Genomic DNA, 72,089 nt, shown 5'->3' with positions numbered 1-72,089 from the left:
ATGTAAAAGACCTCTAAATGCTCCTAGTTTCTCTGTAAATGGGAAACAGACTATACTCATTTTACAGGTGAGGAATCTGAAGCACAGAGAGAGTAAGCAGTTTGTTCAAGACCACCTAGCTTCCAAGTGGCCGAACCATGATTAAAATCTAATCAGTCTGACTCCAGAGTGTATACTCTTCATCTTCACGCACTGCTGCCAAACTCCTCTCTGGTTCAATTCAACTCTATACTTCCCCACCTGACCCACCAGGGTCCTTCTTACACTGCTCTAACAGCCCTCCTCTGCACTCCCACCTGACACACTGGATGCTAATTCAAGGAATTTCCTAACTTCTTGCTTCTTTCTGAAAGAGAAACAGTTGGTAAGTTTTGTGAATTAGGCTGTAACTACTTTATACCTAACATGTCCTGCCCATCATCTGTCAGCTGCAAGGTACTCTGGTGAGCCACCACTTGAGAGCTTTACTCATTTTAACAGATTTCTTTGGCATAGCTCTGGGTGGCAATCCAGTTTTTTGAAAATGTGCTCAGCCAGAAAAGCCCAAGTCCACGCAGCTGTGGCAAAGTTACAGTTCTGTGGTTTCATGTTAGTTACCTTATAGTTACTGTGTAATTAGTGCCGCTTTATGTATGTTACCAAAATAAATATATCTACCCCAGGGGGGGAAAAAAAAAAGCTGAACATAGCTGAAGACTAATGACCATGCTAATTATTCTCCCTTCAGATTCATGCTTTGGCACAGTCCTGAAAGCCTACTCTACTTTCCCAGTCAGTTCATTTCTTAATTACTTTACCTCTTACCTCTTTTCAAACTTTTGTTGCCACTTCTCCAGTCTTCACTCTGTAATGACTTGTTTCCCATTTCATTGAGAAAATGGAAGCAGTCAGAAGAGAACTTCCGCATACTCCCCACACCACATCTACTGACCTACTTGCCTTGGGGCCCATGTACTCTGCCTGACCTTTCACCATGGATGAATGTCTGTGTGCTTATCTAAATCCAGTAGCTCCTTATTGTGCACTGGAACCCATCCCCTCACCTTCTCCAGGATCTCTCTCATTCAAATATACCCTCTCTTCTGTATCATCAATTTTCCTACCCCCATAATCATTTCCCATCAGTAGACACATATTCTGTAATATTCCTGTCTTAAAAACAAAAACAGACTTCTGGTTCCTGATCTGGACTGTAAGGAGCTTGGCAATTGTCATTCTTTCTTAACAGCAACTAAAAAGCTGAACAAATTGAAAAATCAACAATTTTTCTTAGCTCCATCAGAGAAGTGAGGTCATAGGCAAACCACTACCTCCCAAACAGGAGAGACAGGGAAATACAGAGAATCACAACTTACTGGAGCAGAAACCTTCATGAGAACCGGTGCTGGGATATGAAAACCTGAACTGTAATTGACAAATTGCTGGAGGCTCAGTGTGCACAAGACTGAGAGTTTAAAACTCCAGGGAGACCCAGTCATCAGCAGGGCCCCACAATTTTGTGAGTTTTATCTCCAGGAGCTTGACCTGGTTCTTGCAGTGAATATCAGAGGAAAATTCACTTGGGTTTCTGGAAGGAGGAGGAGAAAAGAAATAATTTTGAAATACGTAAGAGCATTTTTTCCTTAACAAATCCTGCCCATAAGAGAAACTATTTTACAGAGCCTAAACTACTGAGATTTTATCAGAAGGGAAATACCCAAGTCTAGCCCATTCTAACTTTCCACATGGGAGAAAGGAAATACCCAATCCCAATCCCTTTTAGCCTTCCATGTGAGGGAAGGGAAGTAGCTAACTCCATCCCCCTCTAGCCATTCTGTCCCATCTCCGGGGAAAACACTGAGACACACTTGTGAAGTTCACAGTTCAGAGGCACAGGCTCTCTAAAAGACTGAGACCTGAGAACACTTTCCCTTCCCCCACACCTTACTACCACATTACTAAAGGTCTATTTACCACAGTGCCTTTTAACCAATATATTATGTCTGGTTATAAAGGCAAAACACGCAGTTTGAAGAGACAGCAAGCACTAGAACTAGACTCAGATATTGCAGGGATGTTGGAATAATCAGACCAGAAATTTAAAACAACTATGATTAATATGCTAAGGGCTCTAAAAAATAAAGTAGACAGCATACAAGAACAGATGGACAATGTAAGCAGAGAGGTGCAAATTCTAAGAAAGAATAAAAAGGAAATACTAGAGATAAAAAAGTTGTAATGGAAATGAGGAATGCCTTTGATGGGCTTATGGGTAGATAGGACACAGCTCAGAAAAGAATCTCTGTGCTTGAGCATATGTTAATAGAAATCTCCAAAACTGAAAAGGAAACAGAAGACTTTAAAAAAAGACAAAAAAACCCAGAACAGAATATCCAAGAACTGTGGGTCAATGATAAAAGGGGTAACATACACATAATGGGAATACTAGGAGGAGAAGAAAGAAAGAATTGAAAGAAGGGACATCACAAAATATCCCATGAACATTTTAAGGATAATTATGCCCTTCACAAAAATTAATTCAAAATGTATCATATAGAAATGTAAAATACAAAAATTATAAAACTCCTAGAAGATAACAGAGCAGAAAACCTAGATGACCTCTGATATGGCAATTACTTTTTAGATGTAACACCAAAGGCATGATCCATGAAAGAAAGAATTATAAGGTAGAGTTCATTAAAATTAAAAACTTCTGCTCTGCAAAAGACAATGTCAAGAAAATGAGAAGACAAGCCTTAGAGTGGGAGAAAATATTTCCAAAAGATATATCTATAAAGGATGGTTTTCCAAAATATACAAAGAACTCTTAAAACTCAACAATAAGAAAATCAACAACTGCATTGAAAAATGAGCCAAAGACCTGAACAGACACTCTATCAAAGAATACATACAGATGGAAAATAAGCATATAAAAAGATGCTCAACATTATATGTCATTAGAGAAGTGCAACTTAAAATAACAATGAGATACCACTATACACCTATTAGTTTGGGACAAAATCCAAAACACTAACGACAGCAAATGCTAGTGAAGATGTGGAGCAATAGGAACTGTCATTGATGGTGGGAATGCAATATGGTACAGCCACTTTGGCAGACAGTTTGGCAATTTCTGTTAAAACTAAACATGTCTCACCATAAGATCCAACAATTGCATTCCTTGGTATTTACTCAAATGAATTGAAGAGTTGTATCCACACAAAACCTTGCACATAAAGATGTTTACAGCAGCTTGATTCATGGCTGCCAAAACATGGAAGCAACCAAGATGTCCTTCAGTAAGTGAATGGATAAATAAACTGTGGTACATTCAGACAATTGAGTACATTCAGTGCTAAAAAGAAATAAATTACCAAGCCATGAAAAGACATGGAGGAATCGTAAATGCATATTACTAAGTGAAAGAAGCCAATCTGAAGAGGCTACATATTGTATGATTCTAACTATATGCCATTCCAGAATAGGCAAAACTATAGAGACCATAAAAAGATCAGTTGTTGCAAGGGTGGGATGGGGGTGAGGATATGAATAGGCAGAGCACTGAGCCTTTTTAGAGAATTTGGTTCTGGAAAAGGCAAAACTATGGAGAAGGTAAAAGGCTCAGTGGTACTAGGGTTTGGGGGAGAGAAGGATGAATAGGTGGAACACAGGATTTTTAGGGCAGTGAAACTACTAGGTATAATACTATAGTGGTGGATACATATTATTCATATGTCAAAACCCAAATAATGTAAAACACCAAGAGTGAACTCTAATGTAAACTATGGACTTTGGGTGATACTGATGTGTCAATATAGGTTCATCAATTGTAACAAATACAGCACTCTTGGGTGGGATTTTGATGGTGGGCCAGGCTGTATATACATGTATGCTCAGTAGACATGTGGGAAACGTCTATATCTTCTGTTCAATTTTGCTGTGCACTAAAACTGCTCTGAAAATAAAGTCAATTTAAAAGCAAAACAAAACAAAAACAAAATTAAAAAACCTTCCTGGACCTACATTTGCTTCCAGCTGCCACCTTATTTCTCTGCTTCCTTTAGAGAAAAACTCCTCCAAAGAGTTGCCTGTACTCGCTAGCTGTCTCTATTTCCCCTCTTCCCATCTCTCTTGGATCTATTCCCACCAAGCTTTTGCCCTCACTATTCCACGGAAATGTGGTCAATTCTCAGTCCTCACGTTACCTGAAGTATGAGCAGCTGTAGACACTGATCATTTCATCTTTTTCAATAGACTGACTTCACTTGGTTCCTGGGACGCCCATTTTTAATGTTCCCCTTCTCCCCTGTGGGCCACTCTTCCTTAAACTCCTTCGCTGGTTTCGCCCCATATCTCTAAATGCTAAACATTGGGGTGTACTGAGCTCAGTCCTTGGTCTTCTTTGCTGTACCTACACTTACTTTCTTGGTGATCTCATCCAGACTCATGGCTTTAAATATTATTGATAACCGAGGATGCCTCAAAAAAACAATAAAAAACCAATTCATGGGGTTGTAATGAGGATGAAATGAAGTTAATGCACACAGGCACTTAAAATCGTCTGGAACACAGTAAGAACTTTATATAATCAGCTAAAAACATGCTGGCTGTCTACTAGGCATCACAAACATCACATGTTTAAAACCAAATTTCCAATTTTTCTCCCTTAAGTTCTCGCTCCTGTAGACCTTCCTAACATCTTTAACTCTTTGCTTCCTATCATATTCCCCATTTAGACTATGAGAAAATCCGGGGGGATCTACCTTCAAAATATATTCAGAATTCAAACTTTCCCAGTATTTCATCACTATATCTTTGTCCAAGGTACTATTATCTTCTACCTGCTCTATTGAAAATTTGCTGATCTGTCTCCCAGGCTTTCTCTTATTTCCCTTTGGCCTAGTTCAACACAGCAACCAGAGTGAACCTTTTAAAATGAAGTCAGATCATGCCATTCCTTTATTCTAAATCCTCCAATGGCTGTGCACCTTACTCAGAGCAAAAGCCAATATCTGTGCAATGGCCTGGGAGGCCCTAGATTAACTGGCTGCTTGTTGCTTCTCTGATTTCATCACTTACCACTCTGTGTGGTTCACTCTCTTTCAGCACAGTGGCTTCCTTGCTGTTTCTCCAGATATACCAAATACACGCTTTTCGCCATTAATTTTGCATTTGATTTCCCTCTGCCTGGAGTGTCCTTCCACCAGGTAACCTGCTCAATGTCTCTGCTCGTCCCCTCTTGCCTTCTCCAGTATCTCTCTCAAAGAATTTCCCTCTCTCTCCCGCACCATCAGGGCCACTAGGGGAGGACCTAGCCTGTATATTATGTGAAAACTTCAAAACGAGGTTCTTGATGACATCCTCTGAGCATCTAGATCAAGCCTGGCCTAATGATAGCCCTACTCTTGAGCTGTTATATGAGGCAACCATGCCCTTCAGAGCTTATTACAATATGTGGCAAATAACTTGGAAAGTGTTGTACATAAAAACTATCATTGTCATTAGTATATTCTAATCATAATTTTTCATATTTTAATGCGGTAGAATTGTATAATGAGTATTAGCAGAAGGAAAACTTTAATTTGTCTAAATAAAGGATGGAGAAATGTATTGCTGGATCTTTTCTTCTGGAGTCATTAATATGTTGTACAACATGAAGAAAAGAGAGAAAAGAGAGGGGAAGGGGAGCTGACAGTTATAAACTGTCAGGCTTTGTGCTAAGTGCTTCACATACATTTTATTCTTCAAAAACTCAGCATCCCCAGGACAAATCTTTTTCTCCACATTTTACAGATGAGGAATGTTAGAAGGTCAAGGTCATCTAGCTATTAAGGGGAATAGTCAGGATTTGTGACTAGGGCTGTGTTACTCCAAAATCTATTCTCTTGCCATTTTCACCATGCTGGGTTTGGTCTTTAAATCTTTCTCCAATAAATAAGTCCTGTTTATTGAGTCAATGAGTGGAGCCAGAAACCAAGTGGAAAAAAGAATTCAGTCTGCAAATGTCAAGGGTGATAATATGTAGCTGTGTTCTTACCATTGAGCTTAAAATCTTGCAACTCAGGCTTTGTAGAAATATGAGGAAGAAATTACCCATCAGCACTTCTAATGAATTAGAGAATGACAAAATGTTACTGCACATAGTGACAACATCCCACTTATCTCCTGGAACCCATTCAATGATGGAGAAGGATATGAATCAACTATAAATAGAATATATCAGCTCATCTGTTCTTACCAGATGCAGTGAAATTTAGTATCTAGGGCAAGGGCTGGTTTAAGGGTGCCTCTGAGCTTGCTTTTCAGAGCAAGTTTTTTTGAATAGCATACGTTTACGAAATTATGATTATTGGACTTCCCTGGTGGCGCAGTGGTTAAGAATCCGCCTGCCGATGCAGGGGACACTGGTTCGAGCCCTGGTCCGAGAAGATCCCACATGCGGCAGAGCAACTAAGCCCGTGTGCCACAACTACTGAAGCCCGCATGCCTAGAGCCTGTGCTCTGCAACACGAGGAGCCACTGCAATGAGAAGCCTGCGCACCGCAACGAAGAGTAGCCCCCCACTCGCTACAAGTAGAGAAACCCCACGTGCAGCAATGAAGACCCAACACAGCCATAAATAAATAAATAAATAAAAGAAATTATGATTATTTACTTTTACACTGTGATTTAAATAGCATAACATTAGAAACATTTAAAGAAAGATAATTTGATATTTGTCCCAAAAGAGGTTGATTTTAAACTACAGTAAAAAACCTAGTTAATCCATTCAAGTCAACATTATTTATTAAGTGCCTATTTGTGTTCTGAACTCTGCTGGATACTAAGTACAAAGAGAGCATGGTGTACTCAAACTAGTCCACAGCCCCTAGAAACCCTTGAGGAATCCTTCTTTTTCTCTTTTGTGAGTTCCCAGGCAATGCAAAAGCTATTTGGGATGAGCTATATCCCGGGCACAAAGCAGTCATTTAAATGGCTGGCCAGTTCACCTCCTTCATGGAACAAGGAGAACTGAAATAAGGGCAGGGTATTCTTTGTCAATCCGTTTCAAAACCAACCTCCATTTAATCCTTTAAATGTCTTCTAAATTAATCTGTCTCACATATTTTTATTGCTATTCTTTGAATCTATGCCAAAATACATTACATATTTCCAGTATTGAGATACTGAGAAATGGATACAAAAGTTTTCCAATACTGCTTGTGAATACATATATATTTAAAAACTCTACATGTGGGGTTTTTATTGCGACAGCTATTCTACCAAGGTTTATGGTTGATATTCTAGCTGTATTAATTTGATATCCACTTTCCTTTTAGAGTCAGTGTTCAGTTCATTTGTTGCTAAAGATGTCCTCATCCCCAGGAGCATTTTATACTGTGCCAATTAAAACAATATTTTAATCTATATAACATTTGTTTCTGCTCTCCCAACAATTGGCAATAGCAGCCAATCTCCATTTGGGGCCACCAGTGTGTTATCATGCTTTCCTTTCATATAACAAAGAAGTTGTTCATGGTGTTATATCATACAATTAGAAGATTCCAAGAAAAAGTTTACTCAGGTCCAAATCAGCCACACCTTTCAATACACATATACAGCAGTGTCTGTAAACAGATGGGAAAAACACTTGGCAAACAAGACTCCAATACAGCTGTGGGAGGAGGAGGGATGACACACTGGCTATGAATTTTTACTTCTGAGGCCAAGACGGCCCTTGTGCCTACACTTCTGTACTCTTCAACCCACTTTGGGTCCAGATGCAAGAAATCCTTACTAGTGCTGGCAACCTCACCTTGCTTACATGGTTTCTGGACATTGGGTGAGGCATCTGATACTATGAATGTGCTTAGACATGAGGTAATTTTCAGCGACCCTAAGAAGCAAGGAATCATGACTTCGAGGTAAGCTTCTTCTTTCTTCTTTATCCAGTTTTGGGATACACAACTTTTGTCAGTTTGTGGTCCGTGCATAAGTATGGGGGCCAAGGATGGAGTTGTGTAAGGAGAGAGAAACATTTCTTCTTTTTATGTTCAAATGTGGGACTCCAAAACATATGTATAGTAACACCTTCTAATTTGCAGGAAATATTAAGCTCCGATGTGTTATTTTGCTATTTTTCAGAAAGAAAAACCTAAGGGAATTGTTGAAAGACTTACACAGTTGATAGAAACTAACTTGAAATTTGGGTAAACTCTGAAAATAAGATTTTTTTCATTTTAACATTGAATATATGAAGGAATTCAAAAATAAATTTTGTATATTAATACCAGACATGTATAACAATCCATTATTTCAAACTTTTCATTTATCACGTTAGAGATTATTATTTCTTTTTTTCTGGGTTATCTAATTCAATAAATATTAGAGAATTTGGTCAATGTAACTAAATCAAATCTAATTTATGCTCTAAATGGACTAATGTCTATTGAATTATAAACATATTAGACCGAGACATTAATAATAACTATACTTGAAAGTTACTTTTGAGTAATTCATTAAGAACTGGAGGAAACTGGGGTGAGTGGGATATGCAAGTTAAGAGGAAAAATCCACCATTTGGAGATCAAAACCTGGCTCTTTGATGGCATAACATAGTAGAATTAACTTGGCTACTGCTTGGGTTTGATTAAATTGACTGCTATAGGAGATGACTATCTCTGGTAATATTCAGGACTCAGTAGGCAGCAAAAATTTTTCAGCCATTTTAAGAAGCAGGAGGGGGCTTCCCTGGTGGCGCAGTGGTTGAGAGTCCGCCTGCCGATGCAGGGGACACGGGTTCGTGCCCCCGTCTGGGAAGATCCCACATGCCGCGGAGCGGCTGGGCCCGTGAGCCATGGCCGCTGAGACTGCGCGTCCGGAGCCTGTGCTCCGCAACGGGAGAGGCCACAACAGTGATTGGCCCGCGTAATACAAAAAAAAAAAAAAAAAAAAAAAAGAAGCAGGAGGTGATGAGCTCTTTACTGTGTGGGCTCTTTCTCTAACTATCTCAGGTGTAAAGGCTCACTGTAGGCTTCATTCCCCTGCACATTCCCCTGCCCCCTCAGTACCTCAGGACTTCAAATCTCACTTTCTAGCCTAATCTAAAGGCCAGAAGTACTAGTTTACTTAAGTCATTAAAAGTCTTAGAAGAATCCAAGAATTGAGTCTATAATATTCCCTTACTTTAAGCAATGTTATTATATTTGACTGTAAACTTGCTTTTGGATTTTTAAGATCCTGAATCTTAATTATGGTTTCCTATGCCTAGAATGCTTTCAACCATGAAATCAGAAATCTCCCACGACTCCTCTTTTCATGTTCCAATTGTAGTGAACTATGATCCACGCTTGCTCACACTTCTGTAGATTTAGTTAAAGTATTATTATAAGAAGGTGTCTGTGGGATACCTTCTTGATCTTCTCTCTTGAGTTAAGCTCTTCCCTCACAGGCTTTCATAGTGCACATGCATATCTCTATTACAATGTATTCAATATTAAAATCATCCATTTTTTTCCCATCTTCCCCATGAGACTGGGTTCTTGTGAAGACAGGTGGGTTGTTTTGTTTTGTTTTGTTTCTACCTCTGGTATCCCCTACACCTAGTGTAGTGCATGCACATAGTAGCTACCTAAGTGTTTTCTGAATAAATGAAAAAGTTGAGATGCTTAACAAAGGCACAGAACTAGAGGGATTTGACTACTTTTCCCCCTCCTTGTTTGACTGAACTAAAGTCATTGCTAAGAAGACACAGCACCCAAGTGGTCCTTTCTCCTATAATGACTTTAAATGAATTACTCTGTAGCAACAAGTTGGCCATGTGAAGCCAAGCACAACAGCTTCACACAGTAAATGCTATGTATAATGACAGCATGTCGTTCTAACTAAAAAGTTATAAGAACTGTTGTGAGGAAAATGCCACGTGGAGAAGGAACGAATGAGTAGGTCCAGGAATGGAATGAACAGATTCATTAAATGGTTAAGCTTTTGCTTCAGGAGTTCACTGGTATTGCATGATCATTTGGATCCCAGGGTTCAGTATTCATTCTGAATGGCTCTGCTGTGCCTTGGCCCAATTAATTCATCTTGCATGTCCATTACCCAGAAGTAAGTCGTCGAATAGACTCAGATATTCTTCTAGTTAAATCACAGTAATGCCGATTTTCATGTTGGTGATCACAATAGCCCCACAGTATATCAGCTAAGGTTAAGAATAAAGAACTATTCATAAAATAATACCCTTAAAAATGACTGAGCCTTGATTCTGCTTCTGACACTTCTTGGCTATTTGACCTTGGGACATTTTCTTAACGTCTCTGGAACTCAATTACCTTTTATGTAACATAGGGATAAAAGCACCCAGCTCACATGGCTGTAATGAGGAATATATGAGATGACCAGTCAAGTTGGTGTGGTACAGACATAAAAACAGATATATAGTCCAATGGATCAGAATAGAGAGCCCAGAAATAAACCCTCACATATATGGCCAAACAATCTGTACAAGACTGAAAAAGGGAAAAGGACAGTCTCTGCAACAACAGTGTTGGGAAAACTGGATATCCACAAGCCAAAACTGATTTGGAAGCTTACCTTATACCATATTAAAAATTAACTCAAAATGGATGAAAGACCTAAACCATAAGGTTTAAAACTGTAATTCCTAGAAGAAAACTAGGGGAAAATCTTCAGGACATTAGATTTGGCAATGATTTCTTGGATATAACATCAAAAGCACAGGCAACAAAAGCAAAAATAGACAAATGGGACTGTATCAAACTTAAAAATTCTGCACACCAAAGGAAATAATCAACAGAGTGAAAAGGCAACCTATAGAATGGGAGAAAATATTTGCAAATCACATATCTGATAAAGGGCTAATATCCAGAATATATAAGGAACTTCTGTAACTCAACAACAAAAAGCAGATAATTTGACTAAAAAGTGGGCAAAGAACTCAAAATGATAATCCTCCAAAGAAGATATACAGATGATCAACTAGCATATGAAAAAATGCTCAATATCAATAATCAATCATAAAAGAAATACAAATCAAAATCACAATGAGATATCACCCACACCCATTAGGATGGCTATTATCAAAAGAACAGAAATAATAAATATTGTCAAGGATGCAGAGAAATTGGAACCCTTGTGCACTGTTGGTGGAAATGTAAAATGGTGTGGCCATTATGGAAAACAGTATGGAATTTCCTTAAAAAAATAAAAATAGAATTGCTATATGATTAAGCAATCCCACTTCTGGGTATATATATAAAAGAATTCAAAGCAGGATCTTGAAGAGATATTTATACACCCATGTTCACTGCAGCATTATTCACAATAGCCAAGAGGTGGAAACAACCCAAGTGTCCACTGACAGATGATGGATAAGGAAAATGTGGTATTTACATACAATGGAATATCATGCAGCCTTTAAAAATAAGGAAATCCTGTCCCATGTTGCAATATCAATGGACCTGGAGGACATTATGCTAAGCAAAGTCATCAGTCTCTCTCTCTCTCTCTCTCTCTCTCTCTCTCTCTCTCTCTCTCTCTCTCTCTCTCACACACACACACACACACACACACACACACACTGTATGATTCCACTTATATTAAGCATCTAAAGTCATCAAAATCATAGAAACAAAAAGCAGAAAGGTGGTGGCCCAGAGCTTTGGGTAGGGGGAAGGAAAAAAGAGGAATTAGTGTTTAATGGGTATAGAGTTTCAGTTTTGCAAGATGAAAAAGTTCTAGAGATCTGTTGCAAAATAACATGAACATACCTAACACTACAGAACTGACACTTAAAAATGGTTAAGATGGTAAATTTAATGTTATGTATTTTGTGTTCTTTTTTGCCACACACACAAAAAGAAAAAATCTGAAAGTCAAGGGTCTCTGTAATTACATTCCCTTCCTACTACAAACAATTACAAACATACTACATAAACACCATACTACAAAGACAAATACTGTTAACAGGTATAGTTTTAAAACATTCGTTTTTTTTTTATTTTAAAGGAATTTACAGATACACCCATACATACTTTTCAGTAGAGTTCTCATATTTGCCTTTTTTCTTTTTAAATACTCAACAGAATATCATGGTCATCTTTTCATGTCAGTAAATGGAAAAATCTACTTGATTCTTTTAAACAACTGCACAGTATTTCACTATATGAATGTACCATATTTGGCAAATGTAGTACCATAGGTCTCAGAGGCTTCATACATCAAAAAAAATGAGCCCTTTAATGATAAAAATTTTAAAAATCAACAAATATTCACTGACTAAAAGCACAGCACTGGGGTGTGGGGAAGACACTATAATGAACAACAGAGTTCCTGTCCTCAAGCAAACAATGCTCTATTATGGAAGCAAAGATACACACATAAATAAACAAGGTGGAAAGACATATATATTAATCATCATGTGAATTTTATACCCCCAGTTTGCAGGGAATCAAAGGTAGTTTCAAGGGAATATATCTTCAAAACATTCAAGGATAGGAAGGATTTAGGAATGCAGAGATAGGGAGACTAGAGAAGAGGAAGAGAATATTTCACAAAGTAGAAACAGGTAAATAAGACATACAAAACTACAGTATGTAATAATAGCTACCAGTTCCTCAGTGCCTATGTACTAAGTACTTGGCAAGTTCTAAATATCTATGTACTAAGCTACATTCTTTACATATAATACCCCTTTCAGCTTCATAACTGAGGAATAAACATTTTGATCCCCATTTTACTAATGAGGTAACTCAGGATCAGAAAAGTTAAGTAAATATTAACATTGTGAGTTATTTGACTAAAGAAATGATAATACTGCAACATGGATGACCTTAAGGGCATTATGCTGAGTGGATTAAGTCAGACAGAGAAAGACAAATACTGTATGATCTCACTTATGTGTGAAATCTAAAAACAAACAAAAAACCCTAAACTCACAGAAAAAGAGATTAGATTTGTGGTTACCAAAGATGGGAGGTGAAAAAACTGGATGAAGGTGGGCAAAAGGTTCAAACTTCCAGTTATAAGATAAATAAGTACAGAGGGTGTAATGTACAACACAATGACTGTAGTTAACATTGTTGTATGGTATATTTGAAAGTTGTTAAGGGAGTAGATCCTAAGATTTCCGATCACAAGGAAAAAACATTTCCCCCACTTTTTTGGTATCTATATGAGATGATGGATGTTAACTAACCTTACTGTAATCATTTCACAACATATGTAAGTCAAGTCATTACATTGTACATCTTTTTTTTTTTTAATATTCTTTTTGGCTGTGCCACACAGCATGTGGGATCTTAATTCCCCAACCAGGGATTGAACCCATGCCCCCTGCATTGGGAGCACAGAGTCTTAACCACTGGACCACCAAGGAAGTCCCTACACTGTACATCTTAAATGTATATATTGTTGTATGTCAATTACATCTCAATAAAACTGTAAAAGAAATAATAATGTAAGAGAAAGAAGCTGATATCAGACTAAATAAGACTTTGAAGAGCATGCCTGAACATTTAGATTCTATTTGGTAGGTAAATTAGAGCCACTGAAGAATTATGAAGGTGGAAGACATGATTAAAACAATGTTGTAAGAAGACAAGTCTGGGGACTAGCAATACTCATATCAGACAAAATAGACTGTAAAACAAAGGCTAGGGCTTCCCTGGTGGTGCAGTGGTTGAGAATCTGCCTGCCAATGCAGGGCACACAGGTTTAAGCCCTGGTCTGGGAAGGTCCCACGTGCCACAGAGCAACTAGGCCCATGAGCCACACTACTGAGCCTGCGCATCTGGAGCTTGTGCTCCACAACAAGAGAGCCCGCGACAGTGAGAGGCCCGTGCACCATGATGAAGAGTGGCCCCCGCTCGCCACAACTAGAGAAAGCCCTCGCACAGAAACAAAGACGCAACACAGCCAAAAATAAATAAATTAATTAATTAAAACAAAAAACACACACAAAAAATAAAGGCATTATATAATGATAAAGAGATCAGTACAAGAGGATATTACACTTGTTAACACACACACACCCAATACAGGATCACCTAAACATGAAGCAAATACTAACAGACATATAGGGAGAAACTGACAATAATACAATAATAGTAGGAGACTTTAATACTCCACTGGTATCAATGACAGATCATCCAGACAGAAAATAAGGCAAATGGTCTTAAATGACACAGTAGACTAGTTGGACTTAATTGATATCTACAGGACACTACATTCAAAAACAGCAGAATACACAATCTTTTCAAGTGCATGTGGAACATTCTTCAGGGTAGGTCATATACTAGATAACAAAACAAGCCTCAACAAACTTAAGAGGATAGAAATTATATCAAGCATTTTTTCCAACTACAACAGTATGAACTAGAAATCAACTACAGAAAGAAAAACAGGAAAAGAACAAACACATGGAGGCTAAACAACATGCTAATAAAATCTAGTGGATCAACAATGAAATCAAAGAGGGAATCAGAAAATACCTTGAGACAAATGAAACTGAAAACACAACTTTCCAAAATCTATGGGATTCAGGAAAAGCACATCTAAGAGGGAATTTCATAGTGATAAAGGCCTTCCTCAAGAAACATCTCAAATAAACAACCTAACCTATAACCTAAAAGAACTGGAAAAAGAAGAACAAACAAAGCCCAAAGTCAGCAGAAGGAGCGAAATAATATAGATCAGAGAGGAAATAAATAGAGTTAAAGAAAAACAATAGAAAAGATCATTGAAACCAAAAGCTGTTTTTTAAAATAGATAAACAATATCAATAAACCTTTAGCCAGGCTCACCAAGAAGAAAAGAGAGGACTTAGATATGAAAGAGTAGAAATAACAACCAATACCACAGAGATACAAAAAACCATATGGGAACACTAAGAACAGTTCTATGCCAACAAACTGGACAACCTAGAAGAAACAGACAAATTTCTAGAAACATACAGCCTGCCAACACTGAGTCAAGAAGAAACAGACAATTTGAACAGACCCATCACTAGAAGTGAAATTGAATCTGTAATTTAAAAACTCCCAGCAAACAAAAGTCCACAACTGGACAGCGTCACAGGGGAATTCTACCAAACATATAAAGAAGAACTAATACCTATCCTTCTCAAACTATTCCTAAAAATTGAAGAGGAGGGAATACTCTCAAATTCATTCTATGAGGTCACCATTACCCTGATACTAAAACCGAAGACACTACAAAAAAAGAAAATTACAGGCCAATATCTTTGATGAATATAGATGCAAAAATCCTCAACAAAATATTAGCAAAGCAAATCCAACAATACATAAAAAGGATCACACAACATGATCAACTTGGACTCATTCTAGGGTCACAAGGATGGTTCAACATATGCAAATCAATGTGATACATCACATTAACAAAAGAAAGATAAAAATCACTTGATCATCTCAATAGACACAGAAAAAGAATTTGACAAAATTCAACATCCATTAATGATAAAAATTCTCATCAAAGTGGGTATAGAGGGAACATATCCCAATAATAAAGGCCATTTATGACAAACCCACAGTCAAAATAACAGTGAAAAGCTGAAAGCCTTCCCTCTAAATTCAGGAATAAAACAATGATGCCCATTCTCATTGCTTCTATTTAACACAGTATTGGAAGTCCAGCCACATTAATCAGACAAAAAAAAGAAATAAAATGTATCCAAATTGGAAGGGAAGAGGTAAAACTGTCACTATTTTCAGATGACATGTTACTCTATATAGAGAACCCTAAAGACTCCATCCAAAAAGTATTAGAACTAATAAATGAATTCAGCAAGGTTGCAGGACACAAGATTAATATACAGAAATCTGGTGTGTTTCTGTACACTAATAATGAAATACCAGAATGAGAAAAAAAATTTTTAATCCCATTAAAAATGCCTAGGAATAAATATAACTAAGCTGGTGAAAGACCTATACTCTGAAAACTATAAAATATTGACGAAGGAAATTGAAGATGATTCAAAGAAATGGAAAGATATCTCATGCCCCTGGGTTTGAAGAATTAATATTATTAAAATGGCCATACTACCCAAAGCAAGCAATCTACAGTTTTAATGCAATTCCTATCAAAATACCCAAGACATTTTTCACAGAACTAGAACAAATAACCGTAAAATTTATATGGAACCACAAAAGACCCTGAATTGCCAAAGCAATTCTGAGAAAAAAGCACCAAGTTGGAGGTATAACCCTCCTAGACTTCAGACTATATTACAAAGATACAGTAATCAAAACAATATGGTAATGGTATAAAAACAGACACATAGAACAATGGAACAGAACAGAGAGCCCAAAAATAATCCCACATACCTATGGTCATTAATCTATGACAAAGGAGGCAAGAATATACAATGAAAAAAAAAAACAGTCTCTTCAACAAGTGGTGCTGGGAAAACTGGAAAGCCAAATGTAAAACAATGAGATTAGAACATTCCCTCACACCATATAAAAGAATAAACTCAAAACTGTTTGAAGACCTAAATGTAAGACCTGAAACCATAAAACTCCTAGAACATATGCAGAACACTCTTTAACATAAAGCACAGCAAAATTTACTTGGATCAGTCTCCCAAGGCAAAAGAAATAAAAGCAAAAATAAACAAATAGGACCTAATTAAACTTAAAAGCTTTTGCACAGCAAGGGAAACTATCAACAAAATGAAAAGACAACCTACAGAATGGGAGAAAATATTTGCAAATGATGTGACAGACAAGGGCTTAACATCCAAAATATACAAACAACTCATACAACTTAATATCAGAAAAACAAACAACCCAATCAAAAAATGGGCTGAAGATCTGAATAGACATTTTCCCAAAGATACACAGATGGCTAACAGGCACATGAGAAGGTGCTCAACATCGTTAATTATTAGAGAAATGCAAATGAAAACCACGAGGTATCACAACTGTCAGAATGGCTGTCATCAGAAAGTCTACAAATAAACATTGGAGTGGATGTGGAAAAAAGGGAACCCTCATATACTGTTGGGGGGAATGTAAATTGGTGCAGCCAATACGGAAAACGGTATGGACAGTCCTTTTTTTTTTTTTTTTTTTTTTTTTGCGGTACACGGGTCTCTCACTGCTGTGGCCTCTCCCGTTGCGGAGCACAGGCTCCGGATGCGCAGGCTCAGCGGCTATGGCTCACGGGCCCAGCCGCTCCACGGCATGTGGGATCTTCCCGGACCAGGGCACGAACCTGCGTCCCCTGCATTGGCAGGCAGACTCTCAACCACTGTGCCACCAGGGAAGCCCTGGACAGTCCTTAAATAACGAAAAGTAGAACTACCATATGATCTAGCAATCCCACTCCTGGTTATATATCTGGAAAAAACAAAAACACTAATTGCACCCCAATGTTCATAGCAGCACCATGTATAATAGCCAAGACATGGAAGCAACCCAAGTGCCCATCAACAGATGACTGGCTTACAAAAATGTGGCATATATATGCAATGGAATATTACTCAGCCATGAAAAAGAATGAAATACTGCCATTTGCAGCAATGTGAATAGACCTAGAGAATATTATGCTCAGTGAAATAAACTGGACAGAGAAAGACAAATACTGTATGTCAGCACTTATATATGAATCTAAAAAATAATACAAATGAATGTATATGCAAAATAGAAACAGACAAATAGACATAGGAAACAAACTTGTGGTTAAGAGGAGAGGGGAGCAGGGAGGGCCAAATTACAGTTATGGGATTAATGGATACAAACTACTATATATAAAATAGATAAGCAGACTTCCCTGGTGGCGCAGTGGTTAAGAATCTGCCTGCCAATGCAGGAGACAAGGGTTTGATCCCTCGTCCAGGAAGATCCCACATGCCAAGGAGCAACTAAGCCCGTGTACCACAACTACTGAGCCTGTGCTCTAGAGCCCACGAGCCACAACTATTGAGCCCGCGTGCCACAACTACTGAAGTCCATGTGCCTAGGGCCCGTGCTCCTCAACGAGAAGCCACTGCAATGAGAAGACCACACACCACAATGAAGAGTAGCCCCCACTTGTCACAACTAGAGAAAGCCCACATGCAGCAACAAAGACTCAACGCAGCCAAAAATAAATAAAGTTCTTAAAAAAAATAGACAAGCAACAAGGATATGCTGTATAGCACAGGGAATTATACCCATTATCTTGTAATGACCTATAATGCAGTATAATCTGCAAAAATATTGAATCACTATGGTATACATCTGAAACTAAACACAATATCGCAAATCAACTATACTTCAATTAAAAAAAAGAAGACAAATCTGGTATTGCTGTGGATGGATTTGTTACAGGAAGGAAGGAAATAAACTAGTGTACAGTGATCATATGCCCAAGTTTGCAAGGGACAGTCTGAGTGTATAACAGTTGTCCTAGTACAACTGTTAAAAGAGCCTTCTTCACTCTCCATAATGTCCCTTTTACACTCAAAAGTGTCCTCATTTGGAAGAGAAATAACCATGTGACTAAATATGAAGGGAGATGAGAATCTGAGTAATATAGGATAGTGGCAGTGTGAACAGAAAGGATGGATGTGAGAGAAACCTGGCATGGTAGAATAACAGGTATTTTTTTAGTTCAAGTGGCTGGATAAGAAAAAAAAATCTCAAGAATGGGTTAAAAAAGAGATTAAAGAAAAAGGAAGGAGAAAAGATTTAGGACAGAAAATGGTGACTTTTGTTTGGAATCTGATATACTGGCAGGATATCATGTTGAGCTGTGTGGTAGCTTATTGGAAATGTGAGGCTGTAATACTGTTGCACATGTGGAAATTATAACTGAAATCATGAGAGTGAATGAGACTGCCAAAGGAATAGAGAATAATCAAAGATGGCAAAGAGGCCTAAAGGACCTCAAGGAATACCTATTTAGAAAAACTCTCATCTTGTAAATACTAAATGAGGTTAATAGTTCTATAATTACTTGATCATTTTGAGCTCAGTCAAAATTACCAACTGCCCACGTGGAATGCTGAGTTTCAAAGTAGCTGATCAGGAAACCAAAGGGCACCTTCACAAACTGTTTCCTGTTTTTTATCATTTCATGACATTTTTATCAACTTTTCTCTTTTGAATGTGAACTCCTGAGTGTTATGTTATAAATATATTTTTAGCTCAGGACTAGAGTGATTGATTAAAGATTAAAAACAGCAGCAAGTGATATGGGCCACTCAAGTATCTACATTCTGTCACTCATTTTTCTGTACATTAATATATGTATAAGAATAATAATGTTGTTGTTTCCTACATAACTTGCTGTAGATTGTCAAGCTGAGGGTTCTCCCACCATTATCAGTGATGACGTGAAGACTAAAGAACAGAATTAAGCTCTGTATTATTAGTGCATTCAGAACTATATGGTATATTGACAAGTTGCTTAGTGTTCATATGGGAAAGCCCAGGACTTACTCTTTCACTTACAGAGAGATAAATTTTACCTATGAAAGACCAGGTACACCTTAAAATTACTATATGGCACTGATAAAAACATAAAAGGGCATTTCAGTTTAATTTCAAGGCTGCTTTGACAAGTGAGAAAAAAGGTGCATTTAAAATTTTTACATTTTGAAAGGCAAATTCATATTCTTTTGCCCTTAAAACAAAGCCATATGAAAACACTTCAAATGTAAAACTCTATTTAACTGTCTAGAAAGTTGGAGTTAAACAGCAGGAGTACTGGCATGCTTTTTAAGCTTGTCTCCTTTTAAAAAAACTTTGATGTTTCAATAAGTATCAATAAGATACATCATTTACTACAAGTCTAACTGAAAATAGTGACTTTGCAATTATTTAACTATCTTTTCCATCATTTAATAAAATTCATTTTTGGAGGGAAAACAGTTTTAAAGTAGACCACGTATTTCTCCATATATCTAAAAACAAATGGTACAGTGCACTGGAGATATATTAAATTTATGGAGGAGAAATAGAGCAGGATAATGAATCTTTTCAAGCAATTTCAATACATTTCAAACCTTAAACTACTGTCAGAAAGACATAGTGCAGCAACTCTGCTATGATTCTCTGAAAAGTAGACAATGTGTTTTTAATACCTGCTTGGAAGAGAAACATGTATGTATCATTAAAAATTCAGATTCTTTGCCAACATTATGAAATGAATTCAGGCAATATGGGAATCTGCAATATGCAATTTATTACTTATCAGTGCAACCAATTTTCCCAGGTTGGCATTGGGCCTTTCAAATGTAAAACTGGTAATTTTTAATATGATCACCATGGGGAGCTTGCTCCTGATGGTAAAGCACATTCAGTAATAAGTTGTAAACAGTCACTAAATGACTGGCTAGAATTTCTCTAGACAATACACTGACATTATAAATGGTTTCATCTTTGTTTTTTGAAAATGGACTGCAATATTCATGTCATTTTAAAAATTCTGTGAGGGACTTCCCTGGTGGCGCAGTGGTTAAGAATCTGCCTGCCAATGCAGGGGTCAAGGGTTCAAGCCCCAATCCGGGAAGATCCCACATGCCATGGAGCAACTAAGCCCATGCGCCACAACTACTGAGCGTGCGCTCTAGAGCCCGCAAGTCACAACTACTGAGCCCGTATGCCACACAACTACTGAAGCCCGTGTGCCTAGGGCCCATGCTCCACAACCAGAGATGTCACCGCAATGAGAAGACCGCGCACCACAATGGAGAGTAGCCCCCACTTGCTGAAACTAGAAAAAGCCCGCATGCAGCAAGACCCAGTGCAGCCAAAAAAAAAAAATTCTGTGACCCGTTTTTGGCAATATGTTTAGTAAATAGCCTGTGCAGATGCTGAGTGTCCCAGGATGATTACACGGCTAAATAATTATGTGGATGATATGTACAGAGGTTGAGGTAAAATAAACTGTTATCCTTTATGTTCCCTAAATTTCTAGAGCCTAAGTTTTAAAGTTAAGATCTTAAACAGGTTATTATCACTTCAAATGTTTTCCCCATTTTTAGGGTGCTGTTAACTTCAGTCTTCATCATCAATATATGGGCAAGTAAATGAACCAAGAAAACAAAAGTGGTCAAATGTATCCAAATATTTCTTGAACCAAGAAATATATAAGTATTTCTTTATACTATATTCACATATAGAGAATTTCTACTCCAATACTTCTGGAACCAAAAGATCTAATTTAAAGCAACAGCTTTTAATTTAAACATATGGAAATGAAAATAAGACATAAAGATATATTTGTACCTTCTCTGAGAAGGTCATCCACTAAATATTTCAGCTTCTATAAAGTTCTAGTTATTGTGGATTTTACATAAAAAGACTTGAGAAAGAAAGAGCAGTAATTTGGGGGAATCTTCTTTGTTTCACAGAATCATTTTAAATACTGATATATCTCTTCAACAGTGAATTCAAAGAACTATGTAACAGATCATTTTCTCAGACACTCAGTAGACTCCTGAAGTTCTTTCCCTTGAAGTTCTTGACATTTATTTATATTACACCTGAGTTGCTTTCATGAGATTTTAATACTTTATACTATATTCACATATAGAGAATTTCTATTCCAATACTTAATCATTAAAAAAGAATCTGGAAAACCAGATTTTTAGGGAATATGAACATTCTTAATATTAGCAAAGCTATTCCTGTCAAGTTAATTTTTCTGAGTAGTACTGACTAAAAACATAAGTTACCCAGGTAAACACAGGAAATTTGGTGAAGAATTAACTAGGAGTTTGGTACTTTGTGAACACCACATTCTTAGCAGATTTTGTAGAGAAAATTAATCAGGTTTCATTTAAATATTTCCTGTATCAAAAAGTGGTAAAAATCTAAATTCAGATTTTACTTCCACTTCTGGCCAAGATGATGCAATTAATCAGATTTACCTCCCGCTTGAAACAATTAAAAAATTAGATGTAATATATAAACAATTGTTTTCAAGATATAAATATCAGACAATAGGCAATGATTCCTAAGAGATGGGAAACAAAAGTGACCCCCATGATTTTTCCCAGCTTACTGCTTGTAATTTCTAGCCAAAGGATAGGAAGGGGAAACCCAGGAGGAGATGGAGTCTAGGGAAGCTAAGGCAGCTAGAATTTGCAAGGCAAAGTGCCAGGGATGAGAGCCACACACAAAGAGAACTCTGGAGACACACAAAGGGTCCCTCTTGTGTCTTCAACTGAGTACTACTGACTAGCCCATGCATGTTAGGAAACTACTTAAGGCTGGAGAAAAAAAACACTTGACAGTTTGAGAGAGAATAATAATAACAGAAATACCTGTTAATTGAATGAATAAAAGCTAATTCTTTCTTCTTTGCCTATAAACAGAAAGCAATGAACAGTGAAAGGGTAAACATACAACATTAAAATGGGTGGGGAGGGGAGTATTTGGAAATACATTTTGTACTAACGCCATTCAGGTTTATTTCTGAAGATGTCATGAAATTTTGTGGATGTTGCTAAATTCTAGTTTAAAGTTAAAATGCTGTGGGCTTCTACTAATTTCTGTCTTTGTAGTTTTTATTGAGAAACAAGGTATTATCTTTATTAAGAAAACACTGCTATTACCAATGGGATATGCACCAGAAAAAAGACAAAAACCCAAAACACAAGACTTTGGTAGTCCACCTACCTCTCATACAGTATTCCTTGTGATACATTCATTGCAACATGTATATGAGTTCATACGGTATGAACACAGTGTTTTAATACCTGGAAGCTTTAATATAATAGTATATGTATCAGAATCACAGACCTGAACTTAATATATAGAGTGAGGAGTAGCCTGCAGCTTGTGATCCTGAAAGTTCTTTATACGAAGTTCAATACCCAGAATACGAATGGAACTCATTCAATAATACTATTAATTATCTGTATTAACTTCTGTCACAAACTCCCTCTGTGTATTTTGTGTGTTAAAACCTGAGGATGGATGCAATGCTTTTTTAATGATCTGCTATACCTAAATGTGTGATCCTGCAGCTTCATTTTTATCACATTCTAAATCAATGATCAGAATGGACTAATTCAAATATTAAAAATATATGGTACAACAATTACACAATTTGGTATCAGTCCATCCATGGTGGGCCTACAGTATTATGGAATCGTTTGTGTAAAAATAAATTAAAATTCATAATTTAATTATTTTGCATTAGAAATATTTTGGCAAACAAGGGATCATTATAGGTTTTAACTGTTCTTGAGTACAGGATAAAAGAGTGTAGGGGTAATGTATCTCCTAGATGTTAACGAGAAAATAAAAAGTTCTTATGTTTTGGAAAATGGTCTCATTTACAAATTATATGGAAATAGGTGCAAAGCCATAGTTCTCCTCCTGTAGAAGGTTTACATTGTAAGTTTCTAAATTTCTAAATCACAAATCTTTAAAAATGAAGCTAAGTCATCACATAATTAAAATTAGATTACAGAGACCTACTATGTTTACAATGGAAATTATATAAAAGAGCAATGTGTAAGAAAAAACTATTTAAAGTTATGTGTAAATGAGTTTGGAAAACAAGAGCCAATTTCAGATTTATTGTACTAAGACAAGATAACTGCACAGTAAACAATATTAGGCATACCTCGGAGATATTGCAGGTTCAGTTCCAGACCACCACAGTAAAGTGCATATTGCAATAAAGTGAGTCACACAAATTTTCTGGCTTCCCAGTACATATAGAAGTTTATACTATAGTCTATTAAGTATGCAATAGTATTACATCTAAAAAAACATTAAAAAACAGCATTAATTTAAAAATAACTGTTGGAAAAATGGCGTTGATATACTTGCTTGATGCAGGGATGCCACAGATCTTTGTTAAAACTGTGATATCCACATTTTATTGTACTTCGCTGAGCAAGTCTATCGGTGCCGTTTTCCAACAGCATTTGCTGACTTTGTCTCTGTGTCACACTTTGGTAATTCTTACAACATTGCAAACTTTTCATTATAATATTTGTTTTAGTGATATTTGATCTTTGATATTAATGCAGTGATGTCCTGAAGGCTGAGATGATAGTTAGCATTTTTTAGCTATAGCTTTAAATTAGGGAATGTACATTGTTTTTTGGACATAATGCTATTACACACTTAATAGACTTCAGTATAGTGTAAATATAACTTTTATACGCACCAGGAAATCAAAAAAATTCGTGTACTTGCTTTATTGAAATACTTTGCTGTACTCTGGTGGTCTGAATCAAACCCTCAATATCTCTGAGGTATGCCTGTATACGTTACTTTAGAAGCAAATTTAATTTTGCATTTTGATTTTTTCAGATTTAAATGCTTTTTGGTATTCTGAGCATACATTGTTTTTTCTAATGAAAGACACTTACAGGCTAGATAAAGGCTGTCCAAAATTTAAATTGTGGGTTTTAAAAATTACTTCCACAATGTAGCATTTTCCTTTTAACTCACTGATTAAAGACAATTTGGTTTTCAAAATCACATGCTTACTGTAAGGTAGTAATACTTTAAACTGAAAATGTTTCATTATTAAATAAAGCGTAAGTAACGTTTAAAACTTTTTAATAAAAAGAATGAAACAAATCTTTTGTAGGAAGTATTTAAGTATACTTCCACTGTAGATGGGAAACTTGGCTCATGATATTCTACATTTTTTAAATGGTCAATTATGGTATAGTACTGAACAGCCAGGAACTCAATTTCTTTACCAACTTTGATGTTATCATTTGACAAGATTTACAGTCATGTTTTCTTAGGTTTTACAATTCAGAAGCACTTTAACTTCTCTATGCAGATTTAGAAACTAAGGTTCAGAGATTTAAAAATCATATAATTTATCTGAGGCAGAAATTAATTAGGTCTCAGGTCACCTGACCTTTTAGTGCTATTTTCTTAAAATCCATTTATATTTGCAAATAACAAAAGAAGCACTGTATTTATATTTGAAAATATACTTATATAAAAATGATAAAAGGTATAACTAGTATTAAATATGTTACTGGCAAATTATGTCCATTTTAAATGTATCACCCTAATTTTTCAGGGGATCTCAATGTCAAAGGCCCCCAGCCCAGTTTTCTTGTGGATTTGTTTACACTCTCTCAAACAGAATAATCAAAACTTTATCAGGTACTATTGTAACACCATAGATCTCCACAATGATACTTTAGTAGTATTTGGTTCAACTGTAGGTGATACTTAATTAGGTTGATGATCCTCAATTCAGTAATTACCCTTTCATATAACAATCACCTATGGTCTCTTTCTGAGGCTAAGTATTGGTGTTACTAAGCTCATAGTAGGGCTATCAGCACTCTACACGGTCCTATAATCAATATTAAGAGACCCCTTTAAGTGTCTGTGTCTTCTGTGATAGTTAACTCTAACAGATATTTAGTTAAAATTCTCAAGCTAGAAATGTTAAGAAAACTTTCATAGAAAAACCTTAAAAAAAAAAAAAAGGCCCATACTTGGATTTTAATGTATCACGGTTTTTATTTACAACTTCATTGGCAAAAAAAAAAAAAAAAAAAAAGGAATAGTTTAAAACAGTTTAACACAGGGCACTGCAGCTGATCCTGGCAGATTAATGAAGTTTTTTAAATGTCCATCTAATTGTCCAAAGATATACAATACTGAATCTGCATATGCAGTTTCCTTTATGAAGTACAGGCCCATATCTCAGGCAGTCTTTTAAACATATAAATACAAAGGAAAAAAAAATCACTCATTAAAAACTGCATTAAATGAAGGGTAATTTAAATTTATGTTGTCCTTGTAATAACGCATGCCCAGTGAAAATCAAAAGCTGGAAAAGCAGTTACACTTCCTACTTGAGTGGACAGTTACAACAATCAATCATTTTCTGCAATGACCATTATACTTTTAATTTATCATGAACTACTCTGAACTTACTATGAGATGTAGCCAAAGTCAGAAGACAAGATGTAGGGAGAATATCCCTTTTTTGGAGAGTAAGCCCTCCAGAATCAGCATGGGAAACAAACATCCTGTTGAAGAATTCTAGGTGGAAAAAAATTAATGTAGTCAATTTCAACTCATGCTGAGCTGGCTTAATTTTTTCATTGACTTCTTTGGTGTCATTCTTCTAAATCAAGTGTGTTTAATTCTTCTTCTAGTTCATCCAAATCTTCCCCAGTAAAAAGATTTTCATCAACAGGAACAGCATCGATGACTCCATTTTCCTGTCCCTCCCCTTCGTTGTCCTCTTCCAAATCACTTCTTTCACCATTTTCAGCCCTACCTCCAGAAGCTTCACTTAATTTGTTTTCTAAAAATAAAAATTGAAATCAGTAAGGCCTAGAAAAAGAAAATACTAGTCCATTAGCAAGACAGTCACAGACTGATATACTTCTTTTCCTTTTTCCATCAAAGCCTTCCCTAAGATTACTCCAACAAGAACTGCTCTTTTTCTGAGCTTATTTGTATCAATTATCTATACCTACTATAAAATATCTTTCACTGTAGACATCTGACTGCTTAACGATTCATACATTTGAGGGCAAGATTTATCTTAAACAACCTTGTGTTCTCTACATGACCCAACAATTAGGTTTGTAAACTGTCAACTTCCACATATTTTGTTTGAATAAATGATTATGGAATTTAAAACAAACCATTTATGATATAAGCAGCTACTTAGCTTTTGGTTTTACAAATAGTTAAGTCACACTAGTTGTAATGTTATAAATGAGTGTGAATGAAGAAATATTTCATCTTGTCACCAAACTGTGGGAAAAGAAAAAAACCCCTGGGGCTATGGAGCTACTTTTCCTTTCAGGCTATAATTATATGACTGAGAAAACAAAATGCTGCCTTTTCTTGTTCAATGACATCAATATTGAACACACAGAATTTTTAATAGCCTAATTTAAAGTTATTTCAAACATCTCTGATGACAAATTCTTAGGAATTATAACCTCTGAGGTACTTGCAATTGTGCCTATTGTCACCAAAGCTCTACTTCTCAAAGGAGCAAATCAGCCTGCAGATTGGCATTAAGACAATAGTCCAACAGCATATGCAAATCTCAGGAGAACAGGCCAGTTTTTCAAGTTATAACTTTTATTCCTTTATTGTAAAAACAAGGTTTAGCTTTTTTTAAAAAATAAATTTATTTATTTATTTATGGCTGTGTTGGGTCTTTGTTTCTGTGCGAGGGCTTTCTCTAGTTGCAGCGAGCAGAGGCCACTCTTCATCGCGGTGCGCGGGCCTCTCACTGTCACGGCCTCTCTTGCTGCAGAGCACAGGCTCCAGACGCACAGGCTCAATAGCTGTGGCTCACGGGCCCAGTTGCTCCCTGGCATGTGGGATCTTCCCAGACCAGGACTCGAACCCGTGTCCCCTGCACTGGCAGGCAGATTCTCAATGACTGCACCACCAGGGAAGCCCCAAGGTTTAGCTTTTTTCCCCTCAACTTCTGCCTTGATCAGTAGTCTACCTTTTTCTCTCACAGCAACCATGCCGAACTTTTATGTTCTTCAAATCCTCACTCAAGGCACAATTAAATATAAATTGTATCAGCAATCCTTACTTCCAAATACACCTAGCCAGCATGTCTTCCATTCTCACTCTTAACTGAACTCATTATTTATACTTCCAGATCTTGCTTCTATACCTAATACTGTTTCATTTTTAATTTTTCATTCTTTCCCAGATCCTTTTTCTCTGGCCAACATATATATTTAGATTTCCCATATCCTAAAAGGCCCTTCTCATGACCATGTCTCCCTCTCAAAGTTCTTAAGAGTGAGTGATCTGTAGCCATTTTTTTCTCCTCATTCCTCATACCATTGCAGTCCCAATGAAAACTGTGTACCCTATTCCTATAACTCCTTCCCTAATCACAATTAAGGAATTATTTCTAATTCTCATCTTACTTAATCTTCCTGAAATTCTTCTTAATTTTTCTCTGTCCTTCTCAGTGTCTTTCCCAAGCTTTTTCTCTTTTGACTACTCTAAAACATTGATGTTTTCTGCAGTCTGTTCTAGAATGTTTTCATTATACGTATTGTGCCTGGGTGTGTTCATTCACTTTCAGCTACCAATGTAGATGACTTTCAAACCTTTTCCTCCTGGTAATGTCTACAAAGTATCCTAGACAATGCCACTTTTTTTTTTTTCTTTTTGCGGTACACGGGCCTCTCACTGTTGTGGCCTCTCCCATTGTGGAGCACAGGCTCCGGACACACAGGCTCAGTGGCCATGGTTCACAGGCCAAGCCACTCTGCGGCATATGGGATCTTCCCGGACCAGGGCACGAACCCATGTATACCACATTGGCAGGCGGACTCAACCACTGCGCTACCAGGGAAGCCCAACGCCACTTTTGATAACCAAAATATCTCATACTCATGAGGTCCTGAACTGAACTCATTAGCTACATCTCCAAACTCATTTTGTCCCCTTCTAGTTTGTTAATGGCTTCAATATCCAACCAGCCACCCATGTCCACAGCCTCCACTACTACTTTTATATACGGCCAAATCACATGTTTATATGTTACCAGTCTGATACCTGCAGGCATCTAAGTTTGCCAAGCCTGGCCTAACCCCCTTTATACAGTTTCTGAATTCTTAGAATTACACAAAAGTCAGCATACTTACCATCTTTTTCTGAAGTATATGTGCTGAATCTTTCAAGACTGGCTACAGTAATACCTGTCTCATCTACATCTCTTGGGATGTACAGGCTTAAATCTATGTCATTTATGCTCACTGAATCATCAACCTTTAAAAACACATAGAAAAGAAAGTGTTACTAATAAGAATAGTTTTCATAAATTACTTGCCCTTTACCTCTGACATTTATCTTAATGAAATAAAAGTATTAATAATGCCAAATGAAAACAAATGACTATTGCCAAAATTCACTTCTTTTTCTAAACTTCTTGAAAAAAGAATAGCAATGCCATACTTGAAGCTTCTTCCTCTGACATATTTTTACATATAGAGTATATTTCCATCTTTCAACTCAGAGGCAGAAGTCAGAATTTTATGATAACCATATGAAAAACGCAAAGCTATTTGCTAATACTAAGTCTCTGTATCACCAAATAATTCTGCTGCTGTCTCCTGCTACCTTCTCTGTACTTTTTAGCGTCTGTCTCATGATTTTTTTTTTAGTATAAAATATTAAACGAAAACTTTTTTTCCCTTTTTTCTTTTAGAGGGAGAATAAAACATATTTTACAGCTAATACACATAAGCATTTAACTATATATTAGGCACTGCCCTAAGTTCTATAGAGAACTGTAAATAAACATAAACTTATAAACTCATTTAATTCTCACAAGTACTCTGTGATGTAGGGATTATCATTATGTCCGTATTACAGATGGGGGTGGAGGCCTAGCGTGTACTAATTTCCCAGGTTAGAGTCAGGACTTGAACCAAGGCCCCAAAGTTGGTACTCTTAACTATACTGTTCTACTGTCACTCTCTACTGTTTCTCTCACTCAACATGAGAAGATGAGGTGACACAGTTTCCTCTTACCTCATCACCACCTGTTCCCTGGGTATAACGGGTATCATCTGCTTCCTCATCATCATCATCAACCAGTTCAGGACGAAATTCAAACACCTCACGACCACTGATCTATTCAAATACACACATATATGAACTCAGGACAAAATTCAAACATTTCTTGGCCACTGATTTTAGACATACACATAATTAAATACGAATAAAATCTTGCATAATACAGAAATTATAAAATGAAAGAAAGAATAGAGAATCTATTTCGGTGAGTTTGGGACATACCACTAATGCTTTCCCTGCTTTGAAGTCTGCTTTCCTTCTTTCTATATCTTGCTCAAGTTTATCAATCTTTTCTTGTCTTTTTCTTTTCTTCCATGCAAGAAAAGATTCTAGAGTGATTTTGGTAACATTTGGACCTAGGGCAGAACGCTGCAAAGATAAAAAAGTTAATTTTCTCCCCCTAAAGTCATCTATGATACTATGATCTAACAGTTCTCTCTTCAATTAAGCCCTTGCCTATGACTGTTACGAAGACATTATATTTAGAATAAACTGATTTATTTTCACTTTACATGGCAAGGAGCAAAATGCATGTCCAGAGATACAAACATTTCTAAACATTATAAAACATATTATCCTGAGCTAGATATCTTTTCAAAATTGAAGATGAGTAAAACTTGTCATGAGAAATAGTTTTAAAATAAGTCAATTGCTGAAAACAATAAATACGAAAAGCACCATGACAATATCCAAGTTTCATTTGTGATCCTCAAGAGATGAGAAAAAAAACTAAGCAAAAGGCACCATCTGCTTTCCTCAGGGCCAATAATCAAGTAATAAATATACAGAAAAATAATACTTGCTGAACATCTGCCAGGTATTCAATGTTAAATACTTCATACACATATGCTAACACATCCATCTCCACAAATAAGCAAACAGAGGGTGACGGAAAATTTACCAAAGGTTATTAGCTAATATGTGGCAGAACTAGGATACAAATAGTAATCTCAAATATATCTGACTCCAAAGTCTACATTTTCTATCACAGTATACTGCCTATGTGAGACACCAAACAGTACGTCCTTTTAAGAACAAATGTATATAATCTCAACATTAAACATGTACACATTTAGATTACCCAAGACAAGGCAAAATGGATACAGTTTGAAGCATACAACCCTAAATCTAGTATTTCCAATAATCTCAACATTTTTCATGTCAAGGCCAGGAGGCTTATCTGCTAACTCAGTAACCCTATCTGCTAGCTCAAGAATAAACTCTTGTGCTGAGCCAGAGATGAGCAGCTGAAGAGGCTTTGAGTCCAGGAATGATGATAAAACATATAGTTGAAAAACTGCAGTGGAGTTGTCTGCTTCCACACGTTAAAAACTACTAAATAATTAGTAAAATGGCAAAAAAATAAAGACACCAAGGAAAATATCTAAAACGTCAAGTTCAAACACTCTGAATACTGACTAAGCATTTTCACAAACTGATATACCAGTATATCAATCTTATGGAAATAGTTTATTTGATAAGCCAGCAGCTCGTACTTAAAAAATTATTTCATAATCCTAAAATTAATGTCATGCTTGGCTAATGATTATGGCTAGGCTTACATTTTAGACATACAAGAATAATCAAATAAAAAGTAAGGCAGATTCGAGAAAAATTCATATTTCTTTCCCTTTCATAACAACATGCTATTGCCCCCAAGTGGTAAATGTTAGAATTTCACAATAAATACTGCTGTAGTGTTTTACGGTAGGAAAAAGATACTAGTTACCTCTCTTTCAATTAGATCTTCTAATGAAATTTCATCTTCTTTCTCTTCTTTCTTTTTATCTTTTTTCAAGACGAACCCAGGAGGAAGTGCATGACGATACATGCAAATATCACCCCCTCCAGGGCATACCCAAAACCAGCCATATTTGTTGTTTTCAATAGCTTCAAGGAAATGCTTGCACACCTATAGAGACAATATTATTCACAAGCAGTGGCTCAGTGTGGTCCATTTCCAAGGTAAATGCTTAGGTATATGGAACAAGTACACTCAATTCACATCTTTTTTAGGCGAACCACTTATGTACAGAGCACCTTGCGTGCAGAAATGTAAATATAAATTAATCTTAAAATACTTAATACAATGGTAAATTCCATTTAGAGAGGATCTGTATAAAATTTCTATTTTTGACATTGCTCTAAATTGAATCATACAAAAAGGATTTGCTGCCATTTAGGCTTTGTAAATGTAATCCAAAAGTCTGTTTTTCAAATATGAGAAAATAAAAATGGTTACAAAAAAATAAAACCAATAACTTTGTTTTGATTTGATCTTTCCTAAAAACTAAGCACATGCAGTAAAGATACTAACACTATTTGAATTACCTGAAATTATAGGCAATTTCTTACATCTAGAAAGGAGCAAAGCACAAAATAAACACAAAGGACAGTGACCCTGTAAAACATGAATGGGTGCAAGATGCAACTGTACTGAAGCCTGAGGTAACATGCTTTACAAACAAGAAGGAAAAATTAACTAATAAGCATCATTTTTTTCCTGAAAAACTACAACAGAAGTAGGTAAAAACAATATTTAGAATTTTTCTAACACAGCAAGGTTTTGCATGGTAACTATACTACAGAATAAATATGTGGACATGAATGTAGGGTCTGAGAAATAAAAAGGCACCAATTTTTTTTTTTTTTTTTTTTTTTTTTGTGGTATGCGGGCCTCACTGTTGTGGCCTCTCCCTTGCGGAGCACAGGCTCCGGACGCGCAGGCTCAGCGGCCATGGCTCACGGGCCCAGCCGCTCCGCGGCATGTGGGATCTTCCCAGACCGGGGCACGAACCCGTGTCCCCTGCATCGGCAGGCGGATTCTCAACCACTGCGCCACCAGGGAAGCCCTAGGCACCAATTTTTAAAAGTACATTTCCTAGAATACCAGAACCATTATCTACCAAAAATTCATTTTGCAATTCATATGCAACAATATTCTCACCCTTGTGATTAATGTCTCCCTACCATTAAAACAGAATAATATGTTATGAATTAAGCGGGTTAATTTAATAGTTCTACCTCCATTCATTTTGCACAAAAAAATAAAGAATTCTACATGTTTGAGAAAGTAAAACCACCTCAGAAAACGGCATCTGAAGGACTTCAGTCACATGGTTTTCAAGTCACTTTTAAACAAGAAACAAATTTTGTATAACTTACACCTGCAAATTCCAAAAACAAAGCTTGGTTCACCTAATCTTTATGAAAAGAGGCAATAACTTAAAGAATAATCCAGGAGAAAACAGCAGCAAATACCTTGCCACTTAATTCTCCCTAATGATTAACACCACAGCAACTCAATTCAAGAAAAGGACATACTATTTGAGTTTTTGGTTTTTTCTTTTCCGCCTCACCGTGCTTCTTGTTCACTACTTCTTCCAGTTTTTTCTCATCCCAATTATCCATAGTATCTAAATAAAAAGAGACATGGAGACTAAATACTGTAATTTTATCTACTGTCCCCAAAACACATTGCATATATCCTTACACAGGAAAGCTCTATTTTAAGACTCACGACCAAACACATTTCCTTTAAAACACTAAAGGTAGGAATAACACTGTTGTGAGATTATCCACTAAAATCTAAGTACTTTAGGCAAATGAGAAAGTAGTACTGGAAGAAAGGGTAAGAGACAAATACAAAATAATCCACTGGTTTTTAAACATCTTCATTTACTTAATCAAAGGGCATAATATGGTAAATTCAAATTTTATGAAAAAAAAACACAAACAACTATTCTTTAGGACGAAGAGTCATATTAAGACTGAAATAGTCTTCAAGCTATTAAATATCTTAGTGACAACAAACCAAAAGTAATATACATTTACTTTTAAGAGAATATCTTTAAAAAAAAAATACCTTTTTCAAGCTCTTCATCTCTTGCATCAATGTAAACACTTCGCTTTTCACATTTTCTCTCCAGAGTCAAGTCATGAGAGAACTTACACTTATCTCCTTTAGTACACTGTCCTTGCTTGAAGAATGCACATACCACGGATTTGGGATCCGCACCTATGTCAAATAGCATATGGTATTTGTACTATAATCTGCCAGATCACAAAGTAGAGCTTCTATCTGAGATATAATTACTTTTGGTTAACTTGTTATTTTCTATTACTGGTGCGAGAGGAAATGCCATATGTAAGTGAACAGTAAGACATTTCTTTTAAGTTCTTTCTATAGCATTTTATATCTATTTTTGTTTCCTTTTTTCTTACCAAAAAGAAAGACAGCAGGGGTGGGAAACCAAGCAAACACACAGGTTATTCTATCATCACTTGTCTAGTTGGAGTCAATGAGGCAGGAGGCAAAAGAGAAATATAAATGCAGGTACACTGCCAACAGTTCGGGATTTACAGTTTTTACAACCATAGGTTTGCCTTGCCCACTACCAAAGACTGGATATTATAAATCAACTAGTAGACTACCCCAAATCCTTAATTTTCCTTTAAGTGAGGGGCTAATGGCTGGATGTAACAGTTGTACAACATAGCTATGCACATGTATAAAGGAACCGTAAGAAAGTCATTGACAAAGTTAATTTTGACAAAGGGAGTATTATTTTCATAGCATACACAACTGGCTTATAATCTGAAGAAAACATATTAAGAGTGTTAAAATATGAATTACATTTGATAAAAATAACGTTTCTGAAATTTAAAGTTTACCTTTACTTATTTTTTGAGCAGCAACTACAGGTTTGAACAACTCATTTAGCTCTTGCAATTCTTTCTTCTTGTCATCTTTCTTCAACTTCTTTTCAGCTTCACTTTGTGCTACCTATAATATTTCCAGGTATAAAATGTAAATTTGATTTGATATAATGAATTGTTTTTACTGTATAGTAATATACAATATCACTGACATAAAGACAACTGCATATTACATGTATATAGTTCTTACTTCTTAATATCAGTGTTACAATGGCCTTCCAGTATATATTAAATGGTGTGGTTAAACTATTAAATGAAATTGCTAAATTTTGTAGCAGCTGACTTTTATTAAAAAAAAACCTATAAATGGTACCATGCCAAGTTAAAAGCATATTCAAAAGCTTATAGCAATAGTATTTATTAAGCATATGCTACATGCCCAGCATTTTTAGCAAATGGTTCTCACCTGGGAATTTCTTTGGTGACAACAACCCAGAAACAAGTAGGTGCATTTTGAAGATTAGAGATACAGACATCCTGAAATGCACAGTCCCACACAATAAAGAATTGTACCAACCCAAATACCTGTAAGTACCCTTGTGGAAAAACACTGGGCTAGGTCAATGGGGGAGAGCAAACAAAACAAAACAAACATGACATATGACATAATTCCAGGCACACAATTTACATACCTAATATGATTAGAGGATTCATCCAAACATTTATATGTCAGGTCCTATGTTAGATGACAGGGAATATAAAGATGAAAAGACAAAGATGCTTATTTAAAGAAGCTCGGAATCTAGTGGGAAGACAGACATGTCAACAACTATAATATAATACATGGTGCTCTGGGAACAAAGAATGCCAATATGCCTAAGAAAATTAGACTGAGCTAATACTTTATGGATGAATTCTTTTGATGGGCAAGAAACGCAGAGAGTGGCAGTCAATGCAAAGATATGAAAAAGGTATGAGAGACATCAATGAGAAATTTGGACTGTATCAACAGGTGATAGGATAAGACTCAAGAGTTTAAAGTAAGCCAGTGATACAATCAGCTTGTGTTTTATAAAGATCACAACTTTGTGAAGGGTGGACTAGAAGGAGCCCAAGAATGAAGGCAATGAAAATTAGGAAGCTAATGAAATTGCTGTAAGAAGAAAGCACAAGAGCTTTAATTTAAATAGGCATTAGTAGCAAGGATGGAGGAAAGGGGAAGGAGAGCTCTTAAGGAGGTAGAACTGTTAGGACTAAGTGACTGGACATGAAGTATAAGGGAGAAGGAGGAGTCTAGGATTATCATTTGCATGGTTAGTGCTGTTAAACAAGACAGGGAATATAGGAGGAACAGGTTTCAGGGGAGGAGGTGGGGATGAGCTCAGTTTTAGACATAATGAGTATGAGATGCTTATAGGGTATCTAGGTAGAGCTATTTAGAAGGCAGCTGGACATGGATCTTGATTCCCGGAGAGAACATCTGCTTTGAGATAAAGATTTTAGAAACAGCTGCTAACAAATAAGTAAACTTTGGGTGTGTATGAGATTACACAAGGACAGCATAAAAAAGTGGTAAGAACAAAGAACAGTTCCCTGAAGAATACCAATATTAAACAAGCCAAGAGAACCTAAAAAGCCCGTTAAAGGAACAAAGAAACGTCAAAGAAACAGAAATCCAGGACAAAGATGTATTAAAGGAAGAGGAAATTTTAGGCCAAATACTATAATAGGGTTAAAGACATTCTAAATCCTGACTTTGACCATGTGGGTCGGATGTGTTTAAACAGAAAAATGGGAAAAGTTTTCTAAAAAGAAAAATTTAAGTCACTTTATTTTTAATAAAAAGTATTATTCTTTGCTCATTAGCCCCATCTCAGACATTTGTGGAGCCCCAAGCAAGAGTTCAGTGGATGCCTACAAATCATTTTTGTAAATATTTATAAATTAGAAATCAAACTAATGTTAAATAAAGTATGGTTTGTACCAAGTATGGTTTGTACCCCTACTTGACAAACATACATTGTGACCTGGAAGGACAGTTTCAAATTTAAAACACTTAGGTTCCATGGAGTTCCACACTGGAGCATGGCAGTAAAGTGAAAGTCAACCCCTGGCTCCTCCTCTTCCCACCCTGAGTTTCATCTCACCACATTTGTGCAGGGAGAAAGAAGGTGCAGTGGAGAACATGGAATGGATCAAGGCTCTGTCCACACTCCTAGCACATATCCTCCCTTTGACTACTTCAGGCATATTGGCAGTGTAGTATACCCTAAGATGGACTTGGGGTAACTGACCTTTGCAGGCCCTGAGCTGGTGTGGGGAGAAGTACATCTGGAGGAGACACAGAGTAGGGTCATCCTCGGCATCACAGGGTTTAGGGTGAGGCATCTCTTGCTTGGCTCCAACAGTAAGACTGCTGCTCAATGTTAAGTATGGTGGTTAGATACCTCAAGTTCACAGATAAAAGGTCAGGTACCCAAGAAATTATCAAAAATATATTACTAAATGTACTATCAAGCCTAACAACCACAACACATTTTAAGGCTTTCTCAGGTCTATAAAATTTGAATACCAGTCAATATACTTCCCACTAAAAGAAAAAACGGGGAGGGGGAACATGTTTGAAATGAATTCTTATAGTATGCCAGATGATTTACATTATCTTCTCTTTTAGTTAAACCATAGAAACCCTACAAGGGTAACTGCCCTTACACTACACTACAAATTAAAGACCAGTGTCACTAAATAATTTAAGATCATGTAACAAATAAGATAGGGGGATGCATACTCAAGTTGATCTGATTCCAAGGCCTGAGCATGCATTTTTATGAAACCAAGCTATTAAGTCAGCAGTGTGGAAGATCAAGCTTTTGGCTTTAGAGTCAAACTGTGTAAGAGAAAAAAAAATGTTGAAAAAAAGTGTTGAAAAAAGTACTTTTTAAAATAGAAGTCCATGTCTATAAAATCCTAAACTCAATAAAGTGAAAGATCTACATAAAATGAAGAATTGAGAATACAGAGATTTGAAGAAAATGGAGCTAATTTTTTTGAATGATAAAATAATAAAAACTGATAAATGATAAAATAATTTCAAAATTCATATGGAAAAATAAATACCTAAAAACAGCCAGGAAAAACAGAAAAGGAGTCACATCTTGGGGGGGAAGGACTTGCCTTAATACCTAACAGAATATGTTACTAGGTCACTATAATCAAAATCAATGTGATACTGGTTTAGGGAAAGACAATAAACAGAAAAGAAAAGAAAACAGAATCCAGAAATAGATCTGAACATATATGAGACTTTAATATATGTCAATATGGGTATTTCAATTCAGTGAGATGAACGATGCTGGTATAAGTGGCTATTCATTTGAAAAGAAATAAACTTAGTATCATACAAAATAAATTTATATGATAAAATTACAGACTGTGCAAATAAAATAATTAGAAAAAAATCGAGGAAAAACACACATAATCTTGTGGCAGGGGAGACCTTTTAGCCATATAAAAGAAAAACTAGACATATCTGACAATACAAAAACTAAAAACTGTTGTACAACAAAATGTAACAGAAACATCACAAATTATCTATAATGTAGACAGAAGATGTTTCTCATAAATTGACAATAAAAAGACAAATAACCAAAGGATGTGAATAGACAAGTCAGAGAAGTACAAACCAAAATAGCCAACAAGCTTATGAAAAGGTACTCAAACTCACTAGGAGTAAGGGAAAGAAAGTAAAAATGAGGTATCACTTTATACATAATCAGATTGGAAAACATTAAAAAGAGCTTTAGTACCTATAACTCACGTACTGCAAATGAAAATCTGAAGTATTACAACCTCTATGGAGAATGATCAGGCAAATTTATTAAAAACTAGAAATCCATTTCCCTTTATTTAGAAATGTGTCACCAGACAATTTATGCTACAGAAATAAAAGCACAAATGCATGTAAAAACATATGTATAAGGATATTTCTTGTACAATTGTTCGTAACGTCAGAAAGCTGGAAACAAAATGATTACTTATAGTGGAATGGATGGATACTGTACATCCACATCACAGAATAGTATGCAGCCATCAAAATAAATTTGAACTATATCAAAATGGTTTGGAGGAATATCTAAAAGGTATTGCTGAGCAACAAAGGCAAGATGCAGGAACCTTCATAGAGTAGGATTCCATTTTGAACACAATTACAGTATCAAACATTTTTATCTGCAACGATGCTGTACTACATCCATATGAAGAAAATGAAGAAATTTAAGTTATTTACCTGACGTGGATTTTGTTGACCAAATTTAACTTGATGAGTGACAGCCTTGATAAACTTCTGTTGCTTTGCTCCTTTCTTATTCTTTAGACCAAAAGTTTTGTCCTAAATGAGAAAAATTGAGATTTCTTAGCAACTTATAATTATCTATTTTTTCAGTCACGTCTAAAAATCATTCTTTCATTTACGTATTGGTAAGAAAATTCTTTCTTCATGCTATACACAGACATGTAAAACACTACAATGATAAGTCTAGGCAACATATGACCTCAAAACATCACCCAGGATTCTTTAGGATTCAATACATACTTATAACTATCGTCAATAAACTTGTTAGCCTATAATGCTTTTTCTCAATTGTGTTTTTAGAATATCAGTATTACAGGATGTGCAGAGTTGTTACACTAGGATAATTAGTTCAACAGTCAAATAAGTTTAGGAAAATGCTTATTTAACAGGTTTTTTTTTTTTTTAAACAGGGTTTTTAATTCTCAAGCACAAGATATGTGAGAGCCTTTACCAGAGTGGCTACAATAGGCAGCAATCCCAAATCTTATTTTACCTCAGAAAGCATTTTTCTCAGAGTATCCTGAGGGATTATGCACTACTGAACACATTTTAGGGAATACTGCATAAGAAGATACATTAAGTTCTGGATTGTTTTTTTTGGGTAATAGAGCTATCCACTCAAAACAATTAAATTTATAGAAATCAAACTACTAAAGTATATACACTACTAGTTGTTGCTAAAAAGGAAAATTAAAATTAAAGTATTAAAATTGAAGTATTCCTAACTAAAAAGCAACAATCTAAATTTGGAATATTATTAAATAGTAATTTGGGCAAGTTATTAATACAACAGCAGCTATCACTTATGGAATGCTCATTATGTGCAAGGCACTAACGCTGGTCTTTGACTACTTATTCATATTTAGTAAGTATACAGTACAAAAACATTTTGAAAGCATTGCACAACTGTGTGTGTGTTTGGGGGCTACAGTAGGTTGAATAGGGTCCCTCCCCCCAAATCATGTCTACCCGGACCTCAGAATGTGACTTTATTTGGAAACAGGTCTTTGTAGCTGTAATAAATTAAGATGAAGTCACACTGGATTACAGTGGGCCCTAAATCCAATGACTGGTATCTCTATAAGAAGAGGAAAGGTCACACACATATATAGAGAGAAGGCAATGTGAAGAATGAGGCAAAGAGCTTAGAGTGATACAGCTACCAGCCAAGGAATGCCAAGCACTGCCAGAAGCCACCAGAAACCAGGAAAAGGCAAGAAAAGATTCTTCCCTAGAGTCTTCAGAGGGAGCACTGCCCTGCCTGCACCTGATTTCAGATTTCTAGCCTCCACATCTGTGAAAGAATAAATTTCTGTTGTTTCAAGTCACCTGGTTTGTGGTAATTTGTTATGGCAGCCCTAAGAAACTAACACAAAAAGCTAGACTGAGTGAGCTTCACTCTAAGGTAAACGGGTGAAAAGGCTGTCAGGAAACTACCAAACACTGGTATCTGAAGCCTTTTTTCCTGTCTTTTCTGTTTCTCTGGAGAAGAATCTTCTAGCTAGGAGAACAATAACCCTGGCTAAAGAACTGGAGAAGTGAGCAGGTGGGAGAAGGTGTCTCTTAGTTTACTACACAGACTCCTTAGTGGCCCTTTTCAGGATCACATTTTAACCATGCTCCCCACATCCTTTGTGCCTAGTTACAGAAGCAGAGAGGCCTCCTGATTTATCCCCTCCACCCCCTTTCTTGCGAGGGGAATAGATAAGAGCTATCAGCTACTTCTATACTTTTAACACCCAGTTTTCAGTCACTCGCCTTCTGCATTACCTAGTACCTCCCACTGTTGAGCTTTTGCAGACTTCTGCAGAGCAAACCCACTTGCTTCTCAATCGCACACTCCTAGGTGGGCCCTCAGGCCCAACTGCTCTGCTCTACTAAGCCAGTTAACCAACTCATCCACCCACTATCAATCTTTGTATGCTGAGGTTCAAAAGTGCAACACCATCTACATATGTCTCATCAGAGAACAGCGTATCTTGGGTTCAACTCATGCCCCACATGTAACTACAGAGGAGAAGCAAACTGAATAAACAAGGCCAAACAGCAAGGTAGATACTGATATATGAAGACTTAGGAATGAAAAAAGTCCTCTAAGGGGATGTGGCCAGCTAGAGAAGAAAGTACTCATGACAACAGCTTCTGGTAGAGGTGTATAAGCTCCAGATTTCAGGAGAAAAAGTTTTTCAGGTTTAATTACACTGCTTTAGCACGTAATTAACCAGTCTAAAGAGAATGAATGAGTTGTGCCTTGGAAGTCTCTAATTAGGTTAGAACTTGGAAACTGTTATTTTTTTCCAGAGATAAGGGACACTTATTTACCTAGTATTCACTAAACATAAACTCCTGAATATATACTTTATTGAATCCTCTTAACAATCATATGATATACTATTATCTCATTCTGTAAATGTGGATACTGAAACTCAGAAATGTTCAACAATTGTTTTGAAGTAACATTGCTAATAAGGGGCAGGCTGTACAATGTAATGATTCAAGAGTATAAACTCTGGAGTCAGACTGGCCAAATTCTAATCCCAAACAGAACTGGGCAAATTACCTTGTCAGTTTTCTTATTTGTAAAGTGGGTCTCACTTTAACCTCTTAGGATTACTACAAAGAGGTGGAACACAGTGGTTAACATCAAGGACTCTGGAGCCAGAATCCTGACTCTGCCACTTGCCGGCTTAATAACCTTGGGCAAGTTATTTAACCTGTTTCTGTTTCCTCAACTGCAAAAAGGTACTTATCTCAGTGAGAGAATTAAAGGAGCTGTGTAAATTTATCACTTGTAGATGGCTTGTTTCTTTTCCTTCCTTTCCCCAAAACACTGAGAACTGTGTCTGGCCCAGGTATATTTGACCCCAAGCAGAGTCCTTGTTCTTTCCACCATTAATAACTACTTCCCAGAGAAACTAGTTAGGTTATTGGGTCGGTTGGTACACAAAGTTTTCTGAATATTACACTGTGGACCTGGGATACTAACAGTACCTCTTGAAAATAGGATAGTTTGAAATTCGGAATACTTCCAAAAGGCTTCCTTTTCCTTTTTCTTGAGTTCAGGACAGACCTTACCTAAAGATTAACCTGGATATAGGGTCTGGGGATATGAGATGGGAAGACTGGAGGTTATACTCAACCCCAAATCATGGTTAAAACAAAACTAGGGAAACAGTGGTCCTCATTAGATTAATAAGGTCCCAAAGGTTAAGTGATAAGGAAGGAAAGTGTGTGTTTCAGACTTGGGAAATTAAATACAAAGGAGTGTAGAGAACAGGCAGTAATTCTAAGAAAAGGATGACTCCCAGAGGTTCCAAAAGCCTTAACACTCAGTGAACTCCAGACTTCACTTAAAACTGAGTTTCTCCCCTTCCACTCTTCAGTAATCCTGCTTCTTTTACAGGACAGCCTCCACTCCTTAAATAAGATAGACTGAATAAAGGAAGGGGGCAGGAGTGCAGGTAAATAATGAATAGTATTCCAAGATAACTGGAGTCCTCCTTTTGGGACACTAGTATAAACAAAGACCAGCACTGTTTTACCTCATTAATTTTTTCCCCAAATGCACTCCAGTATACTTTTGTTGTCTACCCATGCAATGGATATTCTGAAGCCGGTTAATATAGTTTCAAGTAATCAACAGTTGACCTTAGCTGAAGTTTTTCACTGGCAATGAGAATCATCTCTTTCTCCATCCTTTACATACTTGGATCCTATCCCTATAGGTCTCCACTACTACTTCCTTGCTGCTACAAGGGCTTAGCTGGACATCCTTTATTTGCTTGCCCTAAACCCAGATTATCCCTCCCTTTCCATTAACAAACCTTCCATTTCCCAAAGCTGACTTCAGTTTATTAAATTTTATCCAAAGAAAGCAAATAGTGCATGCCATTTGAGACAACGGTGTGAATGTTTAACAGAACCATAACCCTTTTTGATATACTCATTTCAGAAAGAAAATACTTATAAATGCAACTGAATTCATGAAATTTTGGGGAGTTTAAACAGGGAAAGAAAAAAATGAAGGCACCATAAGGAATTTATGTCAAGTGATAGAAAGTAAGTACTGCATAAACAGTACAGTTCAGTCTATTTCCCCTAACTAGTGCTTTTTATATTAATAAATTAACAACTGCCATTAATTAAACATATACCATATGTCAGGTACTTTATATGTCATCTCATTTAACCCACTGCTCTGTAATATAGGAATTAGCTCCATTTTGCTAATGAGAAACTGAGGTTCAGATAGGTCATGCAACACCTACAACTACAGAATTTGAAGTATGTATGTATTTATTCATTCATTCATTTATTTATGGCTGTGTTGGGTCTTTATTGCCGGGCACGGACTTTCTCTAGTTGTGGCGAGCAGGAGCTACTCTTTGGTGTGGTGCGCAGGTTTCTCATTGCAGTGGCTTCTCTTGTTGCAGAGCACGGGCTCTAGGCGCGTGGGCTTCATTCAGTAGTTGTGGTACTCAGGCTCAGTAGTTGTGGCTCGCGGGCTCTAAAGCACAGGCTCAGTAGTTGTGGCACACGGGCTTAGTTACTCCGTGGCATGTGGGATCTTCCTGGACCAGGGCTTGAACCCGTGTCCCCTGCATTGGCAGGCGGATTCTTAACCGCTGCCACGCCAGGGAAGCCTCCGAAATTTGAAATTTTAATGTGAAATATGGGACTCAAATGCAGGTCTACCTTGCCCCAAGCCAGTGTTTCTTTCATTAAATTATGCTGTCTCTCATGCCTCTTTTTACTTCCTTTACTTAGAGTTCTCAAAAGCTACGTGTTGCTGTTGTTCTTCTATAGTGAGTACCTATTGTGGTGGCAGTGGAAGCAACAGAGGTACAGAAGATGGGACAGGCAAGTAGTGCAACCACTTATTTTAAAATCTCTTCAAAAGTACTGCTTAAAAAGCGTATGTTCTACTTAAGTGTCAATTTTTGGTAAACTTAGAATTTCGGGTCATAGTCCTATAAAAACCTTCCAAAATTAACCAGACTCTTAAATAAGTATTAGCCTTTTACAGGTCAAAATATAGACTATAAAGCAATATTATTTTCCACAAATATTATGGTTATAGAGATAAACAACCAGTATGAACCAGGTTCAAATTACGTTCAAGTCTGTTGCAGAATATATTTTACATCACGAAAACCAGAACTACAATATGACCCAACAATTCCACTCCCGGGTAGATATCACCCCCCCCCAAAAAAACCCCACCAATTTGAAAAGGTGCATGTACCCCAATGTTCATAGCAGTGTTGTTTACAATTGCCAAGATATGGAAGCAATCTAAGTGTCCACCAACAGATGAATGGATAAGGAAGATATGGTGTGTACACACACACACACACACACACACACACACACACACACACACAGAGGAATACTACTCAGCCATAAAAAAGAATGAAATTTTGCCATCTGCAGCAACATGGGTGGACTTAGAGAGCATTATACTAAATTAAGTGAGTCAGATAGAGAAAGACAAACACTTATACGTGGACTCTAAAAAACACAACAAACTAGTGAATATAACACAAAACAAACTACTAGATACCAGTGAAGGAGGGGAATAGACAGGTGGAGAAGTGGGAGGTACAAACTATTGGGTGTATATAGGCTCAAGGATGTATTGTACAACACTGGGAATACAGTCAATATTTTGTAATAACTATAAATGTAAAGTAACCTTTAGAAGTTGTACATAAAACTTAAAAAATTAAACATGTAGAATTCTTAAAAATATATATTTTACTTCATCTTAACTTTTAAAGGCTTTGGTAATAAAAATCCTTTCTAGCATTTAAAATTGTGCAAATGATACAAAAATTGATAAAGTGCTGCTCTGGATGAAATCTGATTGAGGAGGTGGAAGCTAAGCCTGCTATAACTCTCCTCAACCCCTTGCAAGAGCCACTGAGACTTGCTAGGGCTTCAGGTAAGTTTAAAAAAAAAAAGTCACTTATGATATTTAACAAAATGGAATATACTGTTTCCTAACCAGGATGAATAACACAATATTCTCTATAAATCTAGTTTCACAAAAAATGATATAACTTAACCTACAATTTACAATATTGTCGTTCCTCTCTGGTGGTAGCAAAGACCTATGCAGCACACTACCATTTAAAACAAAAAACAAAAAAACCCCCACTCATCATATATGTTAAATGTGAGGAAACAAGGCTTAATTTCACCATTCTGTTAGAATACTTTTGGCTAAAGAATACAGCTATTTTGCAATTTTCTTTGGTGAAGTCTTCACTAATGAAACTAAAGTCCTCTTTACTTTAAAAATAACCTTGTAACAAGATGAATGAATCCATAATATAACTACCATTTTTAGTTGATGGGATACTATAAGTAACTTTCATTTACAATTCCTTAAAACAAAAATAAAGTTATTTAAAAATAGAAACAATCATATATACTTAAAACTTGATAATGCATAAAGTATACTTAAATTGTCATGTAACATTTAATTTCATGTCTATATGGGAGTTTTACTTGGTATCATGGTCTAACAGGTTAATACAACCTCAGTAAATGAAGTTAACAGGTAAAATGTCATCCCTAAAATGCTCCTGGTTTATTTACACAGCACCAAATGCCATCAGATCTCCATCCCCAGAGATCTACCCAAGTGCCAGGAGTCCAGTTGTTCAAAAAGGTATAGCAGACACAGGTGTGAAGGTGACAGTCATTCTGTTTTCAAATCTCTGGTTATGCTATTCATGACAGTTCTAAATAGCACAAACTGGCAATAAGAATACAGGTTCTGCTTCAGTGTTGGAATTTGGCCAAGGCTACTAGAATTCTAAATAAGCATGTTAAACTCAACCAGCAGACTAAAAATTTTGTGAAATTTGACAAAGTTCTGATTAGATTTATATGAAACCCTGGGGGCTTTCAATGCTATTTTTCAAGGCTATAAATACTAAATATTAAAAATAATAATCATTTATAATTAAACATCTCATTTCAAAACCCGCAACACGCATTTTGGTCGTGTTCTAATAAAAAGTTAACTATTCCACAAAAGGCTCTCCATTAATTATTCAGATATACCTCATGCACGAAAACGGTCATGACTTTTCCAATTACTTCAAACGTACACGAGGAACTGTTTATTTTAATTATGAGAAGGATTAATAATAGGAATTGAGGGAAGAAATATCTTGTTGGGGACTACACTATACGTTTATGGAATCTCAAATACGGTCCACTCTCTTAAGGAAACTCATTGATACCAGTCGTTGGACTACAAACATAAAACATTTGAGAAGTCAACAGCGTTCCTCTGCCATTAAAGGGCAACAGGCTCAGTGCACTAAATGAATATGTATAATATATATCAAATCCAGATACCGCATTGTACACAACTAGTGGAAGAGACCTAAACTCTCTTAAAACGTCATTGGATTTAATGTAACTCAGAATCTATGTGACAAGCGCCATGTACGAGACGGTGGGCTACGACATGAAAGAAACCTCCTCTCTTTATGTAACTTTAAACAGTTTAGAGATGGATCGAGAAGGCCACGAAAAAGTAATTTGTTGCCCTGAAAGAAGTAACCACTATTCCTAGGTGACGGGTAAAGAAACAAGGAACACAAAGGCTCGTAATGAGTCGGCCTCCCAGAAAGAGTCTGGTCCGGGGCAGTTCAGCGTAGTTTTTAAAACACAAGCCTAAAAACGTCTTCAATTTCGGTGACTAGCGAAGGACACAACCTGTGTGGGCACTGGGGTAGGGGTCGTTTCGCACGTGACCCGGTGAAGGTTGCCGTGTGGGCGGAGAAGCAAAGGCTGGGTGTGGGGGCGCCAGCGGCGTCACTACAGCGATGAGAGACAGTGAGCGTTATCAGGGGGCTGTAGAAGGGGCTGTAGGCACACAGAACCAAAGGGAGGGGCACGTGGCCCCGGAAGACGCGAACAGGAGCCGGGGAGCCGGGAACCGGGAGACTGCTTTCCTGAGGACTCGCGGCGTGAGTGGGGGAGGGGGTGGGTACTCACTTCGATAATCTTCTCCTTCTTTTTCTGCTCCGCCTTTTTGCTGCCCCCGGCCTGAGCCTGTTTCTTGGGGGGCATTGCGGAGACAGGTGGCACCGGCCAGACTTAAGCGTAGCTGGACTCCCTCAGGGACGCTGGCCCCGCGATAGGAGGAGGAGGGAGACGCGCGCAGCCGTTGCCGCCGCACCACACGGAAAGCTAGTCGGCTCACTCGCTGCCGAAACGCGGTCTTTGCGACAGTTCGGTGCTGCAGAGCATTGTGGGTAGCGAGGAGCACGGAAGGGGAGGTGCGCGTGCGCTTCTTCAGCGGCCGGCCAGGAAGGGGCGGGGACGGGACGTGGGAAAAATGACCGGGCGTCACACGTGATGTTGCTTACGCGCCAGCATTTTCTTGGTTGCGGCAGGCTTTATAATGGTTGGGGCGAGCGGGTTGGAACCCACTGCGCTTGAGTTTTCCCTGCGCATCCTCTTCCGCTGAGGATGTGCGACTCATGCCCATCTTCGCCTCGGGTGGAGGCTTTTCCTGCATGCTGGATTAGTGGTCGCCTGTAGCATCCCCAGCCTGGGTGATCACCGAGCAGCCGCAGAAACTCGGGGATGCTTGGAGGTTCAGGGTACCCAGTTACCTTCTTCTCGTGCCCATGTGGGGCAGGGCCGGCGGCTGGCGAGTGCAGTGTGCTTCAGGTTACTGTGAAGGTTTACGAAGAAGTAAACTTCGAAACTTTCTACATAAGATAATGCCAAAGAATCCCGTGTGTGTGTGTGGGGGGGGGTGTATTTTACTTCATCTGGGATCCTATCCCTGGTTGATGGGTGGACTCCCCTGTCTTTTACTCATTTATTTACTTGTTTATTTTTTATTATTTTTGTAGTTAGTTGTTCATGTCAGAAGACGGAAGGACCCCACCTGCTTCTCTATTCAGTATTATAATCTTTCTGATTCTTTGAGAATCTTCTCCTTTAAGACTTATTGTGGCGGGGCTTCCCTGGTGGCGCAGTGGTTGAGAGTCCGCCTGCCGATGCAGGGGACGACGGGTTCGTGCCCCGGTCCGGGAGGATCCCACGTGCCGCGGAGCGGCTGGGCCTGTGAGCCATGGTCGCTGAGCCTGCGCGTCTGGAGCCGGTGCTCCGCAACGGGAGAGGCCACAGCAGTGAGAGGCCCGCGTACCTCCAAAAAAAAAAAAAAAAGACTTCCCGTGGGGGTGGAATGTATTTGCCTTGTTTCCCTTTTTCGTGCTCCCAAGGATAGCTTTGGACCCTTTGATTTTTGAAGAATTTTATCGGTAATCATTCTTATAAAACTGATGAATTATAAGTAACAAATATGGGGGCATTATAGAGAATCGAGAAACTAAATTATAATAGTGGCCCCAGGTTCATAGGTCTTAACTCCCTTCTACCTGTGACCATTACTTTTGTTTCTGCCCCGCAGTTGTGATCCAGGCAGAGAAAAAAGATCCTGCCTTGCCTTAAGTGGAAAATATACATTTTAAAATATAGTACCTCCTCTGATAGCCCTCGTCCCTCAGTCATTTCTTCATAGTTTAGAAATAAGTCTAACTCATTGAATTCACTGTTTTCTGAAATAATTGCTTGTTTGTGGTATCCAGTAGCAAATGAAAGTAGGATTAGGAATTCAATACCTTTTACTCCTTTGTAATTCACACTAACCTTCACAAAACAAAGTTTAAAGGTGTAGTCCAGGGGTTACAAATTCAAATGCCCCAGAAAGCAGGAATATAAACATGGGTGTCAAGATGAATGAAATACACTAGGGCAGCAGTCCCCAACCCTTTTGGCACCAGGGACCGGTTTCGTGGAAGACAATTTTTCCTCGGACTGGGGTCGGGGGTGGGGGGTGATGGTTCAGGCAGTAATGCGAGCGATGTAGAGGGATGGGGAGCTGCAGATGAAGCTTCACGTGCTTGCCCGCCGCTCACCTCCTGCTGTGCGCCCCAGTTCCTAACAGGCCTCCTTCCGAGGCCTGGGGTTTGGGGACCCCTGCACTAAGGAATAATGTACCAGCGTTAAACCTGAGGTAAATGCCCACCATAAAAGAGCTCAAAAAATAAAAAAGTTAAAACAAATGTTAGTCCTGGCTGATTGATTTGGTAGACAGGCTGTGGATTTATTGCCTTGGATGTAATCTGTTCCCTTAACTTTACCTCTTTAGAAGACATTAGAATATATTACTTGGACCTGAGTCTCTAGGCAGCAGATTTGGTACTGAAGAAGAAATTATTTTTTTGCTACCCAGCAGCCAAAGGTGCTTCCTGACTATAGTTACCAATATGGTAATATAGTATTATGAATCAATTATACTTCAATTTTTTAAAAGATGCATAATAAATTTTAGAATAAATAGTAAAAAACTCAATACTGTATTGTATGCTTGAAAGTTGTTGAGAGTAGATCTTAAAAGTTTGCTCACACATGCATACACACACACACACACACACACACACAGTAACTTATGTGAGGTGATGGGTGTGTTAACTAACTTGATTGTGGTAATAGTTTCACAACATGTACATATGTCAAATCACCGTATTGTACACCTTAAGCTTACACAATATTATGTGCTAATTTATCTCAATAAATCTGGGGTGGGGGGAAGGGAGAAGAATAGAGATCCAAGATCCAAAACAAACAAAACCAAAGGTCCTTCCTGTGTGTGGGGCGGCAGGGGGGGGGGCGGGGTTGGAGAGAGAGAGAGAGAGGGAGAAAGAGAGAGAGAGAGGGATTACCCATTACTTAAAATTCCCACTTTAGAAACTAAAGAGGCAAGTTTCTCCCTTTCCCTTATCCCACAGAACCAGATTCTACCTACATAATTTAGGGTTGGGTAGGCAGATTCTTCCTGCCACCTCCCCCCACCCCCATGCCTACGTTTTTTATCTCAAAGGAATGAGACAAGACTCAGGAAGTGTTATGGAGTCTTTCAGGGCATTAGAAGAATATACTTTATTACAAATCCAGGTGGTAGGTCAGTGGCAGTATCTGCTTTACACTTTAATTACATTCTTTGCTATTATCTCTTGCTCTTTAGGTTTTCCCAGCCTGATTCTCCAGGCTTCTCAAGATTCTGGATATCCTAAGTTTACCAGATTCCTTAGATTCTGTGGGCAACATTTCCAATATATACATATATATATTTTTTTTAATTTAAATTGGGCTTGATTTTAGTTGTGTGCACCTAAAGACTTTGTTATGGGATGATTTGTGCCTCCCCCCACCCTTCCAAATTCATGTGTTGAAGCACTGGTCTCTAGTGCCTCAGAATGTGTCTGTGTTTACAGATAAGGACTTTAAAGAGGTGATTAAGTTAAAATGAAGCTTTTAGGTTGGGCTCTAATAGTGATACAACCTAACTGGTGTCCTTATAAGAAGAGGAAATTTCACACAGAAACATTAGGTATGCATGTGCACAAAGGAAATACCACATGACACAGCAAGAAAGTAGCCATCTGCAAGCCAAGGTGAGAGGCCTCAGAAGAAACCAAATCGGCTGACATTTTGATCTTGGACTTCTAGCCTGCAAAACCATAAGAATATTAACTTCTGTTGTTTAAGCCACCAAGTCTGTGATACTTTGTTATCACAGCATACTAATACACTAACTGATAAAGGACCAATCTATGCAGTGGGTGTTGTTACGGTGAGCAGAGGCAGACTACTAGTTTATGTAAATAAATTCTTGTCATTAAGACAAGACTAATTTGACTGGCCATGTAGGTTGCTGATTTATTTTATGGATTGAGGCAGTACATACTAGAAAGTATTTTGATTTAAATATTGAGGGCTTCAAAATGCTTCTGACACGTCGGCAGTTTCCTTAAGACATTTTTTTCCTCTTCAAAATAAACTATTACAAAAGATTTGCCATTGTTTCAGTAGCTCATGTAAAGTCTCTTTTAACTTGTCAGTTTGAGTTTCAATTCTATGAACCTTCACTTCAGCCTACGCTGATGTAAAGTTTTCTTAAATGAGTGACTTACATGGGTGACTTATCTGTTTCTATTTGAAATATTTCTTGGTGCCATTATGATAAAATTATTATGGCATTTGTCAAGAAATCAAGATGTACAATTTCCAAATATATTTTTGCTTCATTGAAGTTAAAACCGTTTCTTATGATTCCCATCAATCACAGCATTTCCCTAGTAATAGCTTTCTGGTGGTTTCCCATGTCCTTTTGAATTTAATACAAGGGATTCCACTCTTTCCTCCACCCAATTATGTCTGCTTTTTATCTTCTATTATTTCAGTTTATACTCCCCATTTTAGGCCAACTTTTCCTATCTCTCACCTCCACACCCCACCTATTACTCTCTACTGCCTTAGAGCTTTTCATAAATACAGTAGTCCCCCCCTTATCCATCGGGGGTATGTATATTCCAATACCCCCAATGTATGCCTGAAACTGCAGATGGTACCAAACCCTATATATATTATGTTTTCTTTTCCTGTACATGCTAATGGGCAGGTAGCATATATGGTACAGGTACGCTGGACAAAGGAATGATTCATGTTCTGGATGGGATGTAGTGGAATAGTATAAGATTTCATCATGCCACTCAGAACAGCTACTCAGAATGGCACACAGTTTAAAATTTACAAATACAGTAAGTGCCCTACATACAAACTTTCAAGTTGCGAACTTTCAGAGAAGCGAACGTGCGTTCCTGTGTCCAGTCACGTAAGTTAATTCATGTGTCTGCATCCTCTGCAAGTGGTTGTGCTTTTGTGTACTTTTTGCTGTACAGTACTGTATAGAGTACAGTAATACAGTATCTTTATTTCAAGCCCAGGATGTCTGGAAGCAAGTGTAAAAGCAACGGTGATGTAGCTGGTACTGCTAAGAAGCGCCAGGAATTGGAGGCCCAGAGAAAGGATGAAGAGAAACAGGAGGAAGAAGAAGTAACTGAAGAACTGATGAGATTCACGACATGGGAAATGGCAAGGGGATTTTCTTTATTTGAGGAGGCGCTGTTAGTGTTTGAGGCACAGGACCTGAATGTAGAATGGTACACGAAGTTTGCAGCAGCCATTCAGAATTCAATCCAGTGCTACCGTGTCATCTATGATGAGAAAAAAAGAGCTATTACCCAGATATCACTGGATCATTTTTTCAAGAGGGTACAGATAGAATTGAATCCAGCAAGGAACCAGAACCTGTGCCATCAACGTCAGGCCTGAGTGAAATTGCAGCTTGCCCTCCGTCTCCTATTGCTGATGATCCTTCAGCTCTACCATCCCCCCCCACCTCCTCTCCCTCCTCCAGTCAGTAACTCTTCTTGCCTGTTCACTCGATGCCAGTGCCCGTATGCCAGCTGTTGTACTGTACTACTGTACTTTTCAAGGTACTGTACTGTAAGATTAAAAATGTTTTCTTTACTTTTTGTGTTTTTCTTTGTATTATTTGTGTGAAAAGTATAATAAACCTATTACAGTACAGTTCTATATAGCTGATTGTGTTAGTTGGGTACCTAGGCTAACTTTGTTGGACTTAAAAACAAATTGGACTAACGAATGCGCTCTTGGAATGGAACTCATTCGTATGTAGGGGACTTACTGTAGTTCATTTCTGGAATTTTCCATTTAATATTTTTGGACCAAAGTTGACCACAGGTAACTAAAACCATGGAAAGCAAAACTGTGGATAAATGGGGACCACTACAGTTTTATGTATATAACCCCAAACAAAAACTGCTATCTACCTTCTATTATAAATAGAAACTTTGGTGAGTCATCTTTGATTCCTTCTACCTCCAAATCCAGTCAAGTCCTATTGATTCTATCTCTTAAATATCTTTCAAATTATGCCCTTCCTACCTCACTACTTTATTTCAAGGCCACATCTCTTGCTTGGGCTATTGCAAGAAACTCTTTCTCTCAATTTCAAAATTTCTCCTTCACATTTTTTCTTTAAAAATGGGCAGGCTGCTAGCATTTTTAGTTAGCAAGTCATAAAACAAATGAACAAAGAAGAAACCAGCAGGAATGGATGGATAAAATATTTCATGGGACTAAAAGTGTTTTTTAGACATTCCAAATAATGTGGAGCTATTTATGTAAAATATAATCTTATTTTCTGTTAGAAACATTAGATATAGGTTTTTGGTGAAATTAAAGGTACCATTTTTTTGGTTATTACCCAAATAACACCACAATTTTCAGATGTCTGCTTCCTGAACACATTTCACAATAACTGATTTAATTAATTGAACACCATGTCACCTTCATAGCTGGATTTAGTGCCCGTTATCCCAGAATCTTAAAATCTTTAAAGTGGAAAGTTTGTCCCTAGAGAGAACTGCCAAGTTAAATGCTTAAATTTTCTGTTGTGAAAGCTAATTTTTTTACTTTTCTATGATATAATGTTTAAAAGATCAGATTTTAGAGTCAAAAATGTGTAGGTTAAATCTCATCCCTTCCACTTCCATAGGGGACTTTAGGGAAATTGCTGAACACCTCTAAGCTTCAGTTTCTTTATATACACAAGAGAAATAATCATACTGTTCGTAGCTCACGGAGCTATTGGAAGGATGAAATGACATAATGCATGTGAATCATTCAGAGTGCCTAACATCTGTTAAGTACATAATTAGTTTATATTACTATAACTCCAGTTCATAGTGTAAAGAAGTAAAGAATTCATTGTTGACTTAATCTGGGGGAACTCACGCCAAGAAATGTTAAGATTGTAAAACTGGGAGATTGGGTGACTGTGTGTGGGAGCTGAGGGGGTAGAAGTCAGGAAATAGGAGAGGATTTCCAGGTGTCAAGCATGGGCACATGATCACTGATGGTGCTAGACAGGTTACATAGGCAATGCGTGGAGTATGTGGGCAGGGCAGGGAGTAATGTATCCAGTTTTGGCTCTGTTGAATTTAGAGTGCTGGTGGGACATCCATGAGGAGAAATCCAATGGAATATGGATATTTGACTTGGAAATTCAGGAGAGACTTTGGAACATATGGATGTTAATGGGAATGGAGAATTTTGAGGAGAATTGTACAGAGCAAAAAAAGAGTAGGAATGTAAGGGGAAAACATTTAAAAGGCAAATATAGAAGAAGCAGCAGCTCAGGAAGCAAAGTGAAAAGAGACAAATATGACAAGGATGCTTAGGGAGAAGAACCTTTCAAGTCGGACGTTGTCACCAGGGTAGTTTTGACTCTGGAGTTGGCTTTAAAATGTGGCTACTCATTCAGAAATAGGGTGAGTCATAATGGACATCTGATTTAAGACATAGAAGTCTTAAATTAGTATATACTTCAAACTATCTTGGCCTATATTTCTTTTCTTGTATATATGGATACTGCCATCTGCTTATAACATGCATTTTTGTGATTAAGGTACTATATTTCAGGTATGGTCTCCCTTGTTCCCTCTTTAGGGTATATTCTTCTCCCAGATCTCCACATGGTCAGCTTGTTTTCACTCAGAGGTGTCAGCTCAAATGCTATTTCCTCGGAATGGCCAGCCCTGACCAATATAGCTAAAGGGCCTCCCTCCCCTACTCCCAGTTAATCTCTATCTCATCACTCTCTTCATTTCTTTAATAGCATTTATCACAAGCTATAATTACTTTGTAATTTTGTTTCTTTATTTCTTAATTGGGTGTCTCTTGCCCCAGCATATAAGCTTCATGGGAGTAGGGATCCTGGGTCTCTTGTGTACTGCTCCATTGATGACGCCTAACACAACCCGTCTCTTAGAAGGATCTCAATACATGTGTCAAAAAATAAGTGATGGGCTTCCCTGGTGGCACAGTGGTTGAGAGTTCGCCTGCCGATGCAGGGGACACGGGTTCGTGCCCCGGTCTGGGAGGATCCCACATGCCGCGGAGCGGCTCGGCCCGTGAGCCATGGCCGCTGAGCCTGCGCGTCCGGAGCCTGTGCTCTGCAAGGAGAGAGGCCACAACAGTGAGAGGCCCGCGTAATGCAAAAAAAAAAAAAAAAAAAAAGTGATGGGGGCAGAGTCAAGATGGCAGTGTGGGAGGACGTTGAGTTAACGTCTCCCCACAACTAGGGCACCTGCTGGCCACTGGTGGGGGACGCTGACGCCCAAGGAAATAGGACGAATCTCCAAGTGAACCTGTAGGACGTGTGGGGACCGAGGGAGAAGAAGTGGAGGCCAGACAGGATCAGAGCCCCTGAGGCCGGGGAGATCAGGAGAAGCAGGTGGGAGGGAACCTCTGGGAAGAGCGGGAGAGGAGCAGAGGGCAATCTCCTGGCCCACTTGGGCCGGGGAGGCTGCTGAGCTCCCTGGCTAGTCCCCTGCCCTCCAAGACCCCCCACCACCAGCTGCATTGGTTCTGGAGGCATAGGAGGGAGGGCGGGGACAACAGGAGAGACAGGTGGGAAGGGCCCTCCAGGACCAGAGGAGCAAGAGAGGAGAGGAGGACGTTTGCCCCTCCAACTCGAGCCCAGGAAGCACCTGCTGGGCTCCCAAGTGAGGTGCCCTGCCCTCTGAGACCAGGGGCGGAGGGCACGCTTGGGCCCCTTCTGTTCCTTGAGCCTAAACCCCACCACCCACAGCCCCCAGGGCCTTTTCCAGCTCTGTGGGTCCTAAGTATAGTCCCTGCCAACCACCCAAACCTTGCCCTTGCTTAAGCCCTATCCTCCCTCCACAGCCAAGGCCTTTCCCGCCTCTTTTTTTTTCTTTCTTTTTATTTCCTTTTCCCTCCTTTTTTACTACTGTGGTACTGATATACCTTCTAGTTGTTCATTCATCTGTATTTTTATTTTTATATTCTTTCTGACATATCTGTTAGTTTCCTAATCTAATTTTATTTTTTTACTTTGTTATTGTTCTCTTTTTTTTTTTTTTTTTTTTTTTTTTTTTTGCCACTCCACATGCCTTGCAGGATCTTGGTTCATGAGCAGGAGGTTGGGTGGAAGCTCCTGCCGTGGGAGCTCCGAGTCCGAAACACTGGACTAACAGAGATCCTCAGACACCAGGGAATATTCATTGGGGTGAGGTCTCATGGAGGTCCTCATCTCAGCACCAAGACCCAGCTCTACCCAACAGCCTACAAACTCCAGTGTTGGATGCCTCAGGCCAAACAACCAGTAAGACAGGAACACAATCCCACTCATTAAAAAAAAAAAAAAAAAAAAAAAAAAAAAGAGACAGCAAAAAAAATATGTCACAGAGGAAGCAGCAAGGTAAAAACCTACAATACCAAATAAATGAAGAGGAAATAGGCAATCTACCTGAAAAAGAATTCAGATTAATGATAGTAAAGATGATCCAGAATCTTGGAAATAGAATGGAGGCACGGATTGAGAAAATACAAGAATGTTTAACAAAGGTCCAGAAGAACTAAAGAACAAACAAACAGAGATGAACAGCACACTAACTGAAAAGAAAAATACACTAGAAGGAATCAATAACAGAATAACTGAGTCAGAAGAACGAATAAGTGAGCTGGAAGACAAAATGGTGGAAATAACTGCTGAGGAACAGAATAAAGAAAAAAGAATGAAAAGAATTGAAGACAATCTCAGAGACATCTGGGACCACACTAAATGCACCAACATTTAAATTATAGAGGTCCTAGAAGAATAAGAGAAAAAGAAAGGGGCTGAGAAAATATTTGAAGAAATTATAGTGGAAAACTTCCCTAACATGGGAAAGGAAATAGTCACCCAAGTCCAGGAAGCGCAGAGAGTACCATAAAGGATAAACCCTAGGAAAAACACACCAAGACACATATTAATCAAACTAACAAAAATTAAATTCAAAGAAAAAATATTGAAAGCAACAAGGGAAAAACATAAAAAAAGAAATAACATACAAAGGAATCCCCATAAGGTTATCAGCTAATTTTTCAGCAGAAACTCTGCAGGCCAGAAGGGAGGGGCAGGATATACTTAAAATGATGAAACAGAAAAACCTACAACCAAGATTACTCTACCCAGTAAGAATCTCATTCAGATTCGATGGAGAAAACAAAAGCCCTTTGGACAAGCAAAAGCTAAGAGAATTCAGCACCACCAAACCAGCTTTACAACAAATGCTAAAGAAACTTCTCTAGGTGAGAAACACAAGAGAAGAAAAAGACCCACAAAAACAAACCCAAAACAATTAAGAAAATGGTAGTAGGAACATACATATTGATAATAACCTTGAATGTAAATGGATTAAATACCCCACCAAAAAACACAGACTGGCTGAATGGATACAAAAACAAGACCCATATATATGCTGTCTACAAGAGACCTAATTCAGACCTAGGAACATATACAGACTGAAGTTGAAGGGTTGGAAAAAAGATATTCCATGAAAATGGAAATCAAAAGAAAGCTGGGGTAGCAACATTCATATCAGGAAAAACAGACTTTAAAATAAAGACTGTTATAAGAGATAAGGAGGAACAATACATAATGATCAAAGGATCAATCCAAGAAGAAGATATAACAATTATAAATGCTTATGTACCCAACATAGGAGTACCTCAGTACATAAGGCAAATGCTAACAACCATGAAAGGAGAAGTCAACAGTAACACAATAATAGTAGGGGACCTTAATATGCCACTTACACCAATGGACAGATCATCTGAACAGAAAATAAATAAGGAAACACAAGCTTTAAATGACATAACAGACCAGATAGATTTAATTGATATTATAGAACATTCCACCCAAAAGTGGCAGAATACACTTTCTTCTCAAGTGCACATGGAACATTCTCCAGGATAGATAATATCTTGGGTCACAAATCAAGCCTTGGAAAATTTAAGCATCTCTTCTGACCACAATACTATGAGATTGGAAATCAATTACAGGAAAAAAACTGTAAAAACACAATTACATCGAGGCTAAACAGTGGGCTAATAAATAACCAAGAGATTACTGAAGAAATTAAAGAAGAAATAAAAAAATACATAGAAACAAATGACAATGAAACCTGACGACCCCAAACCTATGGGACACAGCAAAAGCAGTTCCAAGAGGGAAGTTTATAGCAATTCAATCTCACCTCAAGAAACAAGAAAACTCTCAAATAAACATCTAACCCTACACTTAAAGCAACGAGAAAAAGAAGAACAAAGAAAACCTGAAGTCAGTAGAAGGAAAGAAATCATAAAGATCAGAACAGAAATAAATCAAATAGAAATGAAGAAAACAATAGAAAAGATCAATAAAACTAAAAGCTGGTTCTTTGAGAAGATAAAGAAAATTGATATATCCTTAACCAGACTCATCAAGAAAAAAAGGGAGAGGACTCAAATCAATAAAATTAGAAATGAAAAAGGACAAGTTACAATGGACACTGCAGAAATACAAAGCATCCTAAGAGACTACTACAAGCAACTCTATGCCAATAAAATGGACAACCATGAAGAAATGGACAAATTCTTGGAAAGGTACAATTTTCCAAGACTGAACTAGGAAGAATTAGAAAATATAAACAGACCTATCACAAGTAATGAAATTGAAACCATAATTTAAAATCTTCCAACAAACAAAAGTCCAGGACTAGATGGCTTCACAGGTGAATTCTATCAAACATTTAGAGAACAGCTAACACCCATCCTCCTCAAACTCTTCCAAAAAATTGCAGAGGGAGAAACACTCCCAAATTCATTCTACGAAGCCACCATCACCCTGATACCAAATCCAGAAAAAGATATCACAAAAAAAGAAAATTATAGACCAGTATCACTGTTGAACATAGATGCAAAAATCCTGAACAAAACACTAGCAAACAGAATCCAACAGCACGTTAAAAGGATTATACACTGTGATCAAGTGGAATTTATCCCAGGGATGCAAGGATTCTTTGATATACACAAATCAATCAATGTGATACACCACATTAACAAATTAAGGAATAAAGACCATATGATCATCTCAATACATGCAGGAAAAGCTTTTGACAAAATTCAACATAATTTATGATAAAAATTCTACAGAAAATGGGCACAGAGGGAACATACCTCAACATAATAAAGGCCACATATGACAAACCCACAGCAAGCATCATACTCAATGGTGAAGAATTGAAAGCATTTCCACTAAGATCAGGACCAAGACAAGGATGTCCACTCTCGCCACTCTTATTCAACATAGCTTTGGATGTCCTAGCCTTGGCGATCAGAGAAGAAAAAGAAATAAAAGGAATACAAATTGGTAAAGAAGAAGTAAATCTGTCAGTGTTTGCAGATGGCATGATACTATACATAGAAAATCCTAAAGATGCCACCAGAAAACTACTAGAACTAATCAATGAATTTGGTAAGGTTGCAGGATACAAAATTAATGCACAGAAATCTCTGGCATTCCTATACACCAACAATGAAAATTCAGAAAGAGAAATTAAGGAAACACTTCCGTTTACCATTGCAACAAAAAGAAAAAAATACCTAGGAATAAACCTGCCTAAGGAGGCAAAAGACTTGTACTCAGAAAACTATAAAACACTGATGAAAGAAATCAAAGATGACATAAACAGATGGAGAAATATACCATGTTCTTGGATTGGAAGAATCAACATTGTGAAAATGACTATACTACTCAAAGCAATCTAAAGATTCAATGCAATCCCTATCAAACTACCAGTGATATTCTTCACAGAATTAGAACAAAAAATTTTACAACTCGTATGGAAACACAAAAGACCCCAAATAGCCAAAGCAATCATGAGAAAGAAAAAAGGAGTTGGAGGAATCGGGCTCCCTGACTTCAAACAATACCACAAAGCTACAGTAATCAAGATAGTGTGATACTGGCACAAAAACAGACATATAGATCAATGGTACAGGATAGAATGCCAAGAGATAAACCCATACACAGATGCTCACCTAATTTATGACAAAGGAGGCAAGAACATACAATGGAGAAAAGACAGCCTCTTCAATAAGTGGTGCTGGGAAAACTGGACAGCTACATGTAAAAGGATGAAATTAGAACACTACCTGACACCATACACAAAAATAAACTCAAAATGGATTAAAGACTTAAATATAAGACTAGACACTATAAAACTCTTAGAGGAAAACATAGGAAAAACACTCTGACATAAGTCACAGCAAGATCTTTTTTGACCCACCTCCTAGAGTAATGGAAATAAAAACAAAAATAAACAAATGGGACTTATTTAAACTGAAAAGTTTTTGCACAGCAAAGGAAACCATAAACAAGACAAAAAGACAACCCTCAGAATGGGAGAAAATATTTGCAAATGAAACAACAGACAAAGGATTAATCTCCAAAATATATAAACAGCTCATGGAGCTCAATATCAAAAAAACAAACAATCCAGTTAAAAATTGGGTGGAAGACCTAAATAGACATTTCACCAAGGAAGACATACAGATGGCCAAGAGGCACATGAAAAGATACTCAACATCACTAAGTATTACAGAAATGCAAATCAAAACAACACTTGAGGTGTCACCTCGTGCTGGTCAGAATGGCTATTATCAAAAAAATCTAGAAACAGTAAATGCTGGAAAGGGTGTGGTGAAAAGGAAACCCTCCTGCACTGTTGGTGGGAATGTAAATTGATACAACCACTACTGAAAACAGCATGGAGGTTCCTTAAAAAACTAAAAATAGAACTACCATATGACCCAGCAATCTCACTACTGGGCATATACCCTGAGAAAACCATAATTCAAAAAGAGACATGTACCACAATGTTCATTGCAGCACTGTTTACAATAGCTAGGACATGGAACCAACCTAAATGTCCATCAACAGATGAATGGATAAAGAAGATGTGGCACATATATACAATGGAATATTACTCAGCCATAAAAAGAAACGAAATTGAGTTATTTGTAGTGAGGTGAATGGACACAGAGTCTGTTATACAGAGTGAAGTTAAGTCAAAAAGAAAAATAAATACCATATTCTAATGCATATATATGGAACCTAAAAAAAAAAGTTACTGGTTAACCTAGTTGCAGGGCAGGAAGAAAGGTGTAGACATAGAGAATGGACTTGAGGACACGGGGTGGGAGGGGGAAGCTGGGGCGAAGTGAGAGTAGCATCGACATATATACACTACCGAATGTAAAATAGTTAGCTAGTGTGAAGCAGCAGTATAGCACAGGGAGATCAGCTTGGTGCTTTGTGACCACCTAGAGGGGTGGGATAGGGATGGTGGGACGGAGGCTCAAGAGGGAGGGGATATGGGGACATATGTAGGCATATGGCTGATTCACTTTGTTGTACAACAGAAACTAACACAATATTGTGAAGCAATTATAATTCCAATAAAGATCTGTTAAAAAAAAAAGTGATGGCCAGGAATTAAGGTGGGAAACAAGAGTTCTTTCCCATTTGCTCTGCAAGAGTGTATTTAGCTTTGGTATTTATCTCATCTATTGAAGGTGAGTTTAATAAAAGCCTCTGTCCCAAGATGTTATGAGGATCCAGATCCATCTGGGGAATTTTCCAGTAACAATGGGGATGCTATATGTCACTAAATGCCAAGATTCCACAAGAACAGGAAAAAATTAATAGATGAGACCTCTGAGGATATACATCTTTAATTAGATGTACAGACACATTTATAGGCTTCCCTTCTTTCAGTTCTCCTGATGACATCTCTGCTGCTTATTATGGAATGTGGGTTTGTAATGGTGTGGTGGGGGTTGTGGTGAATGGGGAACAGGCAATGTGGAGAAGGATATAAACGTTGGTAAAATATTTACTTGTGCTCTGGGCTTTAAATGATATTTTGCATTCTTCGATGATGCACGTTTGCAACATAAAATCAGAAAAGATTCCAAAAATTCTGCAAGAGACAGGTAAGCCTCTTCCTGTAATAGGTTATTCTGGAATTCCTAGAGGGGACAAGTACTGTCACTAGTAATCATATTTTATGCATTAAAAGTGGGAAGCACTCTGATAAATTTATTCATGTTCTTATGAGGACATAAAGATAGAACATTAGAAACTGAAACAGTTCTAAAAAAATCCATGACATATAGGTGATGAAGATATGCCATCAGGGGTCTTCTCTGGTGGTCCAATGGCTAAGACTCCATGCTCCCAATGCAGGGGGCCCAGGTTCAATCCCTGGTGAGGGAACTAGATCCCATATGCCACAACTAAAAAATCCCACGTGCTGCAACTAAGACCCGGCGCAGCCATATAAATAAAGTAAAATTTTTAAAAAAGATATACCAACAGTATATGCAAGAAGATGTGAAGCCATAGTAGATGAAAATGCCTTCTCACCTAGGGAAGTCAGAGGGAGAAGCTTGGAGGAGGTCCTGTTTGAACTTGAAATATAAGAATTTACCAAGCAGCGTGGAGATAGTGGGTATGCCAGGCAGAGAAAAAGAGCATGTGCAAATATATGGATGTATGAAAGTACATGACATTTTGGGGGAACAACAATGATTTGGGGAAGATGTGTTGAGACAGTGACAAGAGATGAAGCTAAAAACATATTAGGATCAGATTTTAAAGGGCCTTATATATAATTTTAAATGACTTGGGCTTTAAACTGAAGTTATTAGTGAGCCATTCAAGGTTTTTATAGAGATATATGATCTCAGATACATATTTTAGCCAAGATAAATCTGACAAAAGATAAATTAGAAAAAGGAGAGACTAGACCTAAAGATCAATTATTAAGCTAGTGCAGTAGTCTTAGAGAGACATGATGACAACCGGTACAGAGATGCTGATGATGGAGAGAGGAAATAAACTGAGAGTTATTTAGGGGGCATAAACAATAAGGATAAATCTATAACAAAGATATAAGAGGTGAGGAGAGGTAGGAATTGAGGATGACTTCATGTTTTCTATCTTGGGTAACTGCACTGATGATATAGAAGAAAGAGCCAAATTGGAAGCAAAGAGAGATGAGGACAAGTATTTGGTTTTGGTTAGGCTAAGCTGGCTTTCTAGGTGACGTGTGATAGGCCGTTGAGAATACAAATATGGGTTTTGGAAGAGAGATGAGGACTAAAATAATGAATCTCAAATAATGATTTGAGATTCAATATAGATGCCTATATTCAACAATATAGATGGCACTTGGAACCATGGGAGTAGTTGAGATCACCCAGGGTGAGTGAATAAAGTGAGATGGTGAAAGGACTGGTAAGATCTCTTAGTAACAATTCAAGAAATGAAATGAAGTAGTCTGTGGTAATTAAGAAATATACCACAAATTGATATACTTCAAGAGGTAGAACCTAATTCCTCTCTTCTTCAGTGTTGGGATGAACTTATTGGCTAACTTCCAACAGTGGACAGTTTCAGAGAGGAGGGCATAAAAGGTACTGCAGCTTTTCTGTTTGTCTGTCTTTCTTTGCTTGATCTGGGGGATGTTATCTGTCACGCTGTGAAGACACTTAGGCAGCCCGTGGAGAGACCCATATCGTGAGGAACCAAGGCTTCTAGCAAACAGCTGGTGAGGAATTGAGACATATGTAAAATGTTAGGAACTGGGGCCTTCTGCCAACAGCCATGTGAGTGAAACTTCATGGAAATGGATCCTCTCTCCCCACTTGAGCCTTTAGATAATTGCAGCCCCAGTCAATGCCTTGACTGAAACCTCATCAGAGACCCTGAGCCAGAATGTCCCTGTCTCCCCACCCCAAGCTGTTCCTGAATTCCTGACCATCAGCTACTTTGAGATAAGTAAATTTTGTTGTTTTGATGCACTAAGTTTTAGGGTAGTTTCTTACATAGTAATACATAACTAATACAAAGACATTGAAGGAAAAAAGACAAGAAGTTATCAGAAAGGTAGAAGGGAAACAAGGAGAAAGAGTAGTGTTGAAAAAGCCAAGAGAAGCAAATTTTTAGGAGGAGGAGTTGTGTCAAATGCTATATGTAAGCACTTTTTGACCCTGTATTTATTCATCTTATGAATCATTTCCCTTATTTTGCCTATGTGTGCCTTGAGTCTTTGCTTTTCTCTACATGCTTTTTTTTTTTTTTTTTTTTTTTTCCTGAAGAGATCCTATTCTCTTTCATGGCTTTATGTATTACTGCCTGTAGGTCAAAAATGATTACATGCAGTCTTAATGTGCCCAAACTTTATGATCTAGTTCAAATGGCAGTTACTCCGTAAAGCCTTCTCAAATAGAGTTATTTTCTTTTTCATAGTCCCACATGATTTTTTCTTCAATCTCCGCTATAGATATTATATACTATTGTTTACCTCATTATCTCCCTCACCAGACTGATTTTCTCGAGTGTAGAGGTCCCATGTGAGATAGTCACATCTGCCTCTCCTTGGTACAGTAACTGACACAAAGACATTTAGTATTTATTCACTGAATGAATAAATGAATGTTGAGCAAATGTTGACCATGTGTATTTGTTCTCAGTGGCAGCGTAATAAATTACCCCAGAATTCAGTGGCTTAACCCAAAAAACATCTATCATCTCACACTTTCTGTTTGTCAGAAATCTGGGCTTGGCTTACTGGGTCCTCAAAGTGCAATCAAGGGGTGGCCAGGGCTGTGATCTTATCTGAAGTCTCAACTAGGGAAGGAGCTACTTCCTGCTCACTCAAGTGGTTGATATCCTTGTGGGCTGTTCAACTGGGTGCCTGAGTTTCTCATGGACTGTGAGCTGGAGATGTCCCTCAGATCCTGACAAGATGGGCCTCTCCATCAGACAGTAACAACGTGAAAGCTGGCTTCTATCAGAGTGAGCCAGGGAGAGAGGAAGATAGGGCAAGAAAGTTGGACGCCAAAGTCTTGTTGTAACCTAATCTTGGAAGCGACAGTCTGCCATTTTTGCTGCATTCTATTCGTAAAGCAAACCACGAAGTCCAGCCCACAGTTGGGGGCTGGGGTGGATTACACAAAGTTATGAATACCAGGGCAGGGGTCCTGAGATCATCAAGGGGCATCTTAGAAAGCACCTATCACACAATCTGTATTGATTAAGAGCAATAATTTCACAGACAAATATGTGGACTCTACTTAATGAGCATGTACTTTTGATTTTACACATTAACCAAGATTAATAGTGCTAAGATTTTAGTGTTATCCTTTGACTTGTGCCTGGTATTCTTTATAACACAGTTGCAGATACTGCAGTGGTAATACGGTAATAGAGAAAGAAGAAAGAGACACTAGCAAAGAGGTGGGACTGAAATTTTAAAATTTGTCAGGTATTTTTTTTAGCACCCTCTCATTTAAAAAAAAATAAAAACAGAGCCCCAAACAAAAAGATGTCTAAAACCAAAGTGCTTAGAATACTACTTAGTACATTATTACAGTAAATGTTATTGTTATTATTATTTCTATTTTCTACTTTTCCAGTGATTTCTCCTGATTCTACTTTTCTCCTATTAGTACCAGCAATCTTGGACTTGTCTTTTACACAACTTCTGCCATATTTCCCCAAAGCTAAGGCATTATTGACATATTTACTTTTCCAATGCCTTTTAAATTATCTTTCCTTTTTTCTATTGTAACTTTTACTACCGTATGTTCAAGTTCTTCTTACATTATTGTTGAATGATTGCAAATGCCTTCCTACTGGTTTTCCTCTTCTAATCTTTTCTACACAAACTTGAGTTTTGCATCCTGCTTAGTCTGGAGGTCTGTTTCTAGGTTAAGACTAGTACATAAAGTTGCAGCTATTTGATACTGAGTTGCCCATTTCTGCCAGGAGATAAGTGGGAGGTGTTTGCCAGTTCCTTAGTTCCCAGTACTTCAGTGCTGTGGATCAGACATTCTCAAATCAAGGTACATAAACACTGGGGTGGGGGAGGGAGTCTCCAATCCTTTTCAGGGGGTCCATGAGGTCAAAATTATTTTCATAATGAAGTTGAGACTTTATTTGCCTTTCACATGTGTTAACATTTGCACTGATGATGCATAGCAAGGCAGTGGCACCCAATAGTATTAGCAGTCTTTGTATTCTTTGTTGCCACTTATAGAAAAAAAGCAGGTTTCACTTTAGGATGTCCTTGATGAAGTAGTGTAAACTATGAATTTTATTAAAACTTGACCCTTAAATACATCTTTGTAGCATTCTGTGTGGCAAAAATCAGAATTATTTATAAAGCTCTTCTGATACATACTGAAACAAAATGGCTGTCTCAAAGAAGAGCTTTTGTGCAGTTGTTTGGGTTGGAAGCTGAACAAGTTGCTTTTCTTATGGAACAGAATTTTTACTTAAAAGAGTGACTGATAAACTATGGTTATTTAGACTTGGGTATTTTGCAAATATTTTCTTGAAAAACAACTGAGTAAGACTATCACTTCAAGGAAAATTAATTGTTGCCAATGGTAAAATTCAGCCTTTCAAGCAAAAGTTAGAATTTTGAAAAACTTGTACTTGTCATTATGGGCTTGACAGCTTCATACTGTCTAAAGATTTTTCTGATGACATGGATGTAATATTAACAAATGTGATTAAAAAATAATTTTATAATAAACGTTTGGAAAATCTATATAACTCATTGAACTGATATTTTTCAAAAGACCAATGCATGAGTTAACAGAATTATATGTGGGTAAAAGATCCACTCATAGTACAAGATGGGTCATTTTATGTAACAGAGTATGAAAATTTATTGATATAATTTTGGATTCCTCATCTCAAAAGGAATTTGTATTACCTGATAGAAAGTAGATACTGCTTGCCAAAGAGCTTGTTGTCTTAATTTTTATTTTATAGAGAGACCCGAGCTTCTGAAGAATATTTAGGGCAAAGAAGAGAGTTAAATTCCTTTGAGGGAAGTGAATGAGGAAAGAGAAATTCCCCAACACTGAGCCTGGAGGTTTATGAACTTAAAAAATAGTGGTGATCCACACTCTATTCCCTGGCAGTAACTTCAGGAACTGGCAAGACATCTGAGTTGATCTGCTGTGTGGTGCTCCTAGAGAGACTGGACTGGGAAATGGGACTCCCAGCTTTGACAGAGAGATTGCAGTGCTCAGGTTTGACATAGAATGAACAGAGCCATCTGCCTTCAGGAACCGAGAGGCCTTGAAAAATAAGATACCAAAGGGAAACATGATAAAGCTGAGAGAATATCTGTGAACTCTAAAGGACCTAGGTTGAATTTTTTTGCTGGTTTGTGGAATGGGAACCTGGAGTTGGAATTAATTTGATTTTAAAGAAATAATGGAATTTAACATTTCCTGCACACTTCTTTGTAGTTGAAAATACAGTATATACCTATTATATCAGTTAGAATTCTGCAAAGAACTTGGGTGTGTTGTGTGTATGAGTGTGCACGTGCACATATATGTGTATTTATTTATTATAAGGAATTAGCTCATGTGATTTTGGGAGCTAGCATCCTGAAATTTGTAGGGCAGGCCGGCAGGCTGGATATTCAGGCAAGAGTCAATGTTGCAATCTTGTTACCATATTGAGGTGGCATTCCTTCTTTTCTGGGAAACTTTAGTTTTGCTCCATAAATCTTTTATCTTTACATTTACCTGTATATTTGCTTTTGTCATCATAGACAAAATAAAAAGGATATCAAAATGTCCAAGAAAAAGTAGAGAGAATAAAAATATCAAGTACTTTTTTAGTGCCAATTAGTGCAAATTAAAATACTTTAAAAACAGATTAATTCTGAGAAATATGTTTCCACAAACACACTTTTTTCTTCTCTGATTTTATAGAAACTGTGTGACTGTTTCATGTGCAATACATCTGACTTATTCCCATTCCTCTGTTCCCCTAATATTTTTAGAAAATCCTAATAATATTTGGTATTTGAAAAGGCTTCCATCAAACAGAAAAAGACAATTCTTACATATGAGAAGATACACAATTATATTTGGAATGAAGTTGGAAGTAAAAATTATATGAATTAATTGGTATTACAAAGCGACATAAATAGATTGTTTATGGTGCTTTCTTTCTACAGCCCTCCCACGGTCCTTTTGGTCTTCATAATAAGGCAAAAATAAAAGTTTATAAAAATAAAATGAGCTTGGTTCCAAGATAAGAGCTAACCTTGGATTTGAATGATTCTATTGATTTGGTTTTATGAACCTGAGGCAGGATTGCATTTAAGGATTGGGTGTACTTTAGTTTAAAACTAATGCTTCTTAAATTGTTGGCAAATAGACTGCAATTGCCAATAAACTTGGCTGAGACAGGCTCAAGTAATAGCTAAGTTCATACAGAGATAATAACTGAGATAAATATAGAGTCACAAGATGTTCATTAAAAAAAAACGTTCTATACTGTAATTATCAAAATAAATCTCACCAGACATGAGAAGTGAAGCTAACCAAAACACCTCAAGGGTACTCATGACCTTCAGTGTGGAAAACTGGAGCATAGTGTTAATCTTTTTTTCCTATATCCTCCTTTTCACCTTTTCTCATTTTCTTCTTCTTGTACAATCTACAACATCAACTTCACCTATAAGGAAGTGTCATTTTAAGCAATTTTAAAAATACTTGTTAAAGAAGTTCTGGCTCTGAAATCTTAGATAATGACAATTATCTAGTCACTGGGAACTGGAAGGGGAGGAAACAATTTCAGTCTCATGCCTATTCCTCCCTCTCCTTTCCCCTCCCCCATTGGTTTAACCAACTAAAACATCAGCTTATTGCTTTAGCAGAGGGATGAGAAGGTTACTATTAGCGATAACACAAGTTCGTCCTAAATGTTTCATTTAAGCTAAGTTAGATAGTATATTTTATTTTGTTTTGTTGACTTTTAGAGATTAACAATGCCAGGTTGAGTAAGGCATGGCCCCTGTCCTTAATAATGGTGGATATAGACATGAAGTAGTTACTATACAACTTGGTAAATTCTGTAACAGAAGTCTGCAAAGTATCCGGAAACCATAGTGCCAAGAGCAATGAACTTTATATCAGGGTGACAAGAAATGTAATGGGATATAAAAGTAGGTCTTATAGTATTTTTGAAATGTGTTGACATAGTAAAAATTAATTTAAGAAAAAAGGCCTCTTCCAAAAATCAGAAGTGAAAATACAAGAATAGTGAGAAAACAGACCCCATTGGCCTAATGCCAGCAGGCATTAGGGAGAAATAACAAGGGGACAGGTAGCTCCCTGTATTATTATAATATGCAAATAGGAGGAGGCATGGGTCTAATGTAATCCCAGGGGGCAGTGGTCAAGAGAGGAAACAAAGGGAGGAGGAGTTTTTATTTTTTTGTATAAATATGTACATCCAAGCCTGTGCACCTGAGAACTCTTTGGGTACTTCAAACCTACAGTAGCCTCACTCACTGACTCTGATGAAATCAGTTCAGATAATAAATCACAAAATGGCCACATAATCTTGTTGGCCACACTTGTTCTCCCAGTTGGACTCACTGAATAGAAGAAACATTTGACTGGGAAAAAAATCAGAAGCTACCCAGGAAGTCAGCAGAAGGTAATGGGAAAGGTTCTCAAGAGAAGTGACCTTTCCCAGGCATGGAAGTAATGGAAAATTTATTCTAGGAAAAGCAAAATTTATGTGCAAAGGCTCAAGAGCATAGAAAAATTATGGTGAGTTTGATAAATAGTAGGTTGATCAGAGGAGCTAATGACAGCTGCCACCTTTAGAATCATTGGCAAGGCCACAGGGCACAGCTCTTCAAGTGCCGCTACTCTGTGAGCTAATCTTCGACTTGAGGAACTTGGGTCAAGACTATGCTATAAATATTGGGAATTCAAAGCAGCAGAGCGAAAGGTCTCTGATACTAGGAGAACTTCTAGATGGTTAGGAGGTCTGTTTAGAGGCCCCAGCTTAGGTTAGGATTGGTTTCACCTCTCCATGTACCTGAATTTCCCTTTACTAGCACCCATTTGTCTCTTCACCATTAGAGGTCTAGTGACCTTAAGTGCCAAAACAGCACTAAATGATGAAGAAAAGGGAATGCATCACTGCTTTAAATTTAAAAGAGCTCTGGGCTGGAGCTACCATGATTTATATAGCAGCACAGCTCTAATGAGAGGTTTATATTAGCCTTTATATTATTTCCTTGTATTTATTTCTGTTTCCATTGTGCTTACCATGATAAAGTGCTTGCTACAATGAAGTTACAGTAAAGTGTATGCTATAATAAAGTTACGGTTTTCATTGCTAATTTTGATTTCTTATGATGAATATGTCAGGTGAAAAACAACCAAAAAACATGAACTATAGTAATATAACACAAACAAGTAAAGTAAAAAACTCAAAGGCATAGTGTATTCGTTTTCTATTGCTGCATAATAAATTATCACAAACTTTGTAGTTTAAAACAACATACAGTTATATCTTGCAGTTTCCATGGGTCAGGAGTCTGGGCACAGCTTAGCTGGGTCCTCGGTCTCACGGTCTCAGAAGGCTGCAATAAAGCTGTCAGAAGGAGCTGCAACTCATCTGAGGCTTGAGTTCTCTTTCAAGCTTGCCAAGGTTGCTGGCAGAATTCGGTTTCTGCCATGTAACTCTTTCCACAACGTGGCAGTTTGCTTCTAGTCCAACAGGAAGGTGTTTGCTGCTGCTTTGAGCCTGTTTTAAGGGCTCGTCTGATTAGTGTATGCCCCCACCGAGCACAATCTCCCTTTTGTTTAACTCAAAGTCAACTAATTAGGCACCTTTATTACATCTGAAAAATTCCTTAACCTTTGCCATATAGTGTAACCTAATCAAGAGAAAGATATCTTACCATATTTGCAGGCCCTGCCTACATTCAAGGGGAGGGGATTATACAAGGGTGTAGATCATTGGGAGTCGTCTTAAAATTCTGCCTACCACATACATCAATCTTAAATTACGGATATATTTCCTGTTTTCACAAATGAGCTGAGAATTTCTGTAATATCTATATAATATCTAAGGCTTAGATGTTATCACAGCACTATCTAGTAGAAGTATAATGCAAGCCACAAACGTGAGCCACATATGTAACTTTAAAATTTTTAGGGCTTCCCTGGTGGCGCAGTGGTTGAGAGTCCACCTGCCGATGCAGGGGACACGGCTTCGTGCCCCGGTCCGGGAAGATCCCACATGCCGGGGAGCGGCTGGGCCCATGAGCCATGGCCGCTGAGCCTGCGCGTGCGGAGCCTATGCTCCACAACGGGAGAGGCCACAACAGCGAGAGGCCCGCGTACCACACACACAAAAAAAATTTTAGTAGCAACGTAAGAAAAAGTAAATAGAAATAAGTGAAATTAATTTTAATATGTTTTATTTAATCAGTATATCCAGAATATTATCATTTCAACATGTAATCAATATAGAACATTATAGGTGAGATATGATATATTTTTAAAATATCGTCTTTGAACACCAAGTCTCAGTTTGGGTTAGCAACATTTCAAGTGCTCAATGGCCACAAGTGGCTAGTGGCTGTCGTATTGGAAGCAAACTACTATTACTTGCCTTTTCAACAATATCCACCAGGTGTCACAATGAGTTTACAACTCTAAGCCAGCGACGCCAGCAATTTCTTCTCTTGGTAGCAATTGTTCACATATATACGGAATTTGGAAAAAAAAAAAAAAAAGTTCTGAAGAACCTAGGGGCAGGACAGGAATAAAGACGCAGACGTAGAGAATGGACTTGAGGACATGGGGGGGGGGGGAAGGGTAAGCTGGGAAGAAGTGAGAGAGTAGCATTGACATATATATACTACCAAATGTAAAATAGATAGCTAGTTGGAAGCAGCCGCATAGCACAGGGAGATCAGCTCAGTGCTTTGTGACCACCTAGAGGGGTGGGATAGGGAGGGTGGGAGGGAGAGGCAAAAGGGAGGGAATATGGGGATATATGTATACGTGTAGCTGATTCACTTTGTTATACAGCAGAAACTAACACAACAATGTAAAGCAATTATACTTCAATAAAGATGTTAAAAAAAAGATCGGTGGATTGTATCAATGTTAATACCTTAGTTGTGAAATTATACTACGGTTTTACATAATGTCACCATTACAGGAAACTGGTTACAGTGTACACGGAATGGATCTTTCCATATTTCTTATAATGCAAGTGAATCTACAATTATCTCAAAAATTTAAATTAACAAAACAAAATCTACAGAATAGTTGAAAAATAAACATATGTTAAGGCAGAAAAAAAAGAAAACAATTATTAGTTCTCTTTGTATTCATGTATTTTTGACTTTCCATGTACTTGTAATACCCCTTGAATTTTTTGCCTAGATAATTAAGAAATCAAGCAATGTGGATTCTACTACCTAAACAAATGAGTCAGAATTCAAAATGATGTGTATATCAGACCCATTATTCCTTAGTTTTTCTGTAATCTCATCTTTAGATGGTCTGCCTGGTGAGAGGGTAAATAATTAATAATTACATGCACGTGCAATACTCAACAACATAATAATTATTTTAAAATTGGATCATTTCAAATACCTGAGCAATTTTCACAACCCCAGACACAATTAAATGGTGTTCTTTTTACCTTCTCAAATTGTTAATAGAACACATTAAGAATAGAAAACCAAAGTTTTTTTAGGTGACAAAATATTCTTTAATTTTCATAGCATTACTGCAATTTACTAATTGCCAATAATAACTTCTACTTCTCACATACACAGTAAGCCTCAGTGGGATTATGATGTTTGAGCTTATTAACACTTATTACTTTAAAAAGCAGCATCATTTAA

At 37.5% G+C, this 72,089-nt stretch overlaps 1 protein-coding gene across 1 annotated transcript; it reads right to left on the bottom strand.

Moving 5' to 3' along the window:
• Positions 1–23,500: 23,500 nt before the first annotated feature.
• On the bottom strand, positions 23,501–46,797 carry ZC3H15 (zinc finger CCCH-type containing 15). Its single transcript, XM_059055236.2, has 10 exons — positions 46,540–46,797; positions 38,455–38,556; positions 34,185–34,296; positions 33,376–33,528; positions 32,835–32,926; positions 31,240–31,422; positions 29,733–29,879; positions 29,466–29,567; positions 28,577–28,700; positions 23,501–26,241 (listed from the first exon to the last, which is right to left on the bottom strand). The coding sequence occupies exons 1-10, from the start codon at positions 46,612–46,614 to the stop codon at positions 26,051–26,053; spliced, it is 1,281 nt and encodes a 426-aa protein (XP_058911219.1). The 5' UTR covers positions 46,615–46,797; the 3' UTR covers positions 23,501–26,050.
• Positions 46,798–72,089: the final 25,292 nt, after the last annotated feature.

This window comes from Kogia breviceps, chromosome 2 (assembly GCF_026419965.1).
Source record: "Kogia breviceps isolate mKogBre1 chromosome 2, mKogBre1 haplotype 1, whole genome shotgun sequence".
In the NCBI taxonomy this organism is placed as follows: Eukaryota; Metazoa; Chordata; class Mammalia; order Artiodactyla; family Physeteridae; genus Kogia; species Kogia breviceps.
This window is presented reverse-complemented; position numbering and strand designations above follow the sequence as displayed.

What these genes read in the sequence shown, in the direction of transcription:
- ZC3H15 (XM_059055236.2), bottom strand. Translation starts at nt 46,614, where the DNA reads ATGCCCCCCAAGAAACAGGCTCAGGCCGGGGGCAGCAAAAAGGCGGAG. An exon ending in AGATGAAGAGCTTGAAAAAG is followed by an intron (nt 32,927 to 33,375) that starts GTATTTTTTTTT and finishes CTTTTTATTTAG; the next exon opens with ATACTATGGATAATTGGGAT. An exon ending in AAAAACCAAAAACTCAAATA is followed by an intron (nt 31,423 to 32,834) that starts GTATGTCCTTTT and finishes TTGTCTCTATAG; the next exon opens with GTGTGCAAGCATTTCCTTGA.